The 59,742-nt window shown below is 40.8% G+C and overlaps 4 protein-coding genes and 1 long non-coding RNA gene across 11 annotated transcripts; 4 read left to right on the forward strand and 1 right to left on the reverse strand.

Moving 5' to 3' along the window:
- The first annotated feature begins 5,073 nt into the window (after positions 1 to 5,073).
- Positions 5,074 to 7,592, forward strand: LOC129190327 (fibroblast growth factor 4-like). Its single transcript, XM_054792920.1, has 6 exons — positions 5,074 to 5,080; positions 5,164 to 5,394; positions 5,652 to 5,694; positions 5,859 to 6,070; positions 6,461 to 6,564; positions 7,416 to 7,592. Exons 1-6 carry the CDS (start codon positions 5,074 to 5,076, stop codon positions 7,590 to 7,592), a joined length of 774 nt encoding a protein of 257 aa, XP_054648895.1.
- Positions 7,593 to 8,286: 694 nt separating this feature from the next.
- On the forward strand, positions 8,287 to 16,732 carry slbp (stem-loop binding protein). 4 transcript variants are annotated; one of them, XM_054792048.1, is made up of 8 exons: positions 8,287 to 8,422; positions 9,225 to 9,338; positions 13,202 to 13,306; positions 13,541 to 13,606; positions 13,776 to 13,898; positions 15,194 to 15,340; positions 15,423 to 15,531; positions 16,052 to 16,729. In XM_054792048.1, the coding sequence occupies exons 1-8, from the start codon at positions 8,370 to 8,372 to the stop codon at positions 16,121 to 16,123; spliced, it is 789 nt and encodes a 262-aa protein (XP_054648023.1). In that variant the 5' UTR covers positions 8,287 to 8,369; the 3' UTR covers positions 16,124 to 16,729. The 4 variants fall into 4 exon arrangements, with proteins under 4 accessions (XP_054648023.1, XP_054648021.1, XP_054648022.1 ...); XM_054792046.1 differs by having other exon boundaries at positions 13,535 to 13,606; positions 16,052 to 16,726; XM_054792047.1 differs by lacking the exons at positions 8,287 to 8,422; positions 9,225 to 9,338 and adding an exon at positions 10,710 to 11,282 and having other exon boundaries at positions 16,052 to 16,732.
- Positions 16,733 to 17,232: 500 nt separating this feature from the next.
- immt (inner membrane protein, mitochondrial (mitofilin)) lies at positions 17,233 to 31,010 on the forward strand. 2 transcript variants are annotated; one of them, XM_054792709.1, is made up of 14 exons: positions 17,233 to 17,493; positions 17,861 to 17,919; positions 17,989 to 18,178; positions 18,346 to 18,490; positions 20,456 to 20,548; positions 20,667 to 20,810; positions 20,885 to 21,018; positions 22,049 to 22,152; positions 22,380 to 22,515; positions 24,517 to 24,646; positions 27,763 to 27,986; positions 28,048 to 28,179; positions 28,989 to 29,118; positions 30,198 to 31,010. In XM_054792709.1, the coding sequence occupies exons 1-14, from the start codon at positions 17,452 to 17,454 to the stop codon at positions 30,803 to 30,805; spliced, it is 2,271 nt and encodes a 756-aa protein (XP_054648684.1). In that variant the 5' UTR covers positions 17,233 to 17,451; the 3' UTR covers positions 30,806 to 31,010. The 2 variants fall into 2 exon arrangements, with proteins under 2 accessions (XP_054648684.1, XP_054648685.1); XM_054792710.1 differs by lacking the exons at positions 17,233 to 17,493; positions 17,861 to 17,919; positions 17,989 to 18,178; ... (5 more) ...; positions 22,380 to 22,515; positions 24,517 to 24,646 and adding an exon at positions 24,683 to 26,295.
- Positions 31,011 to 33,254: 2,244 nt separating this feature from the next.
- LOC129190025 (uncharacterized) lies at positions 33,255 to 35,957 on the reverse strand. The gene is made up of 7 exons (XR_008572914.1): positions 35,651 to 35,957; positions 34,821 to 34,985; positions 34,551 to 34,687; positions 34,349 to 34,442; positions 34,194 to 34,252; positions 33,885 to 34,059; positions 33,255 to 33,773 (listed from the first exon to the last, which is right to left on the reverse strand). It is a non-coding gene; the product is annotated as an uncharacterized LOC129190025 (long non-coding RNA).
- A 363-nt stretch (positions 35,958 to 36,320) lies between these two features.
- Positions 36,321 to 59,366, forward strand: ccdc142 (coiled-coil domain containing 142). 3 transcript variants are annotated; one of them, XM_054792780.1, is made up of 19 exons: positions 36,321 to 36,617; positions 36,941 to 37,018; positions 37,603 to 37,631; positions 38,289 to 38,429; positions 39,560 to 39,605; positions 40,601 to 40,836; positions 44,585 to 44,809; positions 44,969 to 46,023; positions 46,139 to 46,428; positions 47,470 to 47,556; positions 47,814 to 47,996; positions 48,280 to 48,446; positions 51,339 to 51,485; positions 53,250 to 53,364; positions 54,609 to 54,786; positions 54,871 to 54,981; positions 55,231 to 55,331; positions 58,751 to 58,919; positions 59,017 to 59,366. In XM_054792780.1, exons 4-19 carry the CDS (start codon positions 38,376 to 38,378, stop codon positions 59,123 to 59,125), a joined length of 3,273 nt encoding a protein of 1,090 aa, XP_054648755.1. In that variant the 5' UTR covers positions 36,321 to 36,617; positions 36,941 to 37,018; positions 37,603 to 37,631; positions 38,289 to 38,375; the 3' UTR covers positions 59,126 to 59,366. The 3 variants fall into 3 exon arrangements, 2 of the variants coding, with proteins under 2 accessions (XP_054648755.1, XP_054648754.1); XM_054792779.1 differs by lacking the exon at positions 38,289 to 38,429 and having other exon boundaries at positions 59,017 to 59,363; XR_008572966.1 differs by lacking the exons at positions 38,289 to 38,429; positions 58,751 to 58,919; positions 59,017 to 59,366 and adding an exon at positions 56,951 to 58,744 and having other exon boundaries at positions 55,231 to 56,288.
- Positions 59,367 to 59,742: the final 376 nt, after the last annotated feature.

The following is a 59,742-nucleotide window of genomic DNA, read 5'->3' on the forward strand; positions in this document are numbered from 1 at the left end:
TGAGAAGGGAAAACATTATTTGCTAATAAAATTAATTTAAGACAAAAAAAAAAATCTGAGGAGCCACTTGGGAGCCGAAAGAGCCGTCTCTCTTTAGTGAGCCGAGCCCAAAGAATCTCTAAAAGAGCCGAAATTTCCATCACTAGTTGCTATAGCAATGTAATCTGCCCAGGGCCTTCAGAATCAGTATTGTTGGCCCACGTCACATACACACTGTTAGAAATGAGGATACTTTTTTCAGATTTCTGATTCGCCACTCAGTTCCAGCTTGCAGGCCCCGAGTTCTGATTGGTTGATCAGCACAAAGAGGCAGGCCCACAGTCCTGATTAGTTGATCAGAGCAAAACTGTTCAACATGATAATTTATGCCCACAATGGCTGACTGAGGAGGAAACTGACATCTATGGCAAGGTTTTATATTTTTGTCATATTATTAGATAAATATTGATTGTGAACTGCTTCAGATGATGTTGTAGTGTAAATGGTTGGAGTTGTCTGAACCTTTAATCATCGAGCAGTTCTATTTATGCTTGTTACATTTGGCTGAGCGCCAACTTTATAAGCAGCGGTGTACTCCCAGTCATTACCAACTTATACTATGATTGATTATTGTATTATTATAGATGGAGTGTTGGTATTGCGGAAATCTTACTTAATATGTTAATATTCCCTTCACTCTAAATGCCTGTTTGGCGCATTGCTAACGAATCTGGCAACCCCGGCTTGAAACTCTGCTATGGCACATATTTTCCATCATTACTGTTTTGTAGTTTTAAAACTAGCTCTGACAGTGTCTGACAAAGAAAATTCTGTCCAGCCTAATTAAAGCCCAGGTACCAAATGGACCGCCCGCCACAGTTACTACTGTTACTAAGCGTATCAAATGAAACAAACTGTAGGCTAGGGGTATGTATGTGCTGTGATATTGATGTACTTTCAAGCATAAATATGGCTACATGAGCTAAAATACAAATATAAGGAAGACGCATTCAAGGACGTTGTGATGATATGTAGTAGTCTACACTGGTCACTAGGAGTCAGCCATGTTACATTGATGATAATGTTACATTGATGGGAATAGGAGTGTAAGGGTGACTATAGGGGTGTTATTTCATGTCTACAGGGCTCTAATAATGCTAAAGACTGTATGTAGAAGGTTGGAAAAGAGTTCTTTACGCTCTAAAAATTGAATATTTGATTTATAAATAAGAAATTCTATTTCACGGAAATTCACTTATCATGGTCCGGTCTGGAAGCAATTAACCACGATAAACGAGGGATTACTGTAATGTTTTTTTCATTGTAAAAGAAAGGAATAATGATGTATATAGAGTGTTTGGATTGCTTATTCACTAACAGAAAGAAAGAAATGTTTGCTCTGTATCCATATTGGCTGTCAGTAACATTTATTTATGTACAGTATCTAACCTAGAGTGACCAGGAGATGTTTGTTTTTCACATCCTGTAATCCTGGACTTTTTTTTTCCCCCCTCCTGGCCCCTTTTTTATTAGAAAGTGATAAAAATGTCCTGATTTTCATTCATCCTCATTAAATTCACAGTTAATTAGTGCTAGACCTGACCATTATATGTGAATCTCCGCAAAGAATTCCTTATTTGTAAATGGAATACTTTTGTAGTTAGAGCATAGAAAACCTGTTTATGACTTTCTAAATAGTTTTTTAAACATTCTTAGAGCCTTCGAGGCATGAAATAACACCCCTATAGTCACCTTTACACTCATATTACCCAAAGTAATAGACACAATAAGACATAAATAAGACATAATATAGTCTCACAAGTGAGCTGTGGGAGGGTGACATTATCATCAAGTACTTCCTGCAGCGCCCATTGTCTCTTCAATGTCACATTACTGACACCACTGACCAGTGTAGACTACTACATATCATCACAACGTCTTTGAATGCGTCTTCCTTATATTTGTATTTTAGCCATATTCATGCTTGAAAATGCTTCATTTAGGCCCAAAATTTGTACAACAAATTTCTTACATATGCACATTGTTTGGCTAATAATAGGCCGTATTCAACCACGAAACAATGATGATTTATTAATTATTATATTTTTGAAAAACAGTGATAGAGTGAAGCCGTGAAATCCGAAGTGCAAATTGGCAATGGGTGACTGTGTAGATATTTTTTGTGTGTTGAAGAAATCTTTATTGACGTCAATGTCCTCTTTTTCAGCAATGTTGAATTGTGTCGTCATGTGATGTGACGAATTAAGCGTGCTGGAAAGAAATAAAGCACAATGATTTCATGTCACAGCAGGAAGATTCATCTCTCACACAAATGAATCACGTATTGTCTCTTCCTTATTTCCTTTTTTAGTCCTAAATGACGCACCAAACGTCACAACACATCAACTCTCCACTGTGCGTGTGTGTGTGTGTGTGTGTGTGTGTGTGCGTGCGTGTGCGTGCATGTGTGTGTGTGTGTGTGCGTGTGCGTCAACATGAGTAGATATGATTCACAGCATGCCCAACAGCAATCATCTCATGCTATAATATTCATTCATTCGTTCTTTTTGACCTGCAGGTCAGGGCTGGAGTCTATGATGATTCTGGGCGACAGGTGGGGTACACCCTGGACTGGTGGCTAGCAGGGGAGGAACCCGAGGGTGGCTACTGGGGCTCAAGCATGGGCTGTTTCCTGAAAAGTACCAAATCTGATTTTGACTTTGGAAGACAAAAAAGGTCTTGTGAGTAACATGTAATACAGCAGTCCACCAGAGGGGCAGCAGCTGCATAGGGGATCCTGCATCCTGTGCTACTGCATGCCGTGCATGGGTACTGGGTACTGTCTAGCCCTGAACTAGAAACATTTCCTGACATTAGAAAATTGTGGCCGTCCAAGAAACACCATCAACATCACAGCATCAATATTGTAAACATAGTGCAAGAATGTTCACTATTGACTGTTGTCTTAAAACAACTACATTTCCTTTCTTTCATGAATTTGTCATGTTCTGCATCCAAACAGATTCTTATGTTGCTAACTTTCTGTTTTCCATCTGGCATTTCCTGTTCTTCACTCTTGTGCAGTCAGCAATTAACATGATTCATAAGTCTGCGTCCTAACCAGGAAGACACCAGATAATTCCTCATGGTTTCCCCGTGTTGACCTTAATTCCGGTGTATAACTCGCACCGGTGTATAAGCCGCACGTGTTCATGCCATAAAATGACATTTTGTGGAGCTCACAAGTCCATGAGGAGCAGGCATGTCTTTGTTTGACAGAAGCCAATGATGATTTATGAAAAACCTCATGAAGAGCTGTCTGATGGTTTCATCTTACAAACAACTTTAAACTCATCACACAGCAACTTAACACTCAAAAGGTACCTAGGAAATATACATTACATGTGCCAATACAAGTTTAAAATAGCAAACAGAATGTCACAAGTGGGAGAAGCCACTTGTAAAAGGGGCGGATCCCAACGCTGGGAAGCAGACCAAAGATAAATACAAAAGGTATTTAATAACACAAAGTGTCCCAAGCGGGGTAAAGTACAACACAAGCAAAAGTCACAAACCAAAAGTAGAAACACAAAACGCTGTCAGCAGAAGGCTGACAGGAAATAACTAGAATACAACTGAGAAATACTACAGGCAAACCTGAGCTGGAACAACAACTAGTGTAGCAGGAAATAGTTCTGAGCCGAGGGTACAAGGGTGAGCCAGAAAGCGGGGAACAGGTAAGGCGCTGGACGAAGCGGTACAGGTAGCAAGGAGTACAATCTGGCACTGGCTCCTAGTTGCCGCTGGGTATAATAAGGGTGTCTGATGAGATTGCCTGCAGGTGTGTGCTGGGGACTCCACCCACACCGGCTGAAGCTGCACAGAGAGCAAACACAGCAGGCGGCAGCAGAGCGACAAACACCATCGTAACACAGCAGCTATTTTAAAATCTGCCCATACTGCATTACTGCCAGAAGAGCAGTTCATTGTAGGACAAGCAACATAGACGGATGGCGCAGCAATGCTGCCTCTGTCCACCAGAGGGAGCCAGAGGAGCACAGAGCCCAGAAGGAGACTGATGTCATTGCAGCGCCCCAATGAATGCGTTCCTCAGACGCAATGCCTTATGGGAAAACTTTCAAAGGTTGGCTTTTTTTTTCATTTTAAGCTTGTATTGGTAGATGTTTGCACATTTCTGAGGTATACTTTTGGAGTGTTAAGTTGCTGTGTGATGATTTTTTTTCTGTTATGTTGTTATACTGTTATATATAATGACCTCCTGCATTTCCCAATGTATTGACATGCTCGTTGCGATATACTTATAGCTTGTGATTGGCTTCTGCCAAAGAAAGAGCTACTGATTCCTCACTGACTAGCAAGCGGCACTGTATTTAGACCATCAGTAGTAGTTCTGAAGTAAAGGAGACCTCCCAAGATTAAAATTTAGCCATCACTGTTTATACAGCAGGTTAAGAAAAAAGTAGCGGCTAAAACACCAGAATTTATGGTCTTCTTTTCTATTTTGTACCGCTACTTTGTTGTTCCCTTGTTCACTTGCTACTGGCTTCCATGCTAAGTCTTGTTTTTGTATATTTAGTCTTGCCTTGTTTCTCCGGCAGTCCGTTTCTACTTTTATGAATGCTTTAAGTTTATTATAATTGTTTGTTCTAGAATGTAGCTGCAGTTGAGTCTATAAAAGTGTTTTAGTACAACATTCTCGACTGTCGTGTGTGCATCAGGGTGGAAAAACAGTTGAGTCAAATTTAGGATTTCGAAAGAATTTAGAAAGGGAGAAAGAAATGCAGTCAGATACAAACGCTGCATAAATATGTACAGATTGTAACAATAAGAAATAAAGGGCAGCGTTCATGTGAATGCTTGTCTCGGAATTTATCCTTGTACACATTTATTGATTTTTTTTTTTTAAGATGGGCCAAATGTGAGGGAGCAGCGTGAACACAGCCTTCATTTGAGCCGCTCCACATGTGGTATGACACAAAGAAAATGTGTGTCACAGCACGGTGCATAAAGTGTGGACACAAGCACAAATACATATTTATTTTCACCATTATACATTATACATTAACATCGTACATGTCGGGTTTTGACATCCTTGTTTGTTGGAAGCTTCCAGAAATGGCAGTCTGCTCACAGTTGTCCTCCTGTGACTCTTGTGGCTCCAAGGACGAGCGCTAAAGCTCCTGGCCGTGCTCTATGCCAGCCCCAAGACCCAGTTACATTTGACTCATGTTCAGATCCACTCCAAGGTGCAGTACCCACCTCCTCCGGCGCTATGCCAGTCTGAGGTCTGGTTGTCTCCGCGCAGGCTTGAGGTTGGCTCACGTCCTGTTCAAGGAGCACACCAGTCTGCGACTGGAACCGCTCCACCCTTCTGTGCCTACGAGATATTTGGAGGTGCTCCTCGACTGCAAAAGTGGCCAATGCATATTCATTTTCACACCTGCAGCAGAAGCGGCCATCCCGCAACAGTTATCACGTCTGTCTACAGAAGCCAACGTAAAGGCACCCCCAATGGTGCACAACAGGGAAAGGAAATACAAGACCTGTTGACGTCAGGTGACAATGGGCACGGTGGAGCTTCAAATACTGCATTTTATTATGCACTTTATGTCCTGAAATGTTGAATGTCGACCTGTGCGTCTTTGTGTCAGGATGTGAATCCCAGTTAGTGACTCACAGCCAGGACCACAGGTGGTAAGTGATGTCATATGCAGCACATATAAGCCCACTTAGTGTCCACTACACAACAAGAAGACATCTGATTGGACAATGAGGAAGAAGAGTTGTGTTGTTGACCAGAGGAAAGCCAGGTTGAAGCTGCTCATGCATGTGTTCCTTGTGTGTACGTTTCTTGTCAGCGGCATCCAGACACAAAGCCCACACGCTACCACCTCAACCGTCTGGACCAGCGGACCGTCCTGGGACAAGAGGGACAACACCTCTGGAGATGCAGTACATCTGATGGGCGTCAGGAGAGTCCGGAGGCTATACTGTAACGTGGGCATCGGCTTCCACCTCCAACTTTTACCAAACGGAAAGATCTCAGGTGTGCATGAAGACAACAGTTACAGTAAGTAATAAATTAGCAATACCTCGTAATATACATTATATAACTTATGTTTTCACACAGTAACTTTCAAATGTTCATTCTGATATAAATTATTGACCTTTATATTCACAAAAGTCTGTCTTTTAACTACAGGGGTAACTTGATTTACCACACTACCCAATACAATAAAACTGCACATTTCGGAGTGACCTTTTATTGTGGCCAGCCTAAGGCACACCTGTGCAACAACTCACGCTGTCTAACCAGCATCTTGATATGCCAATCCTGTGAGCTGGATGAATGATGAATTATGAATGCTCACTCACACAGACAGAGACACATTCGTCTACAATGTTTTTTTTGTGTACAGACAACAAGTTTTGTTGAGTGTAAATGTGTTTGTTTGGAAAGCCCTTCTTGAAATGTGGTCGTCGGAGAGAGGAGTGCTGACTCTGTTTGGGGTGAGAAGCGGCCTCTTTGTTGCCATGACAGAGAACGGAAAACTCTACGGCTCGGTAACAACCAATCATTCATCAATTGTGTTGATGATTGCAGAGATCAGTTGATATTGTATGTGATGTAACATCATTTACACAAGTAGAAGATGATATTGTATGTGGTGTATCATCATGTATACAAGGTGTATCATCATGTAGGCCTATACGAGGTGATGTTGATGTGACATGAGAAATATCACCTAGGTTCCCAAAGTGGGGTACGCGTACCCCCAGGGAATAAAACTTAAAAACAATTACCGCCTAACACTCACAATTACGAGTTGGAGTTGATACCGTATGTGATGCATCATCATGTATACAAGTTGAAGTTGATATTGTATGTGATGTATCATCGTGTATACAAGTTGAAGTTGATATTGTATGTGATGTATCATCATGTACAGTCATGGAAAAAATGATTAGGCCACCCTTGTTTCTTCAGTGTATTGATCTATTTTAATGCCTGGTACAACCAAAGGTACTTTTGTTTGGACAAATATAATGATGATAACAAATATAGCTCATAAGAGTTTAATTTAAAAGCTGATATCTAGCAACTTCCATGGTTTTCTTCATAATAACCAAAATCACTTAAGTTCTTACATATACTGTAGCCATAGCATTGTACTGCCAAAAGATTTAACTCTTCTGAGCTATTTTTGTTGTTATTGTTATATTTGTCCAAACAAAGGTACCTTTAGTTGTATCGGGCATTAAAATGAACAAAAAACTGAAGAAACAAGGATGGTCTAATCATTTTTTCCGTGACTGTATACAAGTTGAAGTTGATATCGTATGTGATTTAAAATAGCAATGACTGTTGTGTTGTGAGCTATTTATTGCGTTTTCTGACCATGTGTCCTCTTCAGGGTCACTGCAGTGACGAGTGTAAGTTCAAGGAGATCCTGCTGTCCAACAACTATAACGCGTATGAATCGGCATCACACCCTGGCATGTTCATTGGCCTCAGCAGGACTGGTAAAACCAAGCGAGGCAACCAGGTCACAAGCACCATGGCCATGACACACTTCCTCCCTCGGATATGATACACAATAATTTGTCTTCATTGTCACCCTTTCCAACAAATACAGCTACTGCACAAAATTGATTTGTTTGAATGGCATGTTTCTGCACACATGGCAATTCCCTGTAAAAATATAGACAAACAAAAGTAGATCAGCAAATCATATATTCCCTAGTTTCATGTCAAAATACATGAATGTCAATGTCATAGAATTGTGCAATTATTCCATCAAAGACAAAACAGTAACAAACCAACAATATCATATTGCAATGTACCCAATGTCTATAGAGGGCAAGGTACATAAACACAAGATGAAGTACGGTACGCCTGCTAGAACTTGTGATGTTAGCAAGTGATTTGCTGAAAGTGATATTTTTCTGTGCTTTCCTTGTTCAGTAAAAATACTTTGTTAAAAATGATACCAACCACTTGAAGTTTTGTTGTTTAATAACATTTTCTTTTATGAACACATACTGCATGTCAAGTGTAAACATGTGAATTTGTAGTTCATACTGAAAGCTAAATGTGATTTCAAATGTGTAATGAGAATAAAAACCTAGAAAAAAGTAAAACTGTAAGTGTATAAGTGACTGATAACAACATTTGCAGTATCGCCCACTCCCATTTTATTGGTTATCCATGCACATGCGCGTTAACCTTCGAAAGGGCTATGACGTATATAGCCGCCCTTTCCGGTCACATGACGCTAGGATAGTTCGGTTGCGCGTTGCACTGTTGGCGGGTGTTTGTTGACTGCTCTTTCTGGAAGACACAACTTGATTTGAGCCTTAACAACAACATGTCTGACTGGATCAAACACGCAAAACATGACGACAGCGGACCAGCAAACAGGTAACATCGCTTTCTAGACTTTTGTAGAATAAAAATAGGATAATATTGCTGGCTATGAACTACAAGTCAGACTTATCACACCAACGTTTTAAACATTTAAGGAGCTAAAGTCACACACTAGTTGTGTACTTGCATCTTCTAATGTTTGTGCTATGCTAACGCGACGTAAACGATGGCGGCTAAAATAAGCCCAGGTTTCAGAAGATAAAAAACCCCATCATTTGGTGGACCAGCAACCGGAAGTGTAAAGCGAATGGCGGGAGAAAGCAAGTTGAACAAAAGATTTTGTCCTGTTGCCACAGATCAACATTTAGATATTTCACATGTTTGTTTTTCTACTAAACGAAAGTGAAATAAATAGTCATGTTATATAATCAAGTATTCATGTCACTGCCGACACGATGTTTTTACTCTGATGTACATTGAAAAACGTCATCTTCAATACATATTCCAATTGGGAATCAATACTGTAATTACTGCATTTCACACTTTAAAAAATGTACTTGGAATATCTTTTTCATTGATATTAATTGGAAATATAACAATCCTTTTTAATTTTCTATTCCCTCCATTAGTATTGCACATAGTTAATCCTTTGTTGTCATCAAATACATTTTTTAGTAAACGTTTACCATGTGAAGTGAATTGATATTTGTAGTTACAAAAATTGATAATAATTGATAATAATCTCTTAATAGTCAAATAATATAGCTGCAAAGTGAAGGGCAATTACATTAGGACCATTCTGTACTGTGTGGAAGCTTGAAATATATGACAATATATGACAAACGTCCTTGTGTAGGACTCCTGGCTCATCACGCTGGTCCCACTGCCGGAAGAGAGGGATTGATGGAAACTTGCGGGCCAGGAAAGACAATGTTCAAGGTGAAGAGGACACTGACAACAGAAATGCCAGGTAAGATTGTGTACTGTATTTTGTACTCTGTTGTACTGTGCTTTCCCCAGCGGTAGCAAGTGTCCTGCTATATACAGGTGGTCCTCGGGTTACATACGGGTTTAGTTCCTCGACTGTGATTTAAGTGGGAACTCATACTAATATGATAACTAAATGAACTCCTCAGTCACTCACACTGTACATAGAACACACAAAGGCTATATATAAAATACAGTTACAAAAGAACAATTCCTTACTTTTATCCCTCTGTTTGGTTGTCTTGCACACTGGAAGGGGCTTTGCAAGGGAGGTAGAGCTTATTGGGAGGAGGACGAGTCAATAATGAAACCACAACAGCAATCCCTCGCGCTTCAAATTTTGTGACTGAATAATACATTTAATTTGTAAGCACCTTTCTAAAAACCCAAGGACAGTGGAGGAGGTCAGTCAAGTACGGAGGGCTGAAGTCGTGTATAGCCTTGAAGGTGTGTAAGAGGAGTTTGTACTCTACTCTATTCTCTGCTGGACCAGGAGCCAGTGAAGTTGCTGTAGGATGGGGGTGATTTGATGAAATGAGGCGGTTCTGGTTAAAATATGGGCAGCAGAGTTCTGGACCAGTTAAAGTTTATGGAGGGACTTCTGGGGGAGACCAAAAAAGAAGTGAGTTGCAGTAGTCAATGCGAGACGTAACCAGGCTATGGATTAGGATGGAGGCAGCATGGACAGTGAGGGAAGGGCGGAGACAATTCATGTTGCGGAGGTGAAAGTAATGAGATCGAGTGATGTTGTACTGTAGATGTGGCATTTGTATGACAGTTCACTACCCTCAATGACACCCAGACTCTTTACGTGAGGGGAGGAGGAAACGGAGGAGGTGATGGGGAAACTGTTGACTTTGGGAAGTGATGATTTTGTTCCAATTCAAAGGAATTCGGTTTTGTCACTGTTGAGTTTGAGGAAGCTTGTGGTGAACCAGGATTTGATTTCAGGTAAATAGAAGGTGAGAGAGGGAGTATAGAGTTTGGTTTAGTGGAGAGGTTAGTGCTGCGTGTCATCAGCAAAACAGTGGAACTGGATATTGAACCTGCGGAAGATATTGCCAAGGGGAGGAGGTAGATGACGAAGACTCACTCTTTTCACTTCACTAGAGACTTCACTCTCACATTTTTAAAAATATATACATTAATCGAATCATTAGTTATATGGCACAATAATGCTTGTGCATCATCAAAAGCAATAAACTTGAATTTCTCATGAGTATTTAACATTGTAATTAGAATGTCAAGAGCTTTGTAATAATTGTAATAGCTTTATTAATGTAAGTTATTTTTGACACCCTTATTTTATTACCAGTATTAGACAGGATGTGCATCGCTCTTATTTTGAAGGCCGGAAGTTTGATGAAAATGTGTTTTGAGTATGGCTAAGTGAGATAGCTATCGAGTGCCTCTTGAAGCCGCGGCTGACGTCACTATTTCACACACAACCTGCACGAAGTCAGCGGCCAACTTAAAACGCTGGGTTACATCAACAAGCACTAAAGCACAACTCTCACAGCCTGAGTGGCATGCACGCGCACACAGCGGCATTAGCCTGCTCCGCTAAACCAAGCTAACCCAGCTAGCTTATACTGGCTATTGTACATTTTTTCGCCGACTGAGCCGGTGTTTCCGGTTGCAGCCTCGACGTGTTAGTTCAGAGGACTGGCTAGTGTTTGTGAGGACATGCCGCTGTGAATGAGCGGTTCGCTGGGGAACTATTTCCACGCACCCTAACCTTGCGAGCTCACCGCACAATGAGAGAGCAGTCGGGACACAGTGAGGGGGAACTACCGCTGTTGCTACGGAGCCGGATATCCAACTGCCAAGGTGGAATTAACAGCGACGGAGACGAATATCCAACGTCTAAAATGAAACTAACTTCACCAACGTGCAGAGTGATCCCTCTTGTCATCCAGCCTGTGCGGTAAAGAGAGGGGCGAGAGGAAAACAAACACACATTCCCATGCCAATTTATCGAGGCCATCAAAATGACCGACTTCGTTTTTTTTATCGTTCCATTAATCAATTTATCGATTGTGACAGGCCTAAATACAGCCTACTATTAGTCAATACATATGTATAGTGAAGCAAATGTTATGTATTTTGTGCCTATATTAAGCATTTTCAGGCATAACAATGGCAAAATTAATAAAAAATATGAAGTGAAGGCATTTAGAAGATTAATTCTAAGACGTGATGATATGTAGTATTCTACACTGGTAAATAGGTGTAAGCAATGTTACACTTATGAGACAACAGCTACCACAGGAAGTAAAAAAAAAAAAAAAAAGAACACAGAACGCTCTCAATGCTACCATCCCTAGTTATTAGGGCTGCAGCTTTTCAGTATTTTAGTAATAGAGTATTCCACTGAAAATTATTTTAATTAATTGGATAAAACCTATTTTTGCTTGTTTAAAGAGCAATTATAAGTACATAAGAAAATAATACATTTCACTTAATGAGCAACCAATCGGTTTCATATTTTAGATAATTAACAGTTTTATTTCTTAAATTGACTGTGTATAGGAACAAACTGTATTTATCCACCATGCTCAGTGGGCATATGTCTTGGACTATCATGTTTAAAATGCTCTTTGTTATCTCAGATGCTTTCTTGGGGCTATTGATGCTTTGTAGATACTGTACATGTATCCATCTGAGACTGTAACGATTTACTGGAAAAGGAGAGAAATAATTAATTGACATTAGTAAGACTAAATTCCTTCAGTATGTCAGTGGCTATGCATTTATGAACCCTAAACTTAGGTCAGATGACTAGAAATAGGAAAAATATATATATTTCCATGTTCTTGACTCTTAGCGCCATCTTTTTGCAGATGATATAAACCCTGTATGAAGTCACATTGCCATTGTAGTAAAGCAGCCACACATTCAACATCCTAGCTAAGAGAATGCTAGCCCTCGACACGGCTAACGTTATGTTGTTAATGTACATTAACGTTCACCTCATTCATTTGTGCTGCGTTAAGTGACTTTATCTCGGGTGTACCGCTCCAGAGATGACGCAACATCAAAGATGTGCTATTGTGGTATGCAAGTGTGACATTACGACGGGTACACATCACGGTGTCAAACTTGCTGTTTAGCCTGAAATGCTCCCACATTTCCACATTTTTTTTGTCGCTTTGTTTTCTCTCGTGTCTTTAATCTTCCCAGTCCTTCAACTAATCAGCTGCTGCTTCTGCGTGAGCGATGTAAGCGTGTTACGATTCCTTGAGGCAGAAAAAAAACCTGGTACTCTAATTACTTGAGGAATCGTTTCGCCCCTACTAATTATTACTGCCTATATCACAGGAGCAGATCCTTTCACATGATCAAAGATATCTTTGTCTTTATCCTTCATGATGGTTGCCATGTGTGAGCGCCATTGGAGCAGGCACGCAACCAATGTTGATTTCTCCATATTTTCACTATGTTACATTTCACTTCATTTTTTTTCTTTGAGGCATTGCAATCAGAGTCTGCCTCACTGCCGTGGGAGACATCATGAAGGCATCATATTATAGTTAATGGAAAAAAAGAAAAGTGACGTTTCCTTCCTTGCAACTACGCGTATTCATCCCCTTATGCATGCTTCGCTATGTGTCCGTAACAATGTGTAACGCCGTAAACTGAGGACACCTGTACAATATACAGCTATATTTTAGCATGTTGCCACATTGACTGGATTTGTAGGACTGATCCTGTCCATAAACTCAGTTGTGGGTCACTCTTTAGTGTAAAGTAAAAGTCAGAGTGAAGTTAAGAGGGTCCTGGTACCGGAATCAATTCAAGGTGACTCTGCCTGAAATGAGGCTATGATATGTTTTTCTTGTCTAGCTTCACCACTCCAGAGAGCAGAGGTCCCGTTTCTCGATGTGCCGACTGGGGCAGTCAGGTGGAGGATGATGAGATGAGGAGAGATGTTCACAGAGACATGCAACGGTAACAATCTTGTTTTTAGTGCCATTTTTTCCTGAGTGCTGTGTGTTGACATAACAGCTTTCTGTGTGGCAGCTGGAGTTCTGTATCACATACAAAATGACTACGCAGCAACACTCTTGTGTTGGATGGAGCTAAATCTTTCATTGGATCATATTCTCGAGTGAAAATACATGAATACAATGAAATGGACTCATTTGCATTTATTTCTAACCCAGTGTTGACGTTCAGTTATAGGAGGAGGATACTTGCTGCAGATGTCACTCAGAGAGAGAGAAAAACATCTTCTGGCTCTTCTGGCAGGTGTGCTATCTCTCCAAGCCCCACACGTCTTTTGCCCCCTCCCCCCCTCCCCCCTCCCCCCCTCCCCCCTCCCCCCCTCCCCCCTCCCCAAAGCTGTGAAGTGATTGTGATGTCATGACCATCTTAAAAGCAACATCATCACTGCTTGTTTTTGATGACAAATCTGCAGCTGTGACTCCAAAGAAGGCGACAATGTGGAGATGGATGAGTCTGTGTTGCTGCGGCGACAGAAACAGATCAACTACGGCAAGAACACACTGGCCTATGACCGATACGTCAAAGAAGTTCCTAAGTAGGTCCAAAGACACACCCCAACCCAAAACTAATATATACTGCTCATAATAACTAGTACTCAGTAATATACCACGATTAATAGCTCATATACTACTCAGTAGAACTTACTTTATATATAGACGGATATAGATTGACTCAAATAACAATACCAAGGTGGCGTTCGTGTTGATCGCTGCCACATCGCGTCTTTGACGATAGAAATATTCATTTATCCCTTTCATTCATCATCCATGTATCTATACATATTTAGAACCGTTTTCCGCATGCTATATATAAACTTCTGTAATATAGCCAACTCATAATAAGTAGTACTCATAACTGAGTAATATACTGTACACTACTCCCAATAAGAAGTAGTGAGTATCAGTACTGAGTAATAAGTGTAATCTTGGTTAGTGCCATTAATTTGTTCCAGAAGGTCCAACTCTAACCGAAATGGACGTTAACTGAATCTTTTTTTTTTTTTCAAAGAATGTCAACAATGTCAACCCAATTAATCCATTCCATCAAGCAATGTTAACACAAAAATGATTTGATAGTTTTGCAATTATACTTTTACATACATAGAACAATTTGAAATGCACATAAATGACGAATGAACCGGATGAATTAACATTTAAGGTTACCTTTACGTTCATTGAAGACGTGATTCTTGATGCGACTGAAAACAGGAAGTTTGTGGTGGTTGATCTCGCTGCCACATCGTGTCTTCGGGAACTGTCACGTCAGCAATGAAGTTAAAAGTAACCTTAAATGTTAATTTATTGCTGTCATTCGTCATTTATATGCATTTAAAATTGTTTTATGAATGTAAAACAATAAAAACTTGTTTTCTCTTAACATTTTTGAGATTCAACTGCTGATGACATCATAGATGGGTAATGTAACTTCCGGTTCCGGTTGCCATTTTGTTTAGCTAGCTACAAGGAAGGATGTTTTGTTATTTTAAAAAAAATGCACTAAGAACTCAGTTGGACTTATGCAGTGTATTCACAACGCAACAACACGCGCGCCATATTGTATGCTAACCAGAGGATGCATGCAAACCGAGGAAAAATTGTGGCGTAAATTTTTGACGTTGACCGATAAAATATTCTAACCGAGGTTCCACTGCAATGAGTACTTAGTAATGTAGTAACAATGCAGTGAGTAATAGCGTAATAGTAATATAGTAGTAATCGGTACTCATATAAGTAATATAGATTATAGTTTGTTTTGCAGGCACGTGACAGGAAGGTAATATAGTAGTAGTGAGTACTATGGGAAGCTAAAAGATGAATGTGTATTTTGCAGACACATGCGACAGGCAGGTGTTCATCCAAGGACTCCTAATAAGTTTCGTAAGTATAGTCGGCGTTCGTGGGATCAGCAGATCAAACTGTGGAGGGTGAAACTGCACGCTTGGGACCCGCCGACAGAGGGCGACAAAGACAATTCTGTGTAAGCAAAGTTTATATTTTCTGTGTGTGCTACAGTACACTGCAGTATCGGTATCTTCATGTGCTTTGCTGTGCTCCTGCAGTGAACAGCTGGATCTGGACGATGTGATGGACATTGAGCTGGACTTCCCAATCTTATCCGATTCTGGGAATGGCACATGCTCGCTCGCCACACACAGTCTTGCACTGGAGGTGAGCTTCACTTCCAAGTTCAAACACATGTAGAAGAATATATTCTGGTGATGCTCCAATCAGGTTTTTATGCTGCCGATTTTGATACGATCATCCATGGGTGAGATCAGCCGATACGATCACATGGACTAACTGTACGTTTTTCGATTGATTTATGATGAGTGCTACTGGCCAGGGCTGCCATTGGACAATTCCAAGGGCCCCTGACAAATCAGGATCGTTTTTTGTGATCACCTTTGACAGGCATTTGTTGGCATATTTTGATGACACGTTTTTTACGACAATCGGCCAATACTAACCGGTGGCCGATCGATCGGAGCATCCCTAATATATTCATTCATACTTTTACTATCTTTGACAATCATACAGAAAAAGTAAAATAGTGTTTTTGTGACTACACAGACAAAAATCTTGAGGGATATTTCCATTCCCATCTCATGTTTCCTTTGATGTTATGTTCCTGTATGTTTTTGTTCATTCATCATGCAGTGTATATTGATAAATGTTTCTTGTGCTACAGGATGACGACTGTGCAGGAACCCCTGTCAAAATGCAGAAGACGCAATCAACAACAGAGCTCAACATGGCGTAGCATGCCGCCTATTCAACAGTGTTTTACCTTCACACATTACTATGTAGTTCTTCAAACTAATGACATATTCTCAGGGATTGTTTCTTTACAGTCTTATAGCAGGTTATCGGTTCAAGTATTAATAGAGACACACAGCAGAGATAGAAATAGCAGAAAATGGCAAATTTACGAAAAAAATTGTTTTCTTTTAATGCTTCATTGTAAGATTGAATTTCAGTGTACAATTTTAAAAGCTGAAGGGTGTTGGGCTTTTTTTTTACACTGGTTGTGTTTTTTAATAGAAATGTATTGTTTTGCTTCATGGTGAAGACGTTGAAATAAAAAAAATGTGTATGTCTATTTTCTGAAACATGAATAGTGCTGCAGAACGGAAACGAGTCACTGGGTGAAAACGAAGTAATACATAAGGCGCACCTAAACGTGGCGCTGTAAACACAGACTAAGTAGTGTAACACCAAAATCATGGAAGAATACGCATGCGCACAAGGTCTGTCGTATTCCGCTTGTCTCGAATAATAGCAAACACGGTGAGGCTGTAGTTCAGTTTTACTCTGTTAAGATCTGGAACAATCTTCCAGAAGATGTGACACAAATCTCAACATAGACAATGTTCAGATCCAGGCTGAATAAAGTTTTATTTAGCCTCATTGTTACTTGTAAGAGTTATGGAATGAATCATGTTTTAGAATGATTTTAACAATCTCTGCATTCTGTCTTGTAAAGCACTTTGAATTACCTTGTGTATGAATTGTGCTCTATAAATAAACGTTGCCCTGCCTTTTTGGCAGCAGCACGCAATCGCTCACTTCTGGTCAGGTGACGGGGGCGACGTAATCATTTTCAGAAAGCTGTTAGCTTGTCCATCTTAACGCCTACGACAAGACAGAGTTGTCAACATTTCCCACGCTGGAAGCAGTTTTCAAGAAAATATTGTTTTACGCCACTCAGAACGCCATTGCCACGTGGAAGGCTAAAAGATAAAATAGAGTTGCGACCTGAAAACGAACTAATGTTCAAATCATTAATGTTCTCCTAATGGCATTTCCCGACTACAGCATCCTAAATTAGAATCCAAAAAGTCAGTAAGTAAGGAAATATGCAATGCATCACTTTATAAAGCAAGGACTGAAGAAAATAGCTATACAGGTATTATTGAATTTTGGCTTGTATTCCTCGACACGCATGGTGGCGCTAAACGCCATTTTTGTTCGCTCAAGGACATAATCCTGACGAATAAGACGTAACACCCTCAGCAGGCAAAAGAGTAGGAGGACTCAGGACTCATCTTAGATTCACTTGTATTTAAGGACTAAAAGGGATTGGGGACCATGCTGAGGGCTTGTCTCAGAGGTGCAAAGTTTACGCTCCAGGTAAGACCGCACTTGACATTGTCTACTTCTCGAACAGCCCATGTTAGCATTAGCATGCTAGTTGTCATTCAGTGACCCACAGCCGGACTCATGCTCCCGCAACGGATTTATAATAACACGGTTTTCTCATCACCCCCGCTTGAAAATGCCGTTACCATGACACATAAAATGATAAGGGTTAAGATTTACTTATTCGAATTGTTATTTTCCGAACCGTGACGTCACAGCCAATGATTCCAAGTCCAACGTACGAGCCACTGACGTCAACTCCTCCTTCCACGGTTACCAAGTGTGTTTAAAACCGCTCTTTATGTGTACAGTTCTTACGCTTTAATCATGTCATTTGTGTTTTGACATTTTTTTTTAGAAGAACAATGGGAAAATCACGCTGCAGCACTGCAGACACTACACAGGTGGAGAAAGCAGGTAAGATTGTGCAGTGATGATGATTGTGATGCTGCTGCATTGTTAGAAACTTCCGGTCTTGTCCTGCAGTGGTGCTGCCAAGGTAATGACAGTGGGCTTGGTGACAGTCGGTGGTGGCATTGGAGGAACCATACTCTGCGCCAAATGGGACCACAAGTTCAGATCAGCAGTGGAGAGAAATGTTCCCTATTCAGATTGGCTTTTGGGTCTTGCTTTGGGACCCGCTCCCCAAGAAACTGCGCTTCCTTTCAAGAAACAGGTCAGGACACATTCAGAGAATTATTGAAGGAAATAATCGAATGGCAACATCCTTATTGTTATTTAGCATCTGCAACATGAGGTATGCATTTGCAATGAAATGTCAATCTGCAATGCATCATACTGATTATTTCTGTAGATGATGTGCCATTTTTTCCTGTCGTGTAGACTGAGTCGGCCCAGCCTCCGTCGATGATGGAAAGAACAATGAAAGTCTCAAAAACCAAGCCGGACAAGAAAGTGAAAGAGTCGTCAGAGAGTCCAATGAAAGAAGCCAGTCCTCCATCAGTACAGCATACACAGAGCCTAGAGGGTAAGTGTTGTCATCACAAATACAACACTTCAAAGTTTTCCACTTTTGTTAAAGCTGCTGTATATCACTGGCACAAACATTTTTTTCAACCAAAAAATTGTACCACCACCCCTGGCTATCAAGGCATAAGCAATTACTTACCAATGGTGGTTTATGTCAAATACAACTTTAGTTGTGAAGCGCTTTTCATACATATAAAATGCAACACAAGAATGTCCATTTGTCACAATTATGAGTTAAATTGCATAATATCCGTGGCACGTTCATATACACAAAAGCAGTCTCAGACAAGCCACCAACAATTTACAGTCATGATGTTTTATGATAGGCTAAAGAGTAATCCCTCGCCACTTCGAATTTCACGATTTCACTCTATCACCTTTTTTCAGAAATATAATTAATAAATCATATTTTAAATTAAGTTATTATTAAATAATATTTAATTTAAAAGATCATGCTGTTTCGTGTTTGAATACGGCCTATGAATAGTTTTTTTTTTTTTTAAGGCATGTTTAAGCAAATGTTACATATTTTTTGCTTAGTTGAGAATTTTCAAGCATAAAAATGGCAAGATTACCTTAAATACAAGGCATTTAAAGACGTTGGATGATATGTAGTATTCTACACTGGTCACTAGATCTCAGCGATGTTACATTTATGAGACAATAGCTGCCAGAGTAAATGCTGTACAGCACAGGAAGTAAAAACAAAAAAAACAAGGAATTCTCCCAATGCTAACATGTGTGAGACTATCTTACTTTATATCGTCTTATATGTCTCACTCTCGCTTATGTCTACAGTACTATACTGAATAATACAAATGCAAAGCTGACTGTAGGGGTGTTATTTCATGTCTAGAGAGCTGTAGTGTTAAACCGTAAACCGGTCATAAACAGGTTTTCTATGCTCCAACTAAGAATATACAGTATTTTAATTATTATAAATAATCTGGGGCCGCACGATGGTCTAGTGGTTAGCATATTGGCCACACTGTCACAGCCTGGAGATCGGGAAGACCTGGGTTCGATTCTCCCTTGGGCATTTCTGTGTGGAGTTTGCATGTTCTCCCCGTGCGTGGGTTTTCTGTCTTAATTGGCGACTCTAAATTGTCCATACAGCACGGACTCTAAATTGTCCATAGGTTGAATGTGAGTGTGTCTATATGTGCCCTGCGACCAGTCCAGGGTGCTCCTGTCACCCAAAGTCAGCTGGGATCGGCTCCAGCATGCCCCCGTGACCCGAATGAGGAGAAGCGGCATAGAAAATGGATGGATGGATAAATAAGGAATCTTATTTCACAGAAATTCACTCATCACGGTCGGGTCTGGAAGCAACATTCAATTATAGCTAACATTACGTAGTAGCTAAACTTTGTCAAATTGCGGTCATTAGCTGACAAACAGGCATAGCTAACACTCGTTTGTTTGTGTGTGTGTGTGTGTGTGTGTGTGTGTTACGTGGGGCGCACGTACTCAAAGCAGGAAGAGGGCACGAAATGTTTCACAGTTAATGCCTTTTCCACGTGGCGTTGGATTGTCACATGGATTAAAGACTAGAAATCCTATGTATTTCTACCATGTTCAAGTGTAAACTGTGTTGTTTTCACGCAATCACAGACATCTCTGAGGGTAAGCTGATCCCGTAGTGCTGTACTTTTTAATGTGAGTAGTGCTTGTTGTACTAGTAGCTTATTTCAGGAATGTAATATTTCAAATACAAACAAAACAGACGGTAAAAGGTGTCCCCTTAGAGTTGCTTACTGTTGAAATTGTATTTCTTCTACACGTTTTTGTTGGCATTACAACCTCATTAGCACTGACACCTTTTAAACTTCTAAACTGTTCCTCACTAGCATTTTCATCTCGTTGTATTTGGAATAGTAGCAGTGGTAGTAGGAATTAGTTGTGCTTTCCCATCCTCATAAATGTGATTTTCATGCATTCAGATGTTTTGTATTTTGCCCAGAGGCCTCGGCGGAGGCGACACATATCATTTCAGCCATCAGTGAAGTTCCATCAGTCCCTGCTCCTTGCGACACTGAGGTGCCACTAGTCAAAGGTAGAACCTCTACACCATAAATACTACATAGTACATTCTGATACACCCTGTCTAAATATCAGCATTATCCATTGCCATATGGAGCCACCATCATTCGGTGTTGATGTGTCTATCTTAGAGGAGTGCAAGGAGTGTCATGCGCATGAGCAGAGTCCAGAAACAGAGTCTCTAGCAGCAGTAGAAGCACTCAAAGAACGTCCTGTAGAAGAGGTGACAGCTCGACTGGCTCAACAAGACCAAGAAGAACAGGACATCCTTGCATGTAAACCAGCAGTGTAATGCAGATTTATTTTTTAGGACTGCTACAATACATGACATGTGTTTTGTGTTTTTCAGTGGTGTCGGCTAATCTGGATGACTCACTGGCCAGCTCAGCTAAAGCTACACTGCAGGCCATTGGCGCTCAGGAGGCCGCCCTTCAGGCCATTATGCGACACACACAAAAACTGAAGGAAGCCATGGAAGCAGAGGTACGCCATCTAGCATCTACTTCTCCTGTGTGTTTATAATCAGGATCAACTTGCTGTGTAAAACCAGATACGGAGAGAAATGCATTATGTCACAACAGTGAGTACACCCCTCACATTTGTGCAACTATGTAATAATATATGTTCAAGGTACAACGCTGAAGAAATGATACTGGGATCAATTCTAAAATAGCCAGGGTACAGCTGGAGTACACCCTTATGTTAAACTGTAATAATTGGGCCCAATCAGCCATTTCCCTTCCCTGGTGTCATGTGACTTGATGGTGTCACAAGGTGTAAATGGGTAAAGTGTGTTAAATTTGTGTTATCGCTCTCTAATGCTCTCATCCTGGTCACTGGAAGTTCAACATGGCACTTCATGGCAAAGAACTCTGAGGATGTGAAGTAAAAGAATTGTAGCTGTTCATAATTATGTTGTAGGCAAACTTTTTCCGCAGAGAGACCCATACTAAAAAAATAAAAAGATGCAGGGGCCATTTGGATATTTTACATTTTAGAAACCAACTCATGTAGATATGCTAAGAAGTGGTATATAATCAAGAAAAAACAGCCTGCATCTCAGCTTTGTGTTACAGCTGACAAAGTGAATTTTTACAATGAACTTTTTCTCCTTACATGACCCAATTTTTTTTCTTGTTTTTGTTAAGTATTGCAGATGAACAACATGTGTGCTGTCTATTTACTGTACAAAGCTTTCTTCAAGGGTGGCACAATCTCTCACCTTTAAGTGTCCAAGTTTGATGCTGTTGAAGTGCTCTTGGGCCAGATGATGAAGCCCTTGGTGGTGGTGGTGGTGGTGATGAGTAGCTTCTCTGTGTTGTTAAGAACCATTGGTTGCCCTAAACGGATATACACTCAACGCCTCCTTCTCTTGTTGGGTTGCTGCTGATGCATCATCAGTGTTAACTTTCCTTCATCATTGATCAGTGCTTTCCTAGGCATACATGACACAGTTCCTGACTGTATGTTCTTTCTTCTTGTGCTGATTAAAAACAAATGTTCTTCAATCCAGGTTCCACCTCAGGAGAAGTCATCCCAGTGGAAGGATCTGGAGGCTAGTCTTGCCAATAGAACATCTGCTGAAGAAGATGCCAGGACTGCTCTGCTTAAAGCCAAGTAAGAGGATGTTATTGTAAATACTTAAAATAAGATTGTTGTGGTATATTTATGGATTTTTTTTTTTCCTGGAAGCGACTTTCTTCAGGGCCAGACATTGTTCTTGTGGACTTTTGTTAACTAATGATTGATGTATCACTATGTAGTTATAACAAACAAGTAATATGTAGTTGAACTTATGTAAATTGTTGATAGTGATGCACAATTTCATGTGTCTCTCACCATAGTGAGTCTTTGGACAGTCTCAAGTCTGTCATTGTCAAATCCAAAGAGAAGAATGTCCCTGCTGTGCGCCCACTCGTCTTAGCGGCAGAGGAGAATCTCCACAAGATGGCAGTGGACTTGGATAAAGTGATCAGTAGGGTAAGCTTAATAAAAAAGACTTTGCAACATGCAGTCTGTCCCAGACCATTCCAGCTCCCAGCCAAGTGTGAAGGGTCAACCTAAATCCTATATACGCTGTTAAAGTATACAGAACACACAGACTTCATACGCTAAGGGGCCTGTTCTCCCGTTTGCACGTCTTCCGCTTGCTACGTTTTTGCTGACACATTGTGGCTTCCTGATATAACACTCCCATTTATCCTGGCTCTGGAGTGTCAATATACTTCTCCAATGGTTGGGTGTTGGGAATCGCACCTGTGTCGTGTGCATTTGTACCATTACATGTATGACAAAATCAATATTTCCATTGCATGAACTTTTGCTCTGTTTTGATTCAGTTATTTTTGTTCCGGTCGACCTGTTTGCACTATCACACAGTTGGCATCTTTTGAATAGCGTGAGTGTTCAACACCCTTTATTGAAGAAAAAAGGACAGATGCATTTTGGATAGACAGCCCTCTGTCAGTGGTGACTAGAGGCTTCGATAATAAAATAGAAAGAGAACTTGTTTCTGTGGACAATATTCATTGATTAGAAAAAAATGCCAAAACATACACCATCAGGGTAGAAATATGAAGTGTAACCACTTACAGTGGAACCGAAATGTATGAAAACCGTAGCCATAAGTAATAATTTAATTCCAATTAATCCCTTCCAGACACCCACAAATATGAACAAAAAATACATCTCATAGAGAATAAGTATAGTTTTGCATGCAGAAAACCATGTGAAATAATTGTAAATGATGGATGGAACTTATTGTTCCCGCACATTCTGGTGAGATCAAATTCAATCGCGTTCTCTCCCTCGTTTGTCACAGTTAATCAGTTCCAGACTCAGCCGTGATAAGTGAATTTGTGCAAAGTAGGATACCTTGTGTATAAATCAAATATTTTCTTAAAGCATAGAAAACCTGATTATGACCTTCAAAATACTGTTTTACCATTATTACCACCTTTAGACATGAAATCACACCTTTACACTCCTATTATCCAATATATTAGACATAATAACAGATAAAAAACAAGACATAAATACATGACATAATATAGACTCACACATTAGCATTGGGAGAGTTCAGTGTTCCTTTTTTACTTTTGGTTTCAGTGCAGTACTGTACGATGGCTATTGTCTCATCAATGTAACATTACTGACACCTAGTGACCAGTGTAGAATCCTACATATCACAACATCTTTGAATGCGTCCACTGAATGCCTTATATTTGGCCATTTTTATTCTTAAAAATGCTTAATATAGGCAAAAAATGCATATAATTTGCTTAAATATGCCGTAGTCAACCACGATGCGGCAACAATTTATTAAGTTATGTTTTTGAACAACCGTGGTAGAACAAAGTTGCGAAATTCTAATCACGGAGTGGTGACTGTACTTTCTTTGGCCCCATGGCGAGTTACTTAGCGACCTTATTTAGTTGAACTCAATGGAAAAATGCACGGACAGTGAGTCAGCAACACATAGGGTGCTTTGTTTATGTGCAATGTTGTACAAAACCCCAATGTTAGCGAAAAATTTCATTGACAACCGAATCATACGAAAACTGGTGGGTACGAAAACGAGGCTGGACTGTATTAAAATGGGAGGGCCCATTTAAGGCGTTTTAAAAGATGATGCCCCAAGAAGCCATCATCTTCATAAAAGAAGAATAATGTTTTCTGTTACCTTTTTTTCTTTCACCCTGCCAAGCTGACGACAATACGCTTTTATTTATTTATTTATTTGTATTATTTATTTGTATTAATGTCTCTTCTGTTGTTGTTGTTGCTTAATTTATTGGTATATATGTTTCTTATGTTCTTGTTCTTTCTTGTGTTTTCTTTCTTTTCTTGGGAGAATGAACAGAATAAGAATTTCATTGCATAGTATAACTGCCTGTTTTACTATGCATATGAGAATAAAACTCTTGAATCTTGAATCTTGAATACGTCTAGTCATAATGTCATATTGTGTGTGTTGTGTAGGTGCAGTCTGCAGAGATGGAAGCTAAGATTGTGTCTCAGTACAGTGAACTGGTTCAGGAAGCCAAGCTACAGTTCCAGAGAGAAGTGAGCAGCCTTACTCCAGAGATTCAAGCCAACTGGAAGGGACTCAGTAAGACCACACTTTCACACCTTAACTTCATCTAGCCATCATGTTGGTTAGTATATACTTAGTTGTACCACCATGTGTTTGAGTGTACAGACTGGGACATCACTCATGGATGATTAAATAGTGTAATGCTGGCAGGGAACCAAGCAGCTTAGTGAAAAAAGAGTAAACAACAATATTTAGAGCATAGAAACCTGGCAGACTCTCCTTACTGGCACAACACGCATGGGTGTCCAAGGTGTGGCGCAGGGGCTATATGTGGAACGTGGCTCAGTGTAGAAATAAAATAAACCAAAGCACAGCAAAAGTTGAAAAATAGAGCAGAAAGGCATAATATAACTAGAAAAAGCTAAAATATTGATGATGATAATAACTAATGAAAACACAAACATTTTTAAAAACACTTTATAAATTGATGTATGTTTTTTTTCCAACTATAAAAGGACAGTTGGACAGCCCTGATGTAAATAGACAAGAAATACAGTGAATTGTGCTATTATATATTATCATAACAGTGGTTTATTTGGTCTAAAAAATGTTGACATTTTTTTCATTGTACTTGAAAAAAAAAAGTATATTAAAATCTCATCTCGTCTTGTAAAGGGACCCAATCTCGTGCATCGTCTAGTCTCTTGAGGTAGGTGTCTCGTGACACCCCTATTAATTAATATTAGGGCTTTCAAATGATAAAAAATTTGAATCAGATTAACCAGTTTTTAAATTAATTAATCATGATTAATCACCATTGGCAGTTATGAAATATGCCAATTTTTACTGTATTTAATTAGCAGAAAGATAAATGACAAGACAGGATTATACTGTATTTGTATGTATTAACAGCTTCAAAGCTGTCAATCAAGCTAAAAGATACCACACAAGTCTATAAATCTATTGGTCTAACACTGGTCTTGTTTAATAGTAGCAGAACATTTGAATCACACCTTAAACATTAAACACAAATGGGAGAGTTTTCCCACAAATTAAAAAAGTTGTTGTTTTTTTTATAGCTAAGGCTACATATTGGAGCTGCCACCACTGCTGCTGTGTTTTTAGTTTTGACTTTGGAAAAGTTAACACTAGGTGTAGTGTTCATTTCTATGTTGCGATGTGAAATCAGTGCGCCCAGAAAGGACGTTCCAGTAACAGCGACCGAAATTAACCTGACGCAAGACGCTAAATGCGTGCAAAAACTGTCATAATCGTGCAGATTTTCCATCTAAGACGAATTATTTTGCGTTTCATCGGGTCAGTTTGGTCACGGGAATAAGGGCGCAATATAATTTGCGAAAACCAAATTGCGCTGGGAAGCACGGTATTACGGCCATGGTGCGTATGAAAGTAGATCTCCGATTGGTCGTGAGACATATTCCCATCCAATCACGATCTGTGTTGCAGCAGATCGTCATTTGCTGTTGGAAACAAATATGGTGGTCCTGCTGCTGTTTTAGCTGGCGATCTGCAGACTGAACACGATGATTATTAAGTATTTTGCCAAGGCGGACTCATGTCACTCGGAGCGGCACAACAAGAACAACCCTCCGAAAAAACAAAAAACAACGGCCGATGACTTGGATAAGCCCGCGGTTTCTCAGTTGGCCTCAACCTTAGCAAGCCCCTCCACAGGCGCCAATGACAGTTCCTGGACGCCGACGGTGAGTGATAGACGACAGCTGCCACCGAGACCTGGTGCATCTCATGTCGCCATAACCAGCTCGTTAAAAACAGTTCGGAAGTGGATGAAAGAATTGAACACGGACATTGGTTATAAAGTCAAGGACGACGATTGTGTTTACGAAATTTGGTGTGAGGTGTGCCGTGTGTCGGCGCTTGTGACTGGTAGCAACAGGGTGAAAAAGGAGGCAATACAGCAACACGTTAAATCAACACTCCACCAACGGTCGTTAGCAACCAGGCACGCAAAATATTTGGAAGCAAACAAGAAACCAACTCCAATTGAAGACGGCTTTAAAAGGGCTGATGAAAAAACATTGGAAAAAATGGACAAATTATTCTTGACAGCATATTACACGAATACAACATACCATGATTGATTACCAGGGGATTCGATCACAGGCAATAGGTGTACAGTATACATCAATGATCATGACATGCATGATTTTTTTTGCCTGAAAATTGCTTCTTAGATGAGCAATTTGCTTGTAAAGTTAAAATCTACAAGCAACAAATTGCTTCCACTGGATTTAGGCAATTTCTACCCCTGAGTAATGCTTAAAATAACCAAATACGGTAAAATACTGTAATCATTACATGTTATCATGAATGTACCTGTTACTAGATATACACAGCATGTATATTAAACCTTGTTGGAGGTTTTTGGAGGTGTTTTAATAGCGGGCTTTGTAGGCGGAATAGGTGTGTCCCGTTATGTGTAGTTAACGAACTGTCTCTTTTAGCTGTTTTCATATCTTTAGAACGCACAGAAAAGAGAAAGACGTCTGTTCATGTTTTGGATAAGGATTGTGGATGATGGCCAAGTTTATTTATTTATTTTTTAAAGTGCGGTTTTCCTTTTGAGGTGACCACTGTGCTTTGTCTCTTTTGCTATTCACTTTTGGCATTGTCATTTTGGACATAGCATTGGGAAAGAAGGAAAAAAAGGACTTCTCTGAGTTTTTTTTTTTTTTTAGCGTTGTTTGGACACTATTGCAAAGCTCCATTATGCTCATGTATTGAAGCTGAAGATTTGAAGACATGTACAGTCAGTCTCCTACTAACTACTCTCTGGTAAATCCACTTGGATGTGTACACGCCATGTCAACATGTGTGTATCACTTCCTGTCCACATGTCTGGAAAACATTTATAGCAACACACATGAGCGCAAGTCTTATTTATGTCTTAAATGGTTTATTTTCTTTTATTATGTCTACTATATTGGGTAATACGAGTGTAAATATGACTATAGGGGTCTTATTTCATGTCTAGAGGTCTCTAATAAGTTTTTTGTGCTCTAACTACGAAAATATTTGATTTACAAATAAGGAATCCTATTTTGCAGAAATTCACTTATTACGGTCGGGTGTGAACAATTAACTGAGATAAACGAGAGATTACTGTAGGGTGAAACAGCCATGTCCAGTGAGTGTCTTTTGTGTGTTAGCTGGAAAGCTGTCAACTGATGACCTGAATGCGCTGATCGCCCATGCACACCGTCGCATTGACCAGCTCAACCGAGAGCTGGCTGAGCAGAGAGTGAGGGAGCAGATCCACATTGATGCGGCTTTGGAGCAACAGAAGATGGAGCACCTGAAAGCCCATGAAGAAAGCATCAATACGTCCCTACAGCATATCAAGGAGGAGGCCAGGCTGGAAAAGGAGAGGAAGGTAGCGTGCTGAGAGTCGTTCTTAACCTACATGCCATAAAAGCTGATGTTTGCTTGTGCAGCTGGCTGAATTGAGGGAAGTGATGGAGGCAGAGATGAGGACTCAACTTCGGCGTCAGGCAGCTGCTCACACAGACCACGTCCAAGATGTTCTCAAAGTGCAGGAGCAGGAACTGAAAGCTGAAGCTGAGCAGGTCATTTAGCTACACATCACCCCTGCATGCATTGACCCACAAGTGTACATCTTTTGTACACATTTGGGAACAGTGAGTGATCATGTTCCTTTTTTCCATTCATTTCATTTCATTCATCATTTCATTCATTTCTCCAGTACCTTCTTCCTGCTCCATTTTTGTATGCCCCACCATTCTGTGTCCATATAATATATTCCCTCTCTGAAACATGAACTTCAGGCCTCACATCCAGATAGCACATGACAATATGTGTGTTTTCTTTTTGCCAAAGCGCTAGGGGGCAATGTTTTCCTGAAAGCGAGTAACCACAACTCTCATTGACGATCTATTTACCTATACTACCTCTGGTAATGGTAAACAGTGGTGACTGAAGCCATCTCCAGGTGGTTGTTATTGATGGAACTCACCTTTTTGAAACCACACTTATTGAAACATTAATTCACTTCACTTTTAATGGAAGCGCCTCAATTTGCTCCATTGTTCGTTTTGTCTTTTTGGCTCTATTGTGGGAGGGAAACAATGGAAGAAGTGTGCTAACAGCATCGTTGTTGATGTGATGTTATAATTTTTTGGAGGTGCACATCAGGCTCCATCGCAGGGTTTGGAGCTGGGGGAGCGAGCCGGCATGACTTATGACACCGCTGTGATGCTCGAACATAATGAGGCCTTTAGGTTTGTGGTCCAGGTGTCATGGAGAGTTGTGGGAGCTGCAGTGTGACTTGATTTAGCTCATGCGGCTTCTTGGGTCTCTCCTGTCAGGTCAGCCTGTCCACAAACATGTCTTCTAAAGTCTCCTGTGCTGTCTTTAGGTCCTAAGCAGTAAGCTGTTGGAACAAGAGACTCGCTATCGTCAACTGAGCCAGGAGCAGCTGGATAACTTCACTTTGGATATGAACACTGCCTATGCAAGACTCAAGGGAATGGAGGAGGCCATCGACAGTAAGAAGCTAAACACTCATTTACACACTACGTGCTGGAAAGAAAATACATTCTTACCTCAATCTTAAATCTGAACATTCCCAAGGTTATATTATTAGGAATTCAACCAAAATGAAAAGTGAAAGGAAGACTATTCCTCAAAAGTCACACAGTAACGTCAAGGTCAAACCGATTAGTGTTAAATTAATTCATATTATATATTATATATTGTTTGTATATTTAATGATGATTCATAATAATAAATGAATTGCTTAAGTAATTAATCAAATACATTAGATATGTATGGGAAAGCATCTTGGCTACAAAGTCAGGAGAACAGGAAGATGTGGGTTCGAATCTCCGCTTGGGCATCTCTGTGTGGAGTTTGCATGTTCTCCTCGTGTGTGTGTGGGTTTTCTTTGGGCACTGCGGTTTCCCACATTCCAAAAACTGGAGACTCTAAATTGTCCATAGGTGTGAGTGTGAATGGTTGTTTGTCTTTACGTCTACTGTATACTGTATGTGTCCTGTTTGCGACCAGTCCAGGGTGTACCCTGCCTCTCCCCTGAAGTCAGCTGGGATAGGCTCCAGCATACCCCCGCGACACGAGTGAGGACAAGTGGCATAGAAAATTGATGGATGGATGTTTGTTGCAGTAAACAATGTGGGCCTTTTGAAATATTTTATTTTGATAAGCACCACTGTAGTCCTGCAATATTATACTATACATCATCAATTGTAGAATCTCCAGCATTCCTATTTGCAGTCATTGTTTCCTGCTACTTGTTTGCTCCTGGTAACCTCATCAAAACAAAACAGAAGATTTTGCACCATTATTTACTCAACAAAAATATAAACACACCTTGGGGTTTTTGCTCCCATTTTTTATGAGCTGCACTGAGATGTAAAATGTTTTTTATGTATGCAAAAGTCTTATTTCTCTCAAATACTGTTGACAAATCTGTCTATGCATATCTTTCTTAGTGAGTAAGTTTTTTTTGCTGAGGTAGTCCATCCACAACACAAGTGATTCTTCCTACTTGCTAGCTGGTTATTTGTTAGTTTTGTCTCATTAAAGATGATGTTTGATGTGTGTGCAGGTCACGTGGTTGCAGAGGAGGAGGCCCGTAAAGCCCACCAGCTGTGGCTCAGCGTGGAGGCTCTCAACTACACCTTGAAGACGGCAGATGCTGCCTCCCCCACAAAGCCACTAGAGGGCGCCGCTCAGGCGGTGCGAGACAGTTGCCATGACAACACCTTCGCCTTGGCTCTGGCTTCAGCGATTCCCCAAGAATCTCTGGAGCGTGGCGTCTACAGCGAGGCCTCTCTTCGTGCACGGTTCTATGGTCTGCGCTCGCTGGTTCGCAGGGTTGCCCTGATCGACGAATCTCACAACTCTTTGTACCAGTACTTCCTGTCCTACCTGCAAGCTGCAATGCTGTTTGAGGATAAGCAGGAAGTACCCCCTAACCAGCTAAACAGTGAGGATTTAGACCCGTTCAAGCTGCTGTCGTATGCCAGCTATTGCCTGGAGCATGGCGATCTGGAGTTGGCAGCTAAACTGCTCAACCAGCTGACAGGAGAGGCCAGAAGAGTGGTGGAGGACTGGCTTCATGAAGCCAGACTCACCCTGGAAACCAGACAGGCGGTCAATTTGTTGTCTGCTTATGCTAACGCTGTAGGCCTAGGAACCACACAGGCTCCATAGGCTCCACTTCTGACCCTAGAAAATTCAGTATCGTACATTTGCTTTTCCACACCGAGTTAATTGCAGAGATTTTCAATCATGGATGCTCAACCACTTATTTATTTGTTCTCTGCTCAAGTGTCATTCACTCTAACCTTGTTTAAAGAATAGATCTTTTCTCAATAATGCACATCACAATAAATCATTAGAAAGTGGAAATTGTTCCCTTTTTTTGTGCCACCGTTCAGTCATATGTAATATACCTACAGTACACACTACACACTGTACATAATATACAACATAAATGACATCCATTCATGAGCTCAACAATTCTGCTTTTACACATTAAATTAACTGCTACTTCATAACTCAAAGCTTTGCAGTACTCACTAGTTGTAAGGGATCACATTAACGACAAATTCAGCCTGACTAGAAAAAGTTGATTTGTGGAGTGGAAGGTGACTAACGCTCTACCTTCTGTCATGGCAAGAAATCATGAACAAGTCACAAGTTTCAGTAACATTTTTATCAATAAGGGTGTCACTATAGCTACATTAAAGCTACTGAGCTATTATCTACAACTACAAAACTGTGACTAAAGGACATTATGACTTTACTGTAACCCAAGTACCAAGACTTCAATTAAAATATTCAGAAATACAACTCTCACTTTTAGTAAAAAACACATATCTTGATAGCTTCTTTACATTTTAAAAGATATATAATCCTTGCCCTGCTTCAATTTCTTCTATTTCATCATTTCAGATGTGCATTGATGCCTATTTCATGTATATTTCAGTATGTTATATACAGTATATTCAGTATAAACCGGATGTTCCTATTTCATCCATCCATCCTGAGTTCGGGCGAGAAGCGGGGTACACTCTGGACTGGTCGCCAGCCAATCGTAGGTTCCTATTTTAATATTTTCCAATATACACTGGTTCCTATTTCACCATTTCAAGTAAACCATTCCATTTTCCTACGCTCATACAGGTTTGGGTCACTGGGGCAGCAGTCTCAGTAGGGAAGTCCAGACTTCCCGGTCCCCATCCACCTCTTCCAGTTCTACTGGGAGGACCCAAGCTGTTTCCAGGCCAGCTGTGAGAGATAATCCCTCCAGCGTGTCCTAGGTCTGCTCCAGGTCCTTCACCCGGCTGGGCATGCCCGAACCACCTCAATGAGCTGCTCTCGATGTGAAGGAGTATCGGCTCTACTCTGAGTTCTTCTCGAATGATCAAGCTCCTCACCATATCGCATAGGGTGAGTCCAGCCACCCTACGGAGGAAATAAATTTCAGCTGCTTGTATTCGCGATCTTGTTTTTTCGGTCACGACCCAAAGCTCATGACCATAGGTGAGGGTGGGAACATAGATCGACCAGTAAACAGCTTTCTCTTCACCATGACAATCCAGTACAGCGACCGCTACTGACGTTGCGCCAATCCGACTGTCAACCTCATGCTCCAACCTTCCCTGATTCGTGAACAAGACCTCGAGATACTCCTCCAGCTGGGGCAAGACCTTGCTCCCAACACAGAGGTTGCAATCCACCCTTTTCCGATTGAGAACCATGGCCTCGGATTTGGAGGTGCTGAGTCTCATTCCAGAAGCTTAATACTCAGCTGCAAAACGCAGTCAAAGCTCAATGAGCCAGATGACTGGAAGCGCGATGAGGCAATCAGGACCACATCATCTACGAACAACAGAGAAGAGATCTCAAGGCCCCCAGACTGGACCCTGGAATAGACTTTTCCAGGGAGGCTGAGGAGTGTGATCCATCTATAGTTGGATCCCTCCGGTCACCCTTCCTAAAAACGGGGCCCACCACCCCGGTCTGCCAATCCAGAGGTACTGTTCCCGATTTCCATGCAATGTTGAAGAGATGTGTCAGCAAGACAGTCCCTCAACATCCAGAGCCTTGAGGAACTCAGGTGAGGGTGAGGCCCGTTGTCCCACGTCCGGGGGAGGTGCGGTCCCTCCGTTTGTTTTTCTTCATAGCTCTTCTGAATCACTCTTTGTCTGGCCCGTCATCTAGAACCTGTTTGCCTTGGGAGACCCTACCAGGGGCATACAGCCCAGACAACATACAGTAGCTCCTACACAGCAAATTCAGCAGGCCTAAATTGACACTGTAGGAGTTAATCTCAACACTTTCAAAGTGTCCCATGGGGTCCACTCTACAAAGTGTTATTTTAACACTTTTGAAAGTGTAGCCATTTTTACACCATTGTAGAGTCAATGTTAACTATTTATATAGTTAAAATTTAACACTCCTCGACACCAACCGGTGTTGCATTTTTTTAACACTAGTGTGAGGTGTCACAAATTAATTCTCTTAAGAGTCATTTATTGACTCTTATGGTGTCATTTTACTCTCAAAAGGAGTTGCAACATTAACACTATAAAAGTGTTAATATACTACTTCAAAATAAAATTTAAACATTTTTTAAAAATGACTAGTTGACTGCTTCATACATTTTATTCAAAAACATTTCATTTGCAACAGACAGCTTAAATAACAGCAGGGCACTACAGTATGTTTGCTTTTTGACAATTGTCATTCGAGCACTGCTTGTCAAATGGTCTGAAATGAGTCAGTTCATTTAAACATGACAGAAAACTCAAGCATTTGGTCTTCTATGCAGTACGCGTTAAACAGGTCCTCATAGTACATCGTTTCTACATTACAGCTATTGTGAAAGCACATTCTTTGTGTTTTATTATATCACAGATCTTCTTGAACATAGGTAGATCAAAGCTACATCCAGTACATTTGAACACACCAACATGGTAATCTATACCGTAACTTCTCACCCACAGCTGTCATCAGGTTGAGGTTCAGTTCCTGACAGCAACTCATCAATGTTCTGCTTTTGCGGGAGAGTCTTGAAGTCTGCAATGACTTTTGGTTTGAAGACAGTTGACCACTTAGCCAGGAACCTCTGAGATACTTCATCACCAAACATCATTGAGAAATCCTGGTCAATCTATAAACAAGACATGAATATTTCATATACTGTAGGCCTACAGGTTTACAAATGGTTGATGTAATGGGTAATCTAATACTGAACTCGTCCAAATACTAAAGATTTCCTTACCAATCCAGGAACATCAAGGAAGCGAGTGAACACATTGAGAACAGACGATGATACATCTTGTGCTTGGATCATATTCTGTCGATACTGGAAAGTTGCTCTCATCTTCTTTGACCACGGATTCATCAGTTGAATGTCTTATTGTAGATAGTGCCTCCCTGCACGCCTCACCAAACAGCTGTTGACCAGTTAACAGATATTCTCCTCTGGTTTTTGGACCATCATGAAGAAACAGTCTTGGAACGGCTTTGAGAGCCAGGAGAAGTGTAGGACACAACAGTGACTGGGTGGAGGGAGCAAGGATCAACCAACCTTACGATTTCTGGACGACCTGCTCTACCTCTTGAGCCACTGCCGCTAAGCTAAGCATCCTATGAACATATTTGAAACAAGAGTTTAATACAAACTACACACCTAAAGGAAAAACAAAAACAGTACTTTAGGTTTTACATTGAAAAGACACTTACATATCCAGGTTTGGAGAATGGATCTTTTAGGTATGGAAAACAAGTCACAATTCTCAGGGCGTAATTTCTCATCACACATGATGGCGGAACCCTCCTTTCAAAACAAATCATAGTTAATGATCACAGATCACAGAACCATTCCCACAGTACATGGTCTTACATGGAATGACTGTTCTAATGGAAAGGGGGAAGTTCTTCTTACCCATGCAGCTCCATCATATCTGCAACCAGGATGTTCACCATCTGTTTACACCTTGCATCGGTTAGTGTTTCAGTCTTGGTGCACTCCTTGAAGATTTCCTCACCTTTCGGATTGGCCCTCAAAACACCACCGACTTTCTGCCAAAAATATTAAAATTATATAGTGTGTTCATGGGAATCCAAGAGGATTTTTCAATAAAACAATGTCATGCATAAAAACACTACATATCATTGATAATATTAATTTTACATTCATTTACTCAAAGCTTACCCGTCATGCTTCATCCTGATCCATTGGTTCTGTTGGGTTCCTCTTGTGGGCTGAAGGATAAATTGTCGAACCTAATGAATGGGATGTAGTCGGCAAGAGTGGAGGCTCACCACCAACTGGCGATAACTGGGGTGAAGAGTGGAGTCTACACATCTCCATCCACCTCTGAGAATAAGAATAAATATAATAATAATAATAATAATAATAATAATAATAATATATAACATCCTACTAAAATAATTAAATAAATATGGAATTGCCACAGTTGCAGGGCTTATTATGCATTGATTAAAAAAAAAGATATTACTTCCCACATTTATGTAAGACTCAAGGAAAGGTTTGCTGTGAATCAAGAAGAAATATAAAGATGCATCATTCAAAAAACAAATTGTGTAGTTCACTTCCAACACACGCCTGACAATTATTTTTAAGTTAAAGTAACAATTAGAGTTGCCAACCTTGATATCTTGTATCTTGTACAGCATATCAAGTCCTTTGCTGGGGGCCAGCAGGCCTACGTGTGGGGGCTCCTCGTGCCAATTAGCTAGTTAGCCATTAGCTCATTAAAAATGAAGACAGTATAATGAAGATATAACGTAGCGTTCACTTACTTTGACAAATGTTGCACAGGCAGTGCCGATTCAGCTCACAGCAATACTTAATAGAAAATATAACTTAGCAAAAACACGAGCTAACATTAGCAAAGGCTTTGGGTGGAAACAGCTGCCTCAGTTTATTAGTCTTAAATATCACACCAAAAACTCACGTTTTTTATGTGTAAACAAGGTACAACACAATTCATTAGTTCATCTATTTAAACGTTTACTTACCTACTGATGCAAAATGATTCCTAATTGTCAACTTCTTCCATCAGCAACGTGACGTGAGGGGTGGAGTCTAAATGAAATGTCCGTGGACGTGAACACTGTTCGGCGTTAAATGGAGTGTGGAAGTGTTGAATGTCTTTATTGTGACACTAACAAGATTTAAACATTTTCAACACTCCATTTTAACTACAACACTTTCATGATCCAGTGTTAAATTTAACATTTTTAAGAAAATGCAGTGTTAGATCAACTCCAAATAGTGTAAGATTGACACTCCAACTTCAAGATTCTCATCAACACCAAAAAATTAACACTCCTCAATTTGCTGTGTAGGATCGCTCGGGCACTCAAACCCCTCCACCACGATAAAGTGGTGATTCACGGAGGACATTTCAGCTATACAGTGGTTCCTATTTCATAATTTCAGATGTACAGATTTAACAAAAGATACAGTAAAATAAAACCGAATAATAGCGTATAATATTTGGAATCACATTGGTTGTAAATAAGTCTGCTTGGGCGCTTTGTTTTTTGGTAAACTTCATTGCAATATTCAATTGACTCCTAAAGATGGCAGCAGTGTAACAGCAAACCCCCAGAAGAAGAATTTGAATTAGCAGACGAAGAAACTACGGAAGCTTTCTTGTTTTCCTTGACAACCAAAGACGATCCGATCCAGTCTGATTGGCTGCTGTCGTAAATCTCGCGAGCTTGGCCTATTTTTAAACATGGAGATTAAGAAGATAAACATTTAGCCTTAAATGTTGTTTAATGTCAAGGAAATACAGCACGATTGACGAACGGATAAAGAAGCTTGATATTTTGCGTTAAATGTTGTGTAATGTCAAGAAAAGACGGCATGACTGGTGGACGGATGAATAAGAGAGACATTTCGCGTTAAATGTTTAATGTGAAGAAAAAACGTTGATGTACGAGGATACAACGAGGACATTTGCGGCTTAAATGTGTGGTGAGTGCTTTTAACGTGTCAGTGATTGAATTTGAAGCGTTTAGACGACCACATTTGAACTTAAAGGACATGTTTATGATTCATAAACTTGTAACTTCTACTGTAGTATTCTTACATATAATCCAGTATACATCCCACTGTACTGTTTATTTAAAGCCCAAAGTAGAAATATTAATTGCGTCATTATTTTTTTTTCAACGAACATTTTATTACGGTAAAATGTCTAAAGGAATTATGTAGTATTGTCATGTGACAGTATTTCTATCAGTCTTTACGGAACATTCCATCTTAATTCAAATCGATGTGCTATGTTTTGTACACAGACGAGACTGTAATGGATCATGAAAGCAATGTGGACTTTGTCAAACATCTTGATGGAAAAGCTACTACGGGTGATACAGGTGATGTTAAAAAATGCCTTAAACATCTGTTGATAACATATCATTGAAGACATTAATGGCTGTGCGTTTTAGTTATTGTGAGGGGATAGTAAATTTACACTGTTAACATCAAGATCACTCCAAGTTGCCACCCTGGAACTTTACGGTTTCCAAATAAAATCCTTCTGATCATTATTATTATGTCTGATTTTACAGTGACCAAAACAAAATCCCTGTCATTATCCCAGCATTCTACTAGTAGGATATCGTGGAGCATCCCAGGAAGTTTCATCCAAAATCTCATATAGCATTTCACGAGGAAAGTTGCGATTATTCACAATAATGAAAATATGGATTGACAGGCCTAGTGCTATTCAATTCAGCTGTACTTTAATGAACCCTGCATGTTTCAATGAAAGTGACATTTGACTGAATGGAAGAGTTGTTACTGTATATGTGTAAAGATCACCGTTCGTTCACCCCTACATATTTATGACACATTTCAACCTGGGATCAAATCAGCTCTTTGAATAAAGACTTCTCTTCTCTCTTCAATATGTGATGATTCACATTCTTTTTCTGTTTTGTTTTCTTGGTTCTTTCAGGAGAGTCTGGATCTTCAGAAGGGGAGAAGGTTGGTTGTTTTGACACCACTAAGTGGTTTATTTGTGTCATACATGTAATTGCTGCAACATTGGGTCGATGATTAATCAGTTATCAAATTAATTGACAACTATTTTGGTATTTGGTTGGTTTTTTTAATTACAAAAATGTAAATGCCCTCTGATTTCAGCCTCGCAAATGTGAACATTTTTAAATGTCCTTCGTCGTGCTTGAAAGCAGACCTACAGTGCCTGACAAAAGTCCTGTCGCTTGTAATAACTTCACTTTTAGTTGCTCATTTGTAGTCTGAAATAGCTTATATGAAAGACAAACGACAAAACAAAGTCTTGAATCAGTCATTGAGTTTTATCATTTAATTGGGACAGAAAAGTCAGATTGTACCTGGACAAAAGTCTTGTCACATACCAAAGTAATGTACGGTAGAATATTTCATTGTGAAAGCATAAACATGCTACAATCACGTCAGAACATAAAGTCAGCGTGTCGTGCTAAGAAGAGTTAATATTGTGTAAGACTTCCATGAGCTTGGAGGACTCCATCCAAACATCTCAGCAATTACTCAGATAACTTGTTGATAAACTCATCTGGAATGGCAAAGACAGCAGTCTTTGTCTTCCTTGGTTCAGCTTCTAAGTGTCCTTCTTCATCTAACCCCAACCATGTGCAGTAAAGTCATGTCTGGGGACTGGGTTGACCAATCCTGGAGCATCTCGACCTTTTTCACTATCAGGAACGTTGATGTGGAGGCTGAAGTATGAGAAGGAGCGCCATCCTGATGAAGAATTTGCCCTGTCTTGTGATTTGGAAGGTAATGGGTAGGATGTGTTTTTGGATACTTGAGTCTGTTGATGTTGCCATCCACTCTGCAGATCTCTTACACACGCCCGTCCTGGATGTAACCCCAGGCCATAATATTCCTTCACCAAACTGTTTTCTGGGTGGTTCATGCAAGTACCAACAGGTCTTTTGCAGAATTTGCGGCAATTGGGATGCAGTTTAAAGAATGATTCATCAAAAAAAATCAACCTGCTGCCACTTTTCCACTGTGCTTCCTTTCTGTAAGATGCAGTCCTTGGCAAATGCAACACCATTGTTTAGTTGTCCTTAAATTTTTGCTGCCCCTTACCTTCCAAATTACAAGAGAGGGCAAATTCCTCAGCAGGGTGGCGCTCCTTCTCATACTTCAGCCTCCACATTAAAGTTCCTAATAGAAGAAAGTCAAGATGCTCCGGGATTGGCCAGCCCAGTCACCAGACATGAACATAATTGAGCATGTTTAGAGTTCGATGAAGGACGAGGTTTGGAAGATGAAACCAAAGAATCTTCATGAAGTCTGGAAGTGGTGCAAGACTGCTTTCTCTGCCACTCCCAAGTTATTGGAGTCATTGCTGAGACGTATGGATGGAGTCCTCCAAGCTCATGGGAGTTGCACACAATGTTAATTCTTCTTAGCAAGGCACGCTGACTTTATGTTCTGATGTTTTTGCAGCATGTTTGTTCCTTCAACAGGAAATGATCATTTTGCTATGAGACGAGACTTTTGTCCAAGCGTAATCTGACCTTTATACCCTAAAGTGATAAACTCAATGATTGATACAAGACTATATTTTGCTACAATAAGCATAATCTAGAGGCCTTTCATTTTAGCAATTTCTGAATCCAAATTGAGCAACTAAAAGTGAAGTTATTATTTATTGTACCTACAGCTTGGATAAGTGACAAGACTTTTGTCAGGCACTGTACTACCTGGCTGCAACCAGCAGAGGCGCTATTGACTCAGTCTTAAGGCCATTGAGTCACATGACCATCCAAGTACCACACAACTACAAGTAGGGTGTTGTATGAGTTGTGCATTCGTCTAATGACTTAAATGGGGATATCAATCTGAAAGGAGACATTTACATTTCGCTGAGCTGTCATTTTTGATTGATCTTTCAGAAGGCGTGCACATCCTGTACCGCAGCAGAAGAGCAGAACACACATGGTACAGTGTAATATTACTCTTTACACTTGTATACCCTGGTCACAATGGATCACATGATGTATTCTAGTCTGACAGACAGTCTTGTTGTTCCTTACATCCTCTAAAACAGTGGTCCCCAACCTTTTTTGACCGATGGACCTGCTTGTGTTCCCACAAATCTCCCGCGGACCGGGGGGGTCATACATTATAGTGATCTAATTTATCTTATTTATTATGTATTGTGTAAAACTAAGACATGAAAAACATCAAATTAAAAGCATCGCTGTTTGACGTGTGTGGTAAAAGGCAGTGGGCTAGCATGAATCCATTCTTTTTCTATACCGCTTATCGTCATTAGGGTCGCGGGGGCCTGCTGGAGCCTATCCCAGCTGACTTCGGACGACAGGCGGGGTACACCCTGGACTGGTCGCCAATCACAGGGCACATATAGACAAACAACCATTCACACTCACATTCATACCTATGGACAATTTAGAGTCGCTAGCATGAATATTGATGAATATTAATGAATTAGCACTCAATAAGTCATCAAAACTTACCTTTATTCATTCCCACATAGCATCAGCATTTGAGAGCAAATATGAGGTGAAAAAAAAAATGCTAAAAATACAGCAGCGGTCGAGAGAAAGTTAGCACACGCACAATGGACATGCGTCAAGTGAGACCGATGTAACAGAGAGAATCCAGCCATTTTTCAAAATAAAACATCATGGAAATATTTTTTTCTTTCTGTGCGGCCCGGTACAAAATGATCCACGGCACGGTACCTGGCCGCGGCCCAGGGTTTGGGGATCACTGCTCTGAACAGTGTCTTATATACAGCTGCTGTATACACTATCAAAGGCAAAAGGCGTCAAAGCAAATGGGGGAAAAATAATTTTGAGTCGGTATTTACCAGCTGTTTGTGCATGGGTAAACGATATGATCAATAACTGGGGCATGTCACTGATCTGAACTGTCCTTTGAGCACATCCTGTTGAACGTGTACCCATCAGGTTCTTGGTCACAGAGGACCATCTCTCGTTTACTCCGAAGCACATTTAATCCCCGTATGAGATGGCTGTTTCCTGGCCAAAGTCAAGATGACTGTGAGGAGGATGAAGAGGAAGAAGAAGGAAACTTAGTCAAGGCGTACAACCTGGTGTCCCGCTCGTCTGCACGTCTTGTACATTTGCAACACGCTCTTCTGAGTGTGGCGACGCAGTGGCAACATGTTGGTGCTTCTCCCAAGGTAAGGTCGTGGACTTGGAATAAGCCAATGCAGTAATCCCTCGCCACTTTGCACTTCGGATTTCACAGCTTCACTCTTATCACGCTTTCTTAAAAATATATTAATTGATAAATCATCACTGTTTCGTGGTTGAATAAGGCTTATTATTAGTTTGAAAAAATGCACATATAAGCAAACCAAATACCAACATTTTGGATTTATGGCCAGGAAACTCTTCAGACTTTAATCCCTTTGAGGACTTGTGGTCAGTCCTCAAGAGCTGACAATTCCAACCTGCAATAAAAGCCTGTTGTTCCAGCGATCAAGGTTGGTGCTTGTGTGCCTCACCCAACATTATACAGTAACATTACTGACACCTACTAACTAGTGTAGAATACTGCATTTCATCACAATATCTTTGAATGTGAGGACAAACGTGAGGTTGACGGGATGACCTCAGCAGAGTTATCCAAGTGGAGCTACTTCGAGAGATTCCCTGTCAAGAAATTGCCTAAATCCTCCTGAAATATAGAGAGTTGTTGAACATGTCATCAGAAATACATATTTGAGTTTTCCAGCTTCAATTCGCCTCCATGCATTTTCAGGGAGGAGCCCAAAGCCAAATAATGAAGCGGACTACGAATCAGGGCGACCTTAAATTTAATTATTGCTTGCTGACCTCAGCCTGTCACAAATGCATGTCACCAGATGTATCATTGAGAGCTTGCTGTCACCCACAGCTGACTTAGTTAATGGTCTGAGCCCCAATACATTGCACTTCAGTCCTTCTCCAAGTTCTTGATTCTGCTTTTGCCACAGTAGAGGCTGGTGATTAATTGGATGCGTAATATTTAAACATCCTACAGAAATCTGGAGAGCAACCTTCTTACCTTCAAAAGTAAGAACAACGCTGTGGTCATAGATAGGTCGTAGATATCCCACAGCATCGGCCCGATCATCTGGCTGTTGTGGTGGCTAATGAATCTGACCATGAAATAATCATCCTGAGCACAAGCAGTCATTGCAGAAGCTAGTTCCTTCCAGACAATCATTTGCAAAGACCATCAAGCATCAAGAATCCAATTCAATCTGCAGAATCATTGTCATTTCCAGTACAATACAACTTTGGAGACTCACCTTTAACACAACAATGGAAGGACGGCATAACTCAAAAACTCAACAGTATTCCTGAGGTTTTTGCCAAGCACAACCTTGATTTTGGCTGAACAGATAAAGTAAAACATCAAATCAAGTTGTCTGATCTAACTCCCTTCAAACAACGGCCAAGACCAAGCCACCCTCAAGATGTTGATACTGTAAGGAAGCATCTACAAGAGGTTCTCGATTCAGGAGTTATCCGTGAGTCGTACTCACCATTTGCCTCTCCAGTTGTGGTTGTTTGCAAAAAGAACGGTAGTGTACGTCTTTGTATTGACGATCGAAAACTAAATCCGCAGACCATTAAAGATGCTTACGCCCTCCCAGACCTGGAAGACACATTCTCTACACTTTCTGGATCTCAGTGGTTCAGGGTGCTTGACCTCAAATGCGAATACTATCAAATTGAGATGGAAAAAACTGATAAATCCCAAACTGCCTTTGTGTGCCCATTGGGATTTTGGGATTTCGGGATTTCAACCACATACGACAGGGAGTAACCTACACTCCAAGCAAATTCCAACAGCTGAATGAAAAGTGCATGGCTGAATTAAGCCTAGAGGAAGTTCTTGTTTTTATTGACGATTTGATTATCTTTGCGCCAACCTTGGAAGAACACGAAGAACGTCTGATAAAAGTCCTCTACCGACTTAAAGACTTCGGATTAAAGTTGTCTGTTGTACCGTTGTCTTTTTCTAAATTGCAGTGAAATACCTTGGACATGTAGTGTCTGAAAATCGTGTGGCGACAAACACAGACAAGATCGCAACACTCGCTTCCTGGCCAATTCCAAAGTACCTGAAGAAATTAAGATCTTTCCTCAATTTTGCTAGCTACTATGCCCGTTTCGTACAAGACTACTCTGCAATTGTCAAACCTCTGCATGACCTCACTGCTGGTTAGCTACCATTGCAGAAGAAACTAAGAAACTAAAGCTGAGAACTACCTGAATCCCCAAAAAACATTTGGAGGACGTTGGACCCCATTGTGTTAAAAAGCCTTTGAGTCCATCACTGACTCCTGTTTTGGCGTTTGCAGACCCTTGGAAACCATACACCCTCCACACAGATGCCAGTTCCACAGGCCTGGGTGCAGTCCTTTTATCAGGAACATGATGGAAAGAACAGGGTGGTAGCATACGCCAGTTGAGGTCTCTGCAGGAGTGAAACCAAGTACCCTGCCCATAAAATGGAATTCCTCGCTCTAAAATGGGCAGTCACAGAAAAATATATGCAAAGCTTGATGCAACCAGCTACAGATGGCTTTCTGTCTTATCCTTTTCTTTTGGAATTGTGAGTTGGGAAGCAAAATGTCTATCTTGTCGACCTCACTGTAAGCTGCCTGATAATTATATTTCTGAAATTTTCCCAGCAACACCTTGAAGAACCTGGTTATGCCTCTACAGACAAGCACACCATACAAGCAGTCTGTGACTGCCAATTGGTGTACAGCTCGAACAGTGTTGATACCGACCATGCCCTTGTTTTGTCCATGTCCAACTATCTTGACAGTCTGACAGATATCTTCATGGATGACGCATACTTTGCCTCCATTGTACTCCCTCGATTATCAGCAAATGACATTTCCTCCACACAGCGTGCTGATCCTGTCATCCGGCATGTCATAGCACATCTAGAGGATGGAAAATCACCATCACTGAGGGAAAAAGTCTTTCTTTTGAGAGAACAAAATAAGTTGGAACTCCAGGAGGAGACAGGTGGGAAGTGACCTTCTGTACCAACCAGTGCTGCCAGAGGAGTATCAAGTGGAAGTACTGCAACAGCTTCACAACCGGATGGGCCACATGGGAATCGAGGAACCCTGGACTTGGTCCTCTGGCTGAAAATGTCCACTGACATCGTGAAAGCATGTGAGAGATGTGTAAGACACATTGTGGCTCAGTGTTTATGGGACCACTTCTTCGTTCATTATGGCATACGGGAAAGGATTCACAGCGATCAAGGCCCTGACTTTCAATCTAGAACTATTTGAGAACTTTGTGAAATGACAGGCATCCACAAGATAAGAACCACTCCCCACAATCCCAGAGGAAACCCTGTTGAATGTTTCAACCACACTTTACTGGATATGTTAGGAACACTGACTCAACCACAAAAAACCCATCGGAAAGATTTTGTAAAGCCTCTCGTGTATCCGTACAATTGCACAAAGAACGATGTTACGCAATTCTCACCTTATGAGCTCATGTTTGGCTGTCAACACCGTCTTCCAGTGGACCTGGCTTTCGGTCTGCCATGAATGAAAGCAGACCAAACTCGCATTCACAGTATGTACAGAAGTTGAGATCGCACCTGGAAGATGGCTACAAAATGTGTCTCTTGAATGCCTTTTCATATTTTTATTTTAGTTCATTTTGCCATTTTTATGCTTGACACATAATTGGCCTTATTCAACTACAAAACAGCATGATTTATTTAAAATATATTTGTGAAAAACCGTGATAGAAGCCACAAAGCGCGAAGTGCCAAGGAAATACTCTACAGTAAAAGTAATAACTACTGTAGGATTACTGTGACGGGAAACAAATTAATTCAAATATTTATTTTGGCTTGTTCCACATATCTTTTTTTTCTCCCTCTCCTTTGTCAAGGTCTGCATCAAAGGCTTCCCAGCAGAGGGCAAGCTTCACTTTGTGCCCTCCTCGCCCTCCCTGAACAAACACTACCAAGCTCTGTGGAGGCTCATGGAGCAGAGATCATTGCTGCTCTTCATCCATGAATACACCAGGAGGGCTCATCTCACTGCTGAATACATATCCAAAGTGAGCCAGCTACTTGAAGATCACTTGTCGAAGTCACATTTAACATCTAACCAGGTATGTCAAAGCTGCTAAACACTGTTAAGTGGTGTGAATAAAACAGGAAACCACCACTGCCATCACACTGACAATATCAACCATCAGTTTGAGCAAATAGAAAAGAAAAAAACGGTGGAAGTTTCCTTTATATAATGGTACGTATACTTTCTTCTTCAGACTCCACATTTGTGTTCTTCAGCAAGGGTCCATCTTAGCTCCTTGTGCCAGGAGTTCCGGATTCATCTCAACCACTGGTCTTGTCTGTCTGCAAAAGTCCAGGCTGATCCGCACCTGAGGCGTGCTCTGGGCCAGCATAACAAGTTGCTGGGAGACATCAGACAGACTCTTGACTCGCTTGGACTGCAGGTGTTGGTTTTAATGGAGCGTTATGTGCATGCTGTTCTGTCTGCTGTGGCGCAGGCTGATTTGGACCACATACCAAGGGAAGTCCTGGCAGATATTCTCGATAGTGCGGACCTGTACAGCCAAGTAGTGGAGGAGCAGAGAATACAACACAGTGTCACTAAGCTGAGAAGTCACATATTACAACAGACAATGAGTCAAAGACATCACCCCACTGCTGTTTCAGTCAAAGATCTACTGAGTATTTTGGCAGTCCACCATGCAAACGCAGCAGCTAATCAGCTCCATCGCTGGACTTATCAGCAGTGTGTGTGTCCATCACATACTAAACAAAACAGTCCACCAGCCAGATTTCCTTCACCAGCAACTTGGGAGCAGTTGCAGGACACTTTCTTTATTTCTTGCTCTTCTCCTAAGACGTGCCATCTTTACACTCCTGAACTTCACTTAGAAAAAGAAAGACACTTCTATCAGTGCCAAACATGTATACACAAGACTGGTCCAGTCCAGACACACCTAGAATGTAAAAGCCCTGTAAGAAACTCTCAGAATGTTCCAATGGCAGCTCCAACCACGTCCTTCAGCCATTTGTCAACCATCCCTCTTTTCAGACTTTGCCAGCAGGACCGGTCCAAAGTAGAGCTTCTTTTTCATGTGCTTGCTTCCTCCAATAATCTGCTGGTTCCACTGGTATCACATCCATCACTAGCAGAGACAACGATACAAACATTCCCCTGTGCTGAAACAAATGGCAAAGCTGACCAAAAGCTTGCATCGTTAAACCAAAGCATCAAGGATTGTAGTAAAGAGGGAAATGACCAAGAAGCTGTTGAGCTGGAGATAACCACCACGCTGGGAGTCCAACACAGGTAATTGCTGCAGCAGTGATCAGCACTCATTGCATGGGACAAATGTAATAATCATGTGTATGAAGTGTATGCTCAACATATAGCACATCATCCTAACATCTTGTATGTTCTTCAGCTCCGGTGCTGGACAGACAGGCCCCGAAGAGGCTGTGGGAGCAAATGTTCAAACTGAGCATGAATGTGCTCGGCAGCCTCGCTCCGTTCAGTGGTTGGATTTGGATCGTTCACTGGCGTTTGAAGATCTGTTGGGGCACTACCATACCCTGCTGTGGGCTCACTGCAGCAAAGCACTGTGGCTGCAGATGCATGTGCCACAAGCAGGAAGACGTGTAGGCAGCATCAACCTCCACGACAACCACAGGAGGTTTCAAGTCCTGCAGATGATCAGCCAGGCCTCGAAGACAGGTGAGAAGACATGTTAAGATTCAGAATCAGAATCTGCTTTATTCGCTGTATGTTACCACACTGGGAATTTGAATCACTTATACTTCATGGATTGACACTCATACAAGTAACAACATTTTGCTACAACTTTTCCCAGCCGACTAATGAAATAAATGTTGATGTTTTTCCACCAGAAGTTGCTTATAGATGGCAAATCAATAATATAACAATATCAGATTATCACATCAGATGACATGGAGTGAAACTTTGGTTAGTGTCCAACTCTTACTGAAACATACTCTCACCGAATCAATTTTTCCCATAAGAAATCATTGAAATCCATTCCTTATTTATAAATGTAATATTTACGTCGTTAAAACCGTAGTTAAACGTAGTTAAAACATAGAACACCTGTTAACCTTCTAAATACCATTTTTAACATTATTAGAGTTGTCTAGACATGAAATAACACCCCTATAGTCACTTTTACGCTAGTATATATAGTAGACATAATAAGAGAAAATAAGTCATAAATAACATCTAATATAGACTCACACTGTTATAGTACATCCTGTGGGGGCTATTGTCTCATCAAAGGGACATTATTGCCACCTAGTGACCAGTGTATAATACTACATATCATCGCAATGTCTTTGAATACGTCTTATATTTGTATTTTACTTTATTTAGCCATTTTTATGCTTGAAAATTCTCAATTTTGGCAAAAATACGTAACTTTTTCATAAATATGCGTATTTTTGACTAGTAACTGGCCGTACTCAACCACGAAACAGCGATGATTTATTAATATATTTTTGAAAAACCGTGATAGTGAAGCAAAGTGGCCATTGATATATTTCAGCATGTCCAGAATAACAATACATTATTATTAATTTAATAATGTATTATTAAATCCTAATATATTCGGGTTTTAATTTTGTTCAATAGTATTTTCTGTGTCTCCTCACCAGGCTAGTCTTTTATGATCTCTGTTCTGTCACATCTTTTGTTATAGAAATAATTATTCTTACATACAGTATGGTACTGTTGTTTTGATTTCAGATTTGCTTCCAAAGAAGGGGAAAGCCATGCTGGAGGAGTTCAGTCTAAATATGTTATTCAGCACAGCGCATGCTCAGTGGGACTATGGTCAGTGTCTATAAATTCACCTCCACAGTCTTTAAAAAGGTTGTGGACTGATTCTTGTGGGTTTTTCCTATTTTGGCATAAGGGTACCAACTAAAGGTACCTGACAGTTGAAGCGTCCATGCCAAGCCAGTGTACTGTTCACTATCATGTCTGAGGAACCTTCTGTTTGCTTGAGAAACATGCTTTGCAAAAGGACTGACCACATTATCTGGAGTCTGGCCCAACAATCTTAGTGATAAAATGTGTCTTTTTTTCAGTGGTGTGCAGAAGTTTAGGTGCAGCTTTGAAGGACAAGTGTCAAACATATATCAATCAGCGTGGCCGGTCTCTGACACCTTCTTTCAAACGCAATGAGAGTGTGATGACGTCGCTGACTGCGGAGAACTTGCTGCAGCTTTCTCCACCTCTATTGTCCTGTGTGTCCTACTGCAGCGCAGCAGGTAAACACTCAAAACATTTGTTTGTTGTTTTGATTCATAGCAAGAATACAAAAAGGATGGATATCTAAGATCTGTATCGTACGCAGGAGTCAGTGTGCAGCCAGTAAATAATTTTCCATCACCTGTTGGTTGCAATTATATCATGGTTTGTCAACTGCTACTAAAATCAGTCAAATTTTATATGGTACTAATCTTTATACTGATACTATGTACTTTCTAATGTGGGGGGAACATTTTGAAATGTTGTGTTATAATGCACTTGACTGTTTCACTCTTTGTTCAGGCTCTTTGACCCTCTTCCCATCATGGAACGCTCTCTGCAGAGGGACCATGAACTTGATGTTAGCCACAGTACAACTATCCACAGTGTGGATCATGTCAAAGGCCTACCAGTTCCTCTCTTCATGGAGCTTAAACAAGTTCCTACTCATTACACAAGGAGACCTGAATGTAAGAAGTTAATCACAATACTTGTACCATCCATCCATCCGTGTTCTTCTGCTTATCTGGGTCCAAGTTGCAGTGCCAGAAGTCTCAGTAGGGAAACCCAGACACGGACAATCGGACAACATAGAACTCATAGAACTCCTCAGACATAGCTAACGGGACACTACAGTATCAGCCAATCACGGCCATGGCGAGCGAGGTGTATTCACGAACACAGGAATCAACATTCCAACTAGGGGTGTAACGATTCATCCACTACATCAACACATCGATTTATATTCCTATAATTCAACTACATCGATCTGTGTTTAGCAAGTTTCCATTCCAGACGACATACAGTATATCGCTCTAACATTGTTTAAAAGCTAATCAATCGTTTTTTTTTAGCACTTTTAATGATAAAGACATTAAATGTTACTCGATTCAGTCTGTCTGTCTGACGTCATCGTCTTTTGGGCATGTGGTGTTCACGGGAGTTGTAGTGGACCTGTGAAATACAGTTGATTCACTTCTTCTTTTGCTCAGTTGATTCACTGTATTCTTACTTAAGTCATCTGTTCTTATTTGAAAGTCGTTTTAAGTGACATTTTTGGGGACAAGGGAAAGGCTTCTTGAGACGTCATCTGTACTTCTGTGAAGAATGTGTCGGACGTTTCGCTCCTCATCCGAAGAGCTTCGTCAGCGAACTAACAAGTGCTGGTAGCCTAGGCCTTAAATACAGTAAGAGTGGGCGGAATTGGTGTGCCAATGCCCTCCTCCTATTGGTTCCTTACACTAAGACTGGGAGGAGTGGTGGTCTAATCCTCTCCTCCCATTAGCACCTCCGAACAAAGGGAAGTGTAGCTCCCTGTAGTTGGGTATGAACGACTCTGATACTGGCTCGTGAGCCCTGGCTCCACCTCATTTGCATGACTAAGAGCTGTGAGTTTTGGTCTCAGTAACCTGCTGAACACAGGGTCCAAATTAAACCTCAAACCACCATTCCGATTCAATGATGGGTTCTGTTGTTTGACAAAAATAGCTTCCTTTACTCCTCTTTCAAACCATCTGTTTTCTTTGGCCAAAATCTTTACCTCGCTGTCCTCAAAAGAGTGATTGGTTGCTTGAAGGTGTAAAAGGTGTAAGGTTGGTTTGGAGCCTTGTCTTTAGGATGCACTAATTTTTGTCTCAGGGTATTTACTGGTTTGAAATAGGTAGGAATTTTGTGTTGCCATAAGATCCTCTGGAGTTTTTCGGAAACCCCAGCTACATAAGGGACTACCACTCCTCTCCTTTTTGCTTCTGTGGGCTTTTGGGTTTCTTTCCCTACTCTTTTCTTTTGACATTTGTTCAAAGCCCACCGCGAGTACCCACAGGTTGAGAGCGCTCTCTGGACATGTTGTGTCTCCTTTTTCTTTCCCTCAGCACTAGTTGGTATTTGGTCCGCTCTATGTTGGAGGGTCCTAATAAGCCCTAGTTTATGTTGTAGTGGATGGTTTGATTCAAAAAGCAGGTATTGGTCAGTGTGTGTGGCCTTTCTAAAGACCTCTGTAAGTAGCTGTCTGTCCTCTCCTATAATTGCAGTCTAAGAAGGCTCGTTGGTTCTCTTTAGTGTCCTCGCGAGTAAATTTGATATTGGTGTCCACCGCATTGATGTGATCTGTGAAAGACTGAATTTCTTGTTTTTTGATTATAACAAAGGTGTCATCCACGTATCTAAACCAGTGCCTTGGTTTTGTCCCTGAGAAGCATGTGAGAGCCTGTTTCTCCATCTCTTCCATGTACAGATTCGCCACTATGGGTGAGACTGGTGAGCCCATAGCACAACCATGAATTTGTCTGTAAAATTTAGTTCGCTGACGAAGCTCTTCGGATGAGGAGCGAAACGTCCGACACCTTCTTCACAGAAGTACAGATGACGTCTCAAGAAGCCTTTCCCTTGTTGGACAACTCCTGTACAACTGAGAGCCTACACAGACGCATTTATGGGGACAATATGCAAATTGGGGGGGACATTGTGTACGCCTCTAGATAGTAGTTTATGGTCCACTAGCAGTGACGCTTAGTGATGACATCATCCAGCGCGGCGTGTCCAGGTCAAAACACATACGTGCGCTGCGAAACCTCTGTCATTTGTGTATTCTTGATAGTTGCTGCACCGTTCTTGCAAACGGCTGCTCTGATCAGGAAGATTATCAGCACAGAAAAAGCCCCTGCTGCCATCGGCCCGTGCAGGTGAGTTTCAACACCTGATTGAAGATACCATACCACATTCATTTGCTGAGGAATGTACATAATGCCCCTCAACTTTGGGTGCAAAGTGCAGGTTTGGGTTGTATTATTTAAAATAAATAGACAAGCTATACCACCATCTGCTCATCCTGATTTTGTATTGTAGCATTATTAATAATTTATACCCGATCCCCTTCCAAAAAACAACATAAATCTAGGAAACTTCACCTGCACTGTCCAGTATCTAGGTATTTATTTCACAATCACACTGGTTGAATTATGGCTAAAAAGTTACAGAATCGTTTCAGATCATTCTAAATGAACCAATATTGTCCTTGACTCGTATCGGCAACCACGAATCATGATACGAATCGAATCGTTACACCCCTAATTACAACAAAAACTTGTCTCTATTTTGCATATTCTGTGTTGTGTATTGCTGCTAGTTTTGCTGTGATAATGCTGCCAATTTGTTGTGGATTTAATTTGAAATGAGTGAATTTATGACTTTGTTGTCATTTTATTTATCTTATTGAAGTACTTAAATGACTGTTCTGTTCAACTTGCATGTCACAAAAGTACGTACAAATAAAAAGCATCAAGTCCAAGAGGAACAAACCCCAACTCCTGATTGCTCTGTGAATGAACGGCAAACTAACAGCGAGCGTTGCTTATTGGTTGCAGGTGCTGAGAGAGTCACTTGACACAATGGTGCAGCAGACTACGTGCTTGACGATGGACTCGGACGACCTTTCTGCTCATCACGTTCACAACCAGCTTGTGCTCACGCAGCAGCGCACAAAGCTAGACATCGCTGTATCTCAACTGCAGGTGACTTCATCCTCTCTAGTTTGCAAGCCAACACACTTTTTCTTCATCATCGACAAGACAGTCCATGCAGCGACATTGGTGTGTTGTAGGCTAAGGTTTGACCCTTTTTGTATAATCATATATTTTGTGTGGAGATACTGTAAGACGATACCGATGAAACGGGTATACATTTTTTGGGCAGTGTGTAAGATTTAATGGATGTTTCAAAGTCTTACAGGAAGCTGAAGTAAAGAATTAAGAGTTCAATTTTGTAAAGCAATGTCAATATCTTTAATATCTTACACGTTTGGGGTGGATTGTAAAGAGGAAATCTTCAGTGAAAGGTCATACTTCATACTTTGGGAGTCTTAGAATAGTCGACTATTCAGAGTTGTTTGATTTGACGATGAATCTTGCAGTCGAATCATATCAAAATGTCATGAGGTGCCCACGGCTGCTGCTGAGCGTACATTTTTACTTAGAATGTCTGTGTTTTTTTTATACAGTAAATACCCTATTTTGAGACAAATTCAGCATAATTTGTGTTAATAAAGAATTTAAAATATGTTTAACAGAAGACCTATACTTACGCAAGATGTCGGCCCGTACACACAGCGTAGGCTAGCGCCTCTTCCAGTTTTTTAGTTATTATTTTACTCATATCGGTTTTGGTTTAACATCTTATACTGGATTTCACAGCACCAATGTTTTTATCACAGATCTTCGACTTGTCCCTGAGCTCTCCAGAGTACCGTAGCCTGCACATACCACCCAGTCGGGCAGAAGTGCTCGCAAGTGGAGTCAAGAATGTAAACGAAGGCGTGGAGGAATATGAGCTAAGCTCAAGCTAACACCGCACAGACTCTCCTTGCCGAGCATTTTTCTTGCCAATGTACGGATGGATGAGTTACGAATAGGGATGTCCGATATTGGCTTTTTTGCCGATATGCTGATATTGTCCAACTCTCAAGTTCCGATACCGATATCAGTCGATACCGGTATGTGTACCGTCACATATCTCCTGTCGTGGAATGAACACATATCTGTTGTGAAGCTAACGGATGCAGCATCAGCCATTAGCCACTTCTTTAGTTGACGTTTGAAGGCAGCAAAATTAAGTAGAGGAATCTCTTAAGCATGATGATTTACCTTCTTTAAGAAGCTAGATAATCCTCTCCTTTCTTTCAAGTGACATACAGTATCTCGTGTTGGAGCCATGATTTGTCAATCCACTTGGTGCCACAGCTCTCCAAGGTGTGATCACTCCTTTTCAACTGCAGACTAATGAGCAGATCTTATCTTATGCAGGTGTTAGGTGTTGGGAATGCAAATTTACAGGGTGAAGCCATCATTTTTCCCTCAGAATTGAGTGATTCCATTTTTTTTTTCCCTCTGCTTGGTCTAAAAAAGTAGTGTGTTTCTGAAAGCAAGAAAGTTGCCTTTTAAAATGACTTTAGTTCCGTGTCATTTCCGTGATCTGCTTCGTTTCTACAAAATGAAACAACTGAATGAAGATCCCCCAGGATCCAAAAAGTGTGTGTAGAGGTTTTCACTACATGTTATAACTGGGGAGTTGTATCAGAGCATTTGCACATGGACCTGCATGCAAAGTGAAACAAAAAGGGTCAAATGAAGCGAGTCCAGTTGCTCTGATTCAACACTCAGTAACTGAAAATGGCTCCAGTTGAAAATCACTGCTTTACATGTTTGTGGGTTTAATGGAAGGATGTGTTACTACTTTGTTTCTCCCATCATGATGATTCCTGATGTCTGCTTTTTCATCAGACCCTTTCTTCTCTGGTGCTGGAGACCTTTTCCAATGACTGCAAAAGGATATCTGCTGATGCCTTTGAGCAAACCATGCCCCCTGCTGGACAGTGGAGGCTCAACCACAGGCCAGGTACTCTCCTCATGCAACTTTACTAAGTCATGTCATGGGAAATGCTACTACTACTTTTCTTCTTATCTCGAAGAGGTCCATGTTGAGGACCAGGGCATGGAAATAAAAAGGATTTGTTCTCAAGATTTTATGTGAATTACCTGAAAGAAGGCTGCTGATAAATGCTGAAGCTCTAAAACAGTCCGTGATGGTAAAAGCATGTGTGTGATTGGGAGGGAGCACTTAAAAAAACAATCCACTTGTTTTGTTGGAGGGAAGCACGCCAAGGTGGAGGCAGGTTAGCGTACCATAACATTAACTCGCTGGTCTGGCTCTATAGCCTCAGCAGACTATGTATTAGCAATGGGGAGAATGTACAGTATGTTATGTGGAGAATAGTTTGTGTTTGCGTGAAAGTCACATGAAAAACTCTACAGATCACGACTACTACAATAACGTAACGTTAAGAGCGGAGTAAACACAAGCGGCAGCTTTGCTAGCTCATCGTACCTCCCGATATGTTTGTGAATCTCTTGAAACAATGCTGTTGTTAATATCAATGTGGAAACAGTCCGTGATTGTAGAAGCCTGTGTGTGTGATTGTTTCGGTCCTGGTAAACCCACATTGGTCGATCTCTACTGTAGGCACTTTTACACTCGTATTACCCAACCTTGCAGACATAATAAGTTGAAGTTTAGCTTGGCATGAGTTACGACTGCAACAGTAGCCCGTGTTAGGGATTATTGTGTCTGTTGTGAGATCATTCAAACCTGCAATAAAAACGGCTGTTGTTCCGGCGATCAATTTTGGTGCTTGTCTCACCGAACATTCCAATAACTGACACCTCGTGACCAGTGTAGAATACTACATATCATCACAGCGTCTTTAAATGCCTTCAATTTGTATTTCAGCTCATTTAGCCATTTTCATGCTCGATAATTCTTCATTTAGGCAAAAACATCCATTAAATATGTATGTTTTTGACGAGTGATAGACTGTATTCAAGCACAAACAGCATGTTTTATTCATGAATATATTTTGGAACTGTGCTAGATTGAAGCAGCAAAATTTGAAGCACACAGTGGCGAGAGATTACTGTACTGAAGATTGAAAGGATTTTCTTCTATACTTTACTGGAGTCGTCCTTGAGGACATTGCTAAAGCTCTAGTAGCTACTGGTGTTTTGTGGTCAACACAATATTATTATCCATGCTATGCATATTGTACTTTAATACTTAATTCAACACTGTCTTTTGCTGAGCAGGCTTTCCAAGCAGTCCCAGTGAATATGCGTCTCTGGCAGCTCAGAACATCATCGGTCAGGTTTTGGAGGGCGTGACATCACTGTCTGATGACGCCTGCATCCAAGCTCTTAGTGTGAGCACGACTGCCTTCATGGAGGCATGGATGGAACACATCCTGAAGCACAAGCTCAAATTCAGGTATGTCCTACACTCCAGTTACACTTACAGAAAGAAGCCGACGTAGAAAGGATGCGTCAGTTGTGTTCTCTGCTTCTCCGTCAGTATTCAGGGAGCACTCCAACTCAAGCAGGACTTTGATTCTGTCAGAGAGTTGATTTGCTCAGACGCATACGGTCTGCCAGAGGAACTCCTTCAGCGACTACTTGGCCTCAGGTATCGGCCCCAGGAATATTTTAGCATGGAACCACAAATGTGTCATCACTTGAAACCGCCACCCCCAAAATCATAATGGCGTCACCCGTCTGTTTGTCTCAATCAGACACCAAGTAGTTTGCTCACTTTTATTAGCCATTTCTGAAGCAGCAGCGTTAGCGGGTCATTCTATCATTGCTACAACAACAAATGTAGTGTTGACTTTACTCTACAACTGATGGGCAGAATAGTATTTCTTTTTGTCTGCAGAGTCTTTCAGCAGGTGGACTCTGCAGTCTTGTGCCTGCTTCAGCAGCCACACGTCAAACCGTATCTGCACAGCACAACCTGGGAGCCTTTCACACGCTGCTGTGAGTCATGCATCAGGCAATCAATAGGAATCTTAAATACAGTGGAATCCTCGGTTTTCGTCTTTAATGTCTGCTCCAAAAGGTACAAAAAAAGGTACAAAAGCCAATGCCATTATTGTCCATAAGAGATAATGTACATGTCAATCCAATTAATCTGTTCCAGACACCCAAAATATGAACAAAAATGACATTTTATAGAGAAAAGTTATAGTTTTACATGCACAAAACCATATGAAATACATACAGTGTATAGTGGTGTGAAAAGGTGTTTGCCCCCTTCCTGATTTCTTACTTTTTTTTGCATGTTTGTCACACTTCAATGGTTCAGATCAAACAAATTTAAATATTAGTCAAGAACAACACAGCTGAACACAAAATGCAATTTTTAAATGAAACTTTTCATTATTAAGCCACAAACCTACATGGCACTGTGTGGAAAAGTGATTGTCCCCTAAACCTAATAACTGGTTGGGCCACCCTTAGCAGCAACACTGTAATCAAGTGTTTGCGATAACCTGAGTCTCTTACAGTGCTGTGGAGGAATTTTGGCCCACTCATCTTTGCAGAATTGTTGTAATTCAGCCACATTGGAGGGTTTTCCAGCATAAAGCGCCTTTATAAAGTCATGCCACAGCATCTCAATAGGATTCAGGTGAGGACTTAGACTAAGCCACTGCAAAGTCTTCATTTTGTTTTTCTTCAGCCATTCAGAGGTGGACTTGCTGGTGTGTTTTCTTCTTACCCGTAATCTTACCCCTTGCCCCTGGGTTCCGTGCGTTCATGAGAATCAAGTGGTGTCCCAATTCTCCTTAAATCAAGCTGTAGGAAGTGCTAAGGGGTGTGCAGCCCTAGAAACCAAGTGTGGTCTGGGACCAAACTTGAAATGAAGAGGTAGGCGGAGTCTACTTGGATACAACACTCCAGCGGCTGCGTGGAGACCGAAAGAAGCATATAAATGTAAGTAGCATAATTATTGATTTTCACAGTAACGTCAGTCATGTTTTATTTCATATTCAGTCATTTGCTTCTCCGCGTAAATATCCACCATGTTTCGAACTGTTGGTTGTCGCTCGTTATAACTAGCCGGCTAACACCGATATCTAACTTCACTGCCATCGACTGCATTTCATAAATGATTAGACAATGGATTATGATTAGATAGCGACCACATTAGCGTATTAATTGTAAGTTGTATTTCAAAATTGCTCGCTAGCGATGGGAATCTACATTACTGAACTGTACTGTGACGTTCGCGTTTTAAATAATCAATCATGAAACGTAGCACGTCGTAGTGAAGTCTGTTTGCTGTGAATTATAGCCATCCTAGTCCACCAACGATTCTCATGGTGAGATATGTTTATTGTATTCAGCATACAGTATTGATGGTCAGGAAGTGAGCTAAATAAAAGATATAAACAACATGGTCGTATGTGGACAGCACACCACATCATCGAAGTTTATTCAACTTTTGAAATCTAGCCTTGTCCCATCTGGTTTTTTTAACCATTACTCTGTATTTGGTTTCAGCACACTATTACTATACTACTACTACTATTATTGTATTTACAATGAGTTAATAGTTGTTGCCCATCAATCATGCATGTGTGTCATTCCTGCAGGAGATGCTGAGCCAACTGAAATCAGCCCTCTGCTACACCACACGGCACTCCAGGACCATTCAAAAACTGCAATCCCAGTATGGAAAAGTCAAATGCAACAAGCCATTCCGAACTTTCTTACAAAAGAATCTGAGGGAGAACATCAACAACAGGAGGAGAGCGAGGCCAAAACAGGGAGGTTTTTCAACTTTATAATGATGCTTGATAAGGTTTACAAATTTGTTGATGACGTATTTATTGTTATTTCTATTTCGTATGTATGTTTTGCTACATTTTTTATTTTTATAAATGTTTTTACAGTGCTGGTTGTAAGCTGTTACTGATTAGTTGTTTGTTGTTTAGCAATAAATGTCACAGTTTGTAAAAATGTGTGCCTTTTTATTAAAAAAAAGGTGTTGTGAGGTAGGCCAGATAACATTGAAATAATGTAGAAATGTATGCACTGGGCGACCAGTCCAGGGTGTACCCTGCCTGTTGCCCGAAGTCAGCTGGGATAGGCTCCAGCATACCCCTGCGACCCTAATTAGGAGAAGCGTTATAGAAAATGGATGGATGTATGCACTGGGGATGAGCCGGATACTCGTTTTAGACGAGTATTATTTACGAATAATGCATACGAGCATGAAACGAGTACAGCTTGTCATTATCCGTAATCATGATGAAGGAAAATCCTCATTGGGTAACTACGGTACGTATGTATTCACTTTTCATGCTCTGTGATTGGCCAGTGACACACAGTGACCGCCCCTCCCTAGACAGACTCCCTCCAGCCGGAGGGACGAGTATGCGGTGCATTTGACAAGACAGTTCAAAACGGCTCGTGTCACTGCCTCCACTCCGGACTGGAGTTTTTTTTGGGGGGGGGGGTTCCTCAGCTCAGCTCAGCTCAGCTCAGCTCGTATCTAAAGTTACTTGGTAAACTTGTTTCGTAACGTAGGTGGTGCATTTGACAAGACAGCTGAAAATGGCTCTTGTTGTGTCGGTCACAGACCGTGTTTTTTGGTTTTTTTTTTTGTCTGCTTGCTTCTAATTTGGCCGGTGAGCCAAGTCAGTTTGAAAACTTTGCTCGTAGTACTGAACGCAGTGCTTTTGAGAAAAATACGGTGAACAAGGCTTTGCCATCAGTGGATGTTTAAAAAAATAATTCAAGTCTTGCAGATTACTTCTACACGTACACAGTACACATATAGCTGAATAATAAACAACAAATATAACAACTTCTGATCAATCCATGTCAATTTCAGCCTTAAAATAATGTACCACTTTAAGCCGCACCCATTTCCGCTTAGACCACGCCCACTTCAGGTTTATGGCCCGCCCACTCTGAGTACAGAAGAGGATACAGATCATTTAGATGCGTGAACAGATGCATATAGTGGTGTACTCGCTCATCCCTAGTACGCACCTTACTTTATGATCAGAAACATTTATTATGAACAGTTTAATGATCTCATCTCATTATCTCTCCTATGTCACAGTGAAGGGTGATGATGTAATGAGAATCAAGTGGTGTCCCATTTCTTAGTGGCTTCTTCCCCTTGGCCCTAGGTTTTAAGGGCAAGGGGTAAGACGAAGGGGAAGGGCTAAGGGGTAGAATTGGAAAATTCTTCACAGTCACCAAAGTGTGGGTGCTTTGTTTGGCTGTACAATAATTGAGACATTTTGGCAAGTATTTTCATATATTTCCTACAAAAACCGGGGTTCCACTGTATTTCTAAGAAGTCGTGTTCAATCGTATTACAGTAACGCCCGCTACAAGGTATCATGTGTATGTATTGGTGGTATTATATCATACTCCAGGTGCCACTAAGCACAGCAGGGACAGCTTGAATGCAGCAGTGGGGAGCAGTATTTCCAATCTGAGGGGTATGGAAGGCGAAGATATGACTCAGGCCCATCCTTCAGTTGTGACCACTGACATCCCTTCAGTAGACCCATTCATTCCTGGAGAGCCCTACCTTGCTCCAAGGTAATGTAGCTGTATGGACAGTATGTACATTCCAGATTTGGCCCATGTTGCTGTCATTTGTCGTGAACGACAAAATGAACCCTTCCTGTGCTTCCAGTTTGGCTCTGGGTGCTTCCCAACAGGAGTGGCTGGACCTGAGGATCCATAACGGTTGTCGGCGCTGGAGGTTGCCAGGACTGCAGTGTCTTTCCAAGTCTGAACCCTGAACAACACTCACCCAGTCTGCTTTTTACAAACACATCCCACGTAAATGCTGCTTCAAGCAAAATCACTGTGAAACAAGTATTTACTATTATTGTACATTAATAGTGCTTTATTTGGTTGTTTCTTTTTAGACAGAAATAAATGGAAAGTCGTGAAAATAAAGACAAGCATTGAATTCCTAATTAAGTATAATAATTGTGTCTGCACATGTTATGCACATGCCAACATGCATTTCTAAATGTTGCTGATGACCCCCAAGTAATGATTCTAAGGGATATTAACGAAGTGATGGGACTGTAGATCAACGTAAACATACAGTTATGGTAAAAAATAATAGCCCCCCATAGGAACTTTGGAACATTTCTCTAAACTACTGCCCCATATTTGCAATATTCATAACATTTATATAGTAAAGAATTTCTCAATTGTACGGCCCCATTTTGGTACACTTTTTAATATAACATGTGATATCTTAAAATGTGATATCATGCCAAAAAGTAAGAAATCAGACTGAAGATTGTAGGTGATCATCTTAAGGGGGAAGGTTAACTGGTTCCAGACCAGATAAGTGAATTTCCTCTAAGTAGTTTTCCTTATTTATAAATAGAATATTTTCGTA

Source organism: Dunckerocampus dactyliophorus, chromosome 11, assembly GCF_027744805.1.
Source record: "Dunckerocampus dactyliophorus isolate RoL2022-P2 chromosome 11, RoL_Ddac_1.1, whole genome shotgun sequence".
Taxonomy (NCBI): domain Eukaryota; kingdom Metazoa; phylum Chordata; class Actinopteri; order Syngnathiformes; family Syngnathidae; genus Dunckerocampus; species Dunckerocampus dactyliophorus.

Excerpts from the sequence above, each read along its gene's own strand:
- slbp (XM_054792045.1), top strand. The coding sequence starts at position 11,113 with ATGAGAGAGCAGTCGGGACACAGTGAGGGGGAACTACCGCTGTTGCTA. Across the intron at positions 15,341-15,422 it reads GGCGACAAAGACAATTCTGT|TGAACAGCTGGATCTGGACG; the intron begins GTAAGCAAAGTT and ends GTGCTCCTGCAG. Across the intron at positions 15,532-16,051 it reads CACACAGTCTTGCACTGGAG|GATGACGACTGTGCAGGAAC; the intron begins GTGAGCTTCACT and ends CTTGTGCTACAG.
- immt (XM_054792709.1), top strand. The coding sequence starts at position 17,452 with ATGCTGAGGGCTTGTCTCAGAGGTGCAAAGTTTACGCTCCAG. Across the intron at positions 27,987-28,047 it reads GGCTGGAAAAGGAGAGGAAG|CTGGCTGAATTGAGGGAAGT; the intron begins GTAGCGTGCTGA and ends TTGCTTGTGCAG. Across the intron at positions 29,119-30,197 it reads AATGGAGGAGGCCATCGACA|GTCACGTGGTTGCAGAGGAG; the intron begins GTAAGAAGCTAA and ends ATGTGTGTGCAG.
- ccdc142 (XM_054792779.1), top strand. Across the intron at positions 39,606-40,600 it reads AGAAGAGCAGAACACACATG|GTTCTTGGTCACAGAGGACC; the intron begins GTACAGTGTAAT and ends TGTACCCATCAG. Across the intron at positions 48,447-51,338 it reads TTACACAAGGAGACCTGAAT|GTGCTGAGAGAGTCACTTGA; the intron begins GTAAGAAGTTAA and ends TATTGGTTGCAG.
- LOC129190327 (XM_054792920.1), top strand. Across the intron at positions 5,695-5,858 it reads CACAGCCAGGACCACAGGTG|CGGCATCCAGACACAAAGCC; the intron begins GTAAGTGATGTC and ends GTTTCTTGTCAG. Across the intron at positions 6,565-7,415 it reads ACGGAAAACTCTACGGCTCG|GGTCACTGCAGTGACGAGTG; the intron begins GTAACAACCAAT and ends TGTCCTCTTCAG.